Below are 67,500 nucleotides of genomic sequence, written 5' to 3' on the forward strand. Positions count from 1 at the left end.
AGCATACAAGCGTTTCATCTCTCTAATAAACTACTACAGCTGCGCCTGACTAACGCCGAGCTAATCTCGTGTCTGTGCAAGGACCTGTAAAATTAACAAGCGGGAATAAAGATTGTCTGCTGCATCGCTGTTATCTGCGTGCGGCGGTTAGTCCTGCGTGCGTACGTCCGTCTGAATTTTAATGGAATGATGGAACACACTGTTTGATTAGTACATGGAACAATGGTCCGATCCTCTTCTCAGAGAGCAACGTCTGGTGTCCGCTTTAGGTCTGAAGGTGTTCTGGAGCCAGGGCCGTGGTGTGCTGCATGGATTTGTACTTCAGTCACTGTTTGGATGATGTTTTGGGTTCCTTTGTGTTGAATATTGATTGGACTCAATGTTGCAAAATGTTATTTTTTAAGATCCTGAATATAACATTGCAATGTTCATTTATTTTGTAATATATACTTGAATTTTGTGAGGTTATTTTATTTTATAATTATATGTCCCTTAATTTAACATTTAGTGACCAGTGTCTGAGGTGACTAAAGAGCTCCCACCAACAAAATATTGAATAGATAATGTAAATAAATGCGTTTGCATAGAAATACTTATTCAGAAATACCATATTTTATGTGCATATTTTGTATGATTCACAAGATTTTAGCATTGTATAGATTCGACACAACACCTCATCTAGAAAAAAACACAGTTTTAAAAGCATAATTCTCGTGAGCTCTGTTCTGAGGTTGTGTAGGTTGGACTAATCGAACACCTGACATTGATTTTTTGATGAACTGAACTGAACTGAACACGCACGCACGCACGCACGCACGCACGCACGCACGCACGCACGCACGCACGCACGCACGCACGCACGCACGCACGCACGCACGCACGCACGCACGCACGCACGCACGCACGCACGCACGCACGCACGCACGCACGCACGCACGCACGCACGCACGCACGCACGCACGCACGCACGCACGCACGCACGCACGCACGCACGCACACACACACAGTAGATAAGAATAATCTATGGTTGTGATTCTCTCTGCTCTCTGTTGCGGCCACTCTGCGGCATGGTTAGTTCTTATATGGGGGAGGGGGGGGGGGGGGGGGGGGGGGGCAGGTCATGTCGAGGGGAGGGAGTATTCATGGACCGCTTGGCCTGTCAGACGCCTTCACGGAGAAGTCGAGGAGAAGAAGAAGAAGATAGTTTCCTTCCCTTTGTAAAGGAAGAACGGAACTGCTAGCTCAGACAAGCGCTTCCAATCGAATCTGTCCGGCCAACTGAAACCTGTTCTGGGGTGGGAGAGAAGGGGGGGATACCACCAAGGACAGGAGTTACACTGATTTATTCCCTAGACAGACAGATGGGCCGACAGACTGACAGGCAGACAACTGTTCCTGGATGTCTGCTGCCTGAATGGATGTATGAAAGCACAGATGATGATCGATCGATGGATGAATGGTTGGATGGAGGGGTTGTGTAGATAGATATGTGTCAGAATGTGGTTATGGTACCACTTGGGAAGAAGCTAGTTTAATGTTCACCCAGTAAGAAGCAGAACATGGTTTATCTTTCCTGGGGAGACGTGACATTAAACTCAAAACATTAAGATTCACACATTAAAAGATAAACAGCCAAAAGAAGAGGACGAGGACTAGGGTTTGGGTATTAGGTAAGAGGTGTTTGAATAATGACAGGACTGATGATTCGGTGCAGTGAACATCATGGTTAGAAGAGAATCTGAAATGAAAGCAATGCATCATGGGAATACACGTACGTAACATACAGACCTTCATCCTGTCATTCATCATTTAACAATCGTTAAGTTAATGAATATGCAAATATGTGTTTCATACACTGTGGAGTACACACACACACACACACACACACACACACACACACACACACACACACACACACACACACACACACACACACACACACACACACACACACACACACACACACACACACACACAGTCTCAATCAATGTGATCAAAGTACCTAGTAGTTTGAAAGAGAACATGAATATCAAGAGGAGGAGGAGGAGCTGGAGGTGCATATTTCTGTTTTCTTTATGGAGCACCGGGGTGTGTGCTGGGGTGTTGGGTGGGTGCTGGGGTGCTGGGCTGTGGTAGGGTGCTGCAAGTAACACCATGTGATGGAAGACTGGGGCTGTAAATCTATTCTCATAAGACGGGTTTGAAGGACATGCGCCGCCTGACCTCGATGTGAGACGGAATGTTCCGGTGGGTTTTCCCGTGATCCAATGCGCTCCCATACATCTTGGCTCCGACTGCAAAACTTAACCTCAGACTTTTAAACAGAAACAATTCATAAAATCGGAGTAATGCCCAAGCTTATACATTTCAAACATCCAATCTAATACCTACAATTATCCGTAGGTGGTTAATGTCCTCAATCTAATCGTTATACTACACAATTTCCAACCTTCTTAATTTCAACCCATGCACTTAAGCATTGCAATTGTAAACTGAAACCCTGACCATTTCCAACATGAATCTGAAGCCTAAACTGAAGTCTTTCCGATCTTAATATTTTGCTCAAGGGTGATGATTGTTAGGCATCGAACCCAGGCCCTACTTACTGGGAGAAGAGCACTTGACTCCCCATCAGCTGACCTCTATTCATCCGGACTCTGTTGAGCGTGAGGCCAGTGAGAGTGTTAAATCTTCTCCACAATGTGTTTTTAAACCAGCAGTCTCCAAGGTAATAACTTTTCCTGGGTGAGCGGCTGCTGCTTATCGCTCTACAATATCCGACCCCGGCAGACTCTCATTGGCCGCAGGCTCCGTAAATGTTGTATTGACTTCTCCATCATTCTGCCAGAGCCCTGAAGGTCACGGGTTTGCACCGTGCGGGGTCTCGTCCAAAGAAAAAAAATTATCCAACAAAGGCTCTTCTTCTTCTTCGTCTTCCTCTGTGTTGTGTCGACGTGATGTTGCTTTCTATTCGCTTCTGTTGCACTGCGTTGTGCCTTGTAGTAGTGTGCTGAGGCTGTGTGGGTGTAGCCTGTGTAAGATGTCATTGTGTACAGTGATAACCGCATTCAGGGAGCCCCAACTAACAGCCAGTGTGAACGATCATTCAGGGCCTGCAGGTATTTTTATAGTTTCAACCCAGCGGTTCATGAGCTGAACATTCCCCTGTAGAGCGCACGCAGCGCCGTGTTTATTAAGCCCCCGCTCCGTCCGTCCGTCCGTCCGTCCGTGGTAACCAACACTTTCGCTCCAGCTCTGCCCGGCGACAGTCCCGCTGGAACGCTGCGCGCTGACATTTACATCCAAATGGTAATTGATTCAGAGGGAGCTGTGAGCACAACGCCACCGCCATTTAACAAGTGTCCTCTCCGGGGGCCAGGTGGGTGGGTAGGGTGGGGGGGGGGGTAGAGGAGGACCCTGTAAAATAGCCATGATTTATTTGTGTGTTTTTATAGGTATTTATTGTTTTCCTCAATGTTTAGAGGGGTGAGTGCTGCGGCGGCAGCCTGGCTGAGGCGAGGTCGCCGCTGATTGGCTGGCGGTGACAGAACACACTCCGACACGGGTGAACCTGACCGCGGCGCCGGGAGTTGATGGTGTGTTGTTGCCCGGGGTCACAACAACAACGACAACAACAACAACAACAACAACAGCAGTGGTGCTGGTGGCACTCGACTGAATGAGGAAAAATAAATGCAATATACTTTAATCTCATCGTCCAGGTGCAGCCATCAACGGGTGTCTCACTCTCACAGGTGTCTCACGCAGCAGGTGTCTCACCCCCCACCAGGTGTCTCAATGACAAATAGTTTCACCCACCTGGTGTCTCACTCAACCATATGTCTCCCTCTCTCAGGTGTCCCACCCACAACCAGTTGTCTCACTCTCTCAGATGTCCCACCCACAACTAGTTGTCTCACTCTCAGATGTCTCCCCAACCAGGTGTCTCCCCCCCAGAATGTCTCCCTCCCTCAGTTGTCTCACCCACAACCAGGTGTGTCACTCTCTCAGATGTCTCCCCAACCAGGTGTCTCCCCGACCGGGTGTCTTGCCCACCGGGTGTCTCACCCCCCAAGGTGTCTCACTCTCTCAAGTGTCTCACCCACAACCAGGTGTCTCACCTATACTACTAGGGTGCAGATCAGTGAGTCATTGTATTAAGGGGTAGAAGTATTGCTCTCCAACATCACAATGTCACATATTGCCAGGAGGAACCATGGATTTGAACCTGCGACCCTTCCAGCTGTCGGCCCCATTTCACTGTCGGAGCTCCCGGGCCTACAGCCAGACCTGCTATCTGCTCTCACCTGTTTCCACGGTGATTACATCACACCCCGGCAAGCCAGATGTTGCCTAAATTGATTATAAACACCTGTTACACACCAGTGACACTCACACAGAGATACACAAAGAGACATTCGCAGCCTCTTAGACATGAACACTCCCAGCGTACAGACGCATTCTGTTCGTCTGAAACGTGACTGGGCAAGAACCACCAGATCAGTGATAAAGCTCTGTAGCTAAGCAACATAAACAAATGGGTCAAAGTTTAAAGTTTGGCGTCGGCAGATTCTCCGGCGCTGAGCTCTGCACACCATAATGGAGGGTGCGGTGGTTGTTCCCCTGAAAGCAACGGCAGCTCTTATGCTACACCCCTATCCAGTATTCTACGGCGCTAGCGCTATCTAAGTGTCCAGTATGTTACCTTATGTAAACTATGCATAATATACCAACTTCTCATCCAGGAGAAAACGGGAGAATGAAGCAGTGTCCATCGTGAGATCCAAACCTGAGGAATGCTGCTGGGGAGGCTGGCTGGGAGACTGGATTAGAGGCTGGAGGGTAGGCATGTGGTGAGGCTGGTGGTAAGGCTCTCTCGGGATGAGTTTGTTGTTGAGGCTGGTGACTAGGCTGGTGGTGAGGCTGGGCGGTAGGCCCAGACGTAGAGTCGACCCAGTAGAGGCTGAACGGTGTCAGCGGAGGCCAATTCCCCCCCTGCACCAGAACGGGGCCAGACATTTCTGGTTGGTGCTCTGAGCGAAGCCGAATCAAGACTCACTTGAACTCGTCATCTGAAAATAGAAACGATTTGAAAAGCGACTGGAATCATGAGAGTATGTGGGCCATGATCTAAATGACTCCAGACAACGTGACAAAGGCCGCGGCGGAGAACTTGAGTGTAACCTCAAACGGGGGGTCGTTTGTTCTGCTGTAAACTTCCCGGGATGAGGGATGGCGGGGTGGGTGGGGGGGGGGGGGGGGGGGGGTAAAGAGAAGAGGCGCTGCTCTTAACTCTGGATCGTTGGGAGACATCCTTCATTCCTTTCTTCTCAGGACGAGCGCGCTCATTACTGTCGGAGCGCCGTGTCGGCGTGGCGTTACCTGTCAGAACGTTCTGCTGAGGCCAGCGAGACGCTTCCTGAGCGCTTCAACCGTGATGGACCATTCCTCTTCTGCCTCTCCTCCTCCTCCCTCTCCTCCTCCTCCCTCTCCTCCTCCTCCCTCTCCTCCTCTCTCCTGTCTCCCCCACCATCTCACTTTCCCCCCTCCTCCCTCTCCCCCCCCTCCTCTCCGACCTCCCTCTCCTCTTCCTCTCCCCTCTCTCCCCCTCCTCATCCTCCCTCTCCCCCCTCCTCCCCCTTCCTCTCCCCCCTCCCCCACCATCTCACTTTCGTCCGACCTCCCCTCCTGTCTCCCCCACACCTCACTTTCCTCCCCTTCCCCCCCTCCTCTCCCATCTACCCTCACCCCCCCCCCCCCCCTACCCCCTCTACTCTCCACCCCCCCCCCCCCCCCCCCTCCTCTCTCCCCCCCTGTCTCCCCCCTCAGCTCAACCCACCATCTGATCTGACCGGCTGACAGCCTGAGTGCAGCGCTCGTTGGCCGGCTCTGTCTGGTGCACATCACCGAGGAGGAGATCTCTCCCTCAGAGTCCTCTTGTCATATTAACTTCACATTAACGCCTGACGCACACGCGCTCCGTCACACACACGCCGCTCCGTCACGCACGCCAGTCTGTCACACACACGCCAGTCCGTCTCCGCGGCTGGCGGCTGTGAAGGGTGACATCTTTAGAGGTGCTTTACACTGCCTTGTTTTCTGCTCTTAGAGGTGCGGCGGTGGAACCGGTTCAGTCCGGTCCCGGGGGACGGATCAGTGGCAGTCTCACTTGGGGGGCTTCTCAGGCCTGCATCAGACTGACCCCCCCCCCCCCCCCCCCCCTTCCCGTACCCCACCGTCCACAGACCTCCACAGTCCCTTCTAACATACTGTAGTCTTAAGTCTCAAAACTACAGTATGTTAGTCTAAACCTTTCCTCATGTTAGGCTCAGCCCTACGCATTTTTGTCTAAACCGTACCACCTGTTAATCTCAACTCTATGGCAGGTTAGTCTGTGTTATTTTATTCAAAGGTTAGTCAGTTTCTAATGTTTCACACCAAGGCTCTATAGGCAGCCACAATTCAAGTACGGCTTGACGTGCATACAAACAAACACACACACGCACACGCACACAGACACACACAGACACTCTAAATCACGAGAGTTGATGAGGAGGTGACTATAGATGTGCAGCGTCGCGTGAGTTGACACCATCAATGGCGGGAGCTTATAGTGCTTGTCGACGCAGCTCCCGGTTCGTATCGAGCGGTCGCGCGGCTGATAATTAACCCCAAGTACCTGGAGTGGTGACGTAGGCCGCTCCTGTTGTGGGCGGGGGGAGCTAGGAGGAGGAGAAGGAGGGGTGAGGAGCAGCGCAAGAGGTCCTGCCCAGTACCAAGCGGCTTCTTTGATTCCGCGGCAGAGCTCGCGGTCTCCGGTCTCCGGTGCTGGTTAGTGTCGCACGGTAAGAACTTCTCTTTACTGCTCTGTAGTGTTTAGGCAACGCGAGTTAAGGGTCCTGAACACGGGACACTAGGCTGGAACCACACGCGCACTTCTCTTATTTTTGACTTTATTGTTGAGCCAGTAGAATAACGATGGAAAAGCAGAGAAATTAATCTATCAAGTCATTACTACAGTGTTAAAGGTCCTTCGTTGCGATACTATTTTTCGAGAGCGTTGCGCGTTCGCTGCCGGGTCCAGACTCCCTGTCCCCAGGTCGCTCTCCGTGGTTCTGAACCTCTGAACCACCCCATGACGCTCGTCTATCTCCGGTGAACGGCGAGCCCAGCGTACCGACAGACTAAACCGTATGGATCCGACCCTGGGGGGTTAGCGGCGCCTTTTAGCGGGTCCTTTCACACCCACCATCCCCCAGGGTTGCGTTTTGTTACGCAGCCTTAATTTACTTCTGCTGAATGTTTCACCTCCGCAGGACGGCCGAAAACGAGACGCTGACTCCTCGGCGACTTGGGAGGGAAAACGCCAAATAACCGGACACAAAAAGAAAAAAAAATAACACTTCCACGGCAAGCGCAAAGTTTGGTACGGACGGAGGATGGAGACGCGCGAGAGGCGCCCTGCTGTGATCGGAGCGGAGCGCATCCTCGCGCATGACCAGGGCGTGACGCGCTGACCGACCTGCCGGCGACGGCGGGAGAGGGGGGGCAATCTGCGATCATGAACTCCATCAAAGTGACAAGAAGATCGAGAGGAGCACGGGTTTGCTGAGAGGTGGAGGAGTTGGAGAACCAGTAGCCAAGAGAGAGAGGGAGCGAGAGAGAGAGAGAGATAGAGAGAGAGAGAAGGGGTACGGGGTCGCGTCACGAAGACCATGGGGATAAAACATCTTCTCCTGCTCCTGGTCTACTTGGACCCGCTCCACGTGCTGTGTGCCGCTGCGAACAAGAGAACCAAGCCGGCCCCCAAGCGGACCGCACGGCCCCGGGAGGTGAACAGCACCGGCGGGCCGGGCGCCCCCGCCCCGGGCCGGATTCGGGTCACCCAGGTGCAGGCTCCGGCGGTCGGAGCGCACGACACGTGCTTGGGGTACTATGACGTGAGTGGACAGCTGGACAAGGAGTTCGAGTGCAACAACACGGACCACCGCTTCTGCTGCGGCAGTTGCTTCCTGCGCTTCTGCTGCGCAGACCAGGGGAAGCGCCTCGAGCAGAAGTACTGCACGAACTACAACACTCCAGACTGGATAAAGACCCAGCCTCCCTCCCCCGCGCCCACGGGGGACACGTACGACCCGGAGCTAGACCAGACCAACACCACGGTGTACATCTCGTGCGGCGTGGTGGCGCTCGTCATAGCCATCGGGATCGGCGCCAAAGTTGCCTACGACAAGGCGACCAAACCGCCGCAGGAGATGAACGTCCACAGGTAGAGAAGTTACGACCTGCTTGTAAAGTCTTAATTGTTCTCCTCATGTCGCTGCTTCCCTCGGCTCCTCTCCCTGCGCGTGTCATTTATGTTTTAGGGCAATCAGTACAACGTTAAGTCATTTAAATAAGTGCGCTAGACTGGAGAAATGAGCACGTTGCATTTGAGCAAATCAAAGTTTCACTGTTCATAATCATCCTCATGCAAAGCAGAAAACAAGAAAATAATAAAGATCAAAGTTATTCTAATAAGGACATTCCTATCAGGGAACTACATCTATAAAATATGACAACGGCATGTTTTTTTAAATGTTTCAGCAAAGATATATAATCTCAATTTGATATCAGAATTTTTTTTTGACACAAACGTATACGCACACGCACCATCGACCACTCAATCCAATCTGTAGAAGATGTTTGTGTATTTTTGTGTGTGTGGGGGAGGGGGGGGGGGGGGTGTATGTGACCGGGTCTGAAGTGTTTGGATGGTGAGACGACCACATTGAGATGACTCCTAACCTGTCTCTACCCGCAGAGAGGTATCTGAAATGTGAGCGTGAGGAATCAGCAGTGATCCGTTCACTTTTACATGCAGACCGTCAGCCGTCAGGTTCATCTCCCGCCTCCACCCTAACGCTCCTTGAGCCTTAGGGCGAGCCCCCACCTGAAACACTGCAGCTCCTCACAGTACCGCGGATTGAACCGCAGGACAACCTGTTGTGGTAGGAAGTGGAGTAAATCCTGTTGACCTACAGTGCAATGTTAGGAACTGGAGTAAATCCTGTTGACTTACAGTGCAATGTTAGGAACTGGAGTAAATCCTGTTGACATACAGTGCAATGTTAGGAACTGGAGTAAATCCTGTTGACCTACAGTGCAATGTTAGGAACTGGAGTAAATCCTGTTGACCTACAGTGCAATGTTAGGAACTGGAGTAAATCCTGTTGACTTACAGTGCAATGTTAGGAACTGGAGTAAATCCTGTGGATTTACAGTGCAATGTTAGGAACTGGATTAAATCCTGCGCAATGTTAGGAACCAGAGTGAAACCTGTTAAAATGCTAGAAACTAGAGTAAATCCATTGAACTGCAGTGCAATGTTATAGGAACTGGAGTTAATCCTGCTAAACGACAGTACAATGTTAAGAACTGGAGTAAATCCTGTTGACCTCCAGTGCAATGTTAGGAACTGGAGTTAATCCTGTTAAAATCCTAGAAACTAGAGTAAAATCCTTTGAACTGCAGTGCAATGTTAGGAACTGGAGTAAAACCTGTTGAACTGCAGTACATCGTCCAGAATGCTGCATACTGTAAACTAGGACAGACGGATCTATGTACGCATTTTGTGTGTGTGTGTGTGTGTGTGTGTGTGTGTGTTCGTTTTTGTGTACGTGTGTCTGTGTGTTGGCAAGTTTGTGAAGTATGGGGATCTGTGTGTCCTATATTTTGTATATGGTGGTGTTCCACGGAGATGGGTGCGGCGTCATCTCCTGATTGGTCGAATCATCTTCAGGCCGCCTGAAGTGGGTCGCAGGGAGGTGTAGCATAGCATACGGTGGCTCAGTGTAGCATATTATCGCAGTGTATAGCGTAGCTTGACCTACAGGACATGGTTAAGCCTAAGAACATTGGAAAACATTGATCATTGAGTCTTAGAGCCATGAGGTATTCCTAGCCTACTATCACATTTTAAGTGGGTCCCCTTTTTTTTCATGGGCGGTGAAACATGGCTGTTTCGGCTTTCACCAAGGCCCGCCCTCTTCCTAGGATCAGATTGACAGGTTACCTGGGTACCCAAAACAGCCGGTAACCGGTGACTCATGCAGTAGCACCCGTTAACACGTAGAGCGCAATTTGAGTCCATATTGCATCCTATCCTATGTTCTTGAACCAGCTTTTATGCAGAGATTTGGCCCTGAATTAATACACAGCACTGCTTAGTTACCCACTACACCCACCATCACCCAAAATAAGTTATTTCAGGGTTTGGTTTTCCTTTAATCTAAAGCATTAAAGTCATATTGTATTCTCTAAAGGGGTCAGCTGAGTGGAGCTCCAACATGTTGAGGTTCTCTCTAACCAAGGACTGGGGCAGGGGCGTGTCATGGGGGGGCTGGGGTCTTGTGATTGGTCACCCTGTGTGCTGCATAAAAGCAATCAGCCAGTTTGAAGGATTTCAAATCTGACAGAATATGATTGAATGTTACAATTGTAAATCACACAATTATTCATTTTTTCTATTTCTATTAGTTTGTGGACTAATGATTAGAGGAAATATTTCCCGTTTGTCAATTTGTAATTTTGTGAAGCATATATTCTGGACATTATTCTACAAAGTTAGCCTGGATCTGAACACATTGCTAGCAGTAGTGACGTGTCTTCGCTGGGGCGCTCTGCCCAGTGTGAGACACCCTTCGATTTCCCCATGTCATCGTCCACCAAGCAGAAAGGCACTGGGTTCAATCCCTGTTGTCTACATGTGGGCAACCTAGTCAAGATGTCTCAACCACTCCCTGGTCCTTAGTCACCTGTATCTAAATTACATTTCACTTTGGATGAAAGTTCTAGCTTGATGACTTAATAGTTACTAGAACACAATGTTCAATGTGTGATGTTTGCTGGGAGTATTTCAATAGTTTGGTTTGGGGAAATCGTCCACTGTGGGGTGACTAGCTGGCAGACTAGCTAGCTGGCAGGCTACCTAGCTAGCTGGCTAGATGTATGGCAGGCTCGCTGGGCACGTGGAGCCATCCAGAGATAAATGGGTCACGTATAAACTCGCCTCTACACCCCAGCAGATCCAGCGGTCCCGTTTCATTACATTATAATTGGATCCGAAATGGAGGCGCAGGACTAATTTGTTCTGAGGTTGATGGAAGCTTATGAGGCTGATTGTTTCTCTTACCTGTCTGGTCAGCCTTCATTATGGAACAGAGATAACTAAGCGGTAGCTGAGAAAGACCTGGAGCTAACAAGCTGGCCTGGGAGAGGACATCAGCCGCGGTTCGTCTCTAATGAACAGTCAGGTCAATACAAATGTTGGTATGTTTAAAATGTCTTCCCTGAGGGGTTAATCACAGCCTTTGTGTTCAGAGGAGGATGGTATGGTATCCTGACATAATCCTTTGTCTTTAATACTATTATTGTTTTCAAAATGACTCTTTCGTTAATAGTCCTAGAATTAATGAAGGGAATTCATTCTGATATATCTTTCTATTTGCTATTTAATAATTGAGACACCTATTTAATAATTGAGACACTTTTGTCCAAAGGGATTCACAGTAAACCACCATCTACTGCCTGTAACCACACCACCGCGTTATTGAACCAGGTGAAAACGGTTGGCGATTCCCGTTGGAGGTGGCTCCCGTCCTGACAGAAAACATTCACCAATTAGTTTGGCGGCGAAACATGGACCCCCTGAGATTGTTTGAGGGGTCCGGAACGACAAGGTGTAATAGCCCCTGACCTCCCTGGTGGGCAGCAGTGTATATCCCCAGGCCGGGACCTTACTGGAAGGCAGGAGTGTAATTACCCCAGGCCGGGACCTTACTGGAGGGCAGTAGTGTAATTACCCCAGGTAGGGACCTTACATGTGGGCAGTAGTGTGATTATCCCAGGTAGGGACCTTACTGGTGGGCAGTAGTGTGATTATCCCAGGTAGGGACCTTACTGGTGGGCAGTAGTGTAATTACCCCAGGCCGGGACCTTCCTGGTGAGAAGTAGGAAGGGAGGCACCCCAGCGTTCATCTCCCAGAACGATATCACAACCAGGCCATGGAGCGTTTAAATGGACCACGACCTCAGAATAGATAGAGGCCAGGGGAGAGGCTGTGGAGAGAGATACAGAGATACAGATATGTCAAGAGAGGCATAGAGAGGGTGAGAGTTCTCCTGACCTTCTTATTCCCAGTGACCATTCATCCATAGTGATGTCGTCCCTGATTTTGTTGGTCTTCTACAGTGACATCGTTGGTCTGTAAGATGTCGTTGGTTTGAGGTGATGGAAAGTGACGTGGTGGAACATGAAATCAGCCTCAGTGGACACACTCTCTTCCAGAGCGAATCAGCTCCTGTGGGGAGGTTTCAGGTGTAGGATTTGTGAAAGTGTTTTTGGGGCGGACCCACGTAGTCTCGGCCGTGACCTTCAGAAGGGGGAAGAGTCTGGAGACAGAGATTTGAGAGCATATCGACCGGCCAGCAGTGCGGTCACGGTGCTGCTGGCCAGACGGGCACTTTGTTCTCAGATTGCAGGAGACGGGAGGGGTCGGGCGACGGGGGGAGAATGGTCACACAATGGGAGGAAAATGACCAGAAACTCAAGTGTGAAAAACACAAAAGACCTCTTCAGAGTTCTAATGTCGGGTGGAAAACTCGACTTTCTTTCAATTGTCCTGCGTGGCGAATCAAATATTGCATGTCCTGAAGCAAATTAGACCTAGTTTAGGAAGCCAAAGAAACCGCAGAAAGATTTGGCATTTTCGGTTGAGCTTACAAGAAACTTCGGAGCATAAAACACAAAAGACCTCTTCAGAGTCATCCGTCAGGAGGAAACTTGACTTTCATTCTCCTGTTTTACAAATCACAGCTATCATGTTTCAAGATAGCTGTGAAGACGTAGCATAAAAAACTAAAACAATTACACAGCAGAATTTTTATGTGGCATTTTATTTGAAGAGCGGATACCAAGATGTATCTCTAGTTAGCTGGTTTTTGTTGACTGTTTTGAGAAGTTAACTATCTTTCAACATGAGTTTTTTTTCTAACTAGGGTTTAATGTTTTAATAACATGTTCTTTATCTTGTATCTTTGGATATTATTGAATACTTGATAATTAGAATTGAACTTAATAGGTCTCATGTTTACACTAATCTTTTAACATGTTCTAATACACATGTTTAACTCATCTTTTAATAAGTGGTTTGTGCTGACTGGTGTTTAACTAATATTTTAATGAGACGTCCTTGCCTACCAATGTTTTATTAACCTCTTTTAGCTCCAGATTAGGCTGGAACACTTTTAAACCAGGTCATTGTCGCCTGGGATGGAAATAAAATAATAAATGTCTAACGTGTGCTAATTTTACCAGGCAGCTATCCTACTTAAACTGCCGATACATACACTGCATTTTCCTCTTGAAAATACTCAGTTGTAGAGGAGTGAACTTTACCTTTGACATTGAAAAATAGATACAAATATAGATGCTGGTATGTCTATATACTGTATACACAATATGAGTCTGGTCAAAGTTATTGCAACACATTTTGTTTGATTCAAAATTGAACCGCAGTTGTGAAGTGTAATACGTTTAGTTTGGTTGCTTATTATTCTTACCGCCAAAATAAAAGTGCTACTGGTACTGTTTGTTCATATACTTTAAGGTGACCTATCTGAGTTGGCACTGGCTCTATATGGTTTGGCCTCCCTGCTTCGCTACACTCAAGTATAAATCGAGCTGAAAGTACAGCTAAATAAATCACCTCATACTTTACTTTTGGAGACTCTCATAAAACTTCTTGCTTCTCTGTTGTTTATATCTCCAGAGCACTTGCAGACATTTTGCGGCAACAAGGAACCAATCCGACGTCTCTGCATGAACATGAGAACATGGCAGAGTTGGAAGACTCGTCCAAAGACGAAACACCTGTGAGGAACTTCAAGAACCACTACACACCTGTCCATAGCCACGCCCCAAACCATGGTAAGTACACCTGCATAAAAGCCACGCTCCAAACCCTCTCAGTGCACCTGTTCATAGCCACGCCCCCTACCCGCTGTGTACACTTTTCCATTGCCAGGTCCCAACCATACTGAGTACATCTGTATACAGCCACTCCCCCTACATCACTAAGTACAGCTGTCCATAACCACGGCCCACCTAATCACTCGGTAAACCTATCCAAAGTCACGCCCCTCACTCCACTGAGTACACCTTTGCGTAGCCACGCCTCCTGCCTCACTGAGTACACCTGTCAACTGCCACGCCCCCTACCTCACTGAGTACACCTGGCCTGCAACCACACCCCCTACCTCACTAGGTTCCCCTCTCCATAGCCGCGCCCCATATTTCGCTAGGTACACCCGTGCCAACCTCATTGAGTATTCCTTTACCTGGCCACACCCCCTATCTCGCTGAGGTAGCGTGTCCAAAGTCACGCCCCCCCTTCTTCACTGAGTACACCTGTCCCCACATGGGCAACACGACCAAAAGAGGGGTTAAAGGACTCATTGACCTTCATTTCCCCCCTACTTGACTCACAGTGTGTGGTGCTGCCTCCTCCGTCCTCAATACGACTGGAATCCTCTCCAAGTTGAGCTCTGCGTATGTGGGCCGCTGGGCTATGACCGACGCCTGCTGAACTAGATGGACAAGGCGTGTAATAGGAGAGTATTATTCATATGTTCGCAGTGCTAAGCTGAAGATACGGAGAGGGTGTGAGAAGCCCAGCTGCGGGAAGGGTCCCATCCCGCATTCCACGGGGCGTCCGATTGGTCGACTAATCTCTGGCTAAAAACGTGACATAGGATGAGATGCGAGCGAACGTGTCGCCGGGCGGACGCGTGTCTTTGTCTTGGGATATTTCCGTCCTGCAGGCGTCGGATTGGCTGGTAGGCGGCGTGCTTGGGGGACGGGGGCTTTATAAGTGGCCCAGTATGGTGTCCCAGATTCAGACTCTGAGCTGCACTCGGGTGTCAACCAGTACCCTATACACACGCACGCACGCCATGCGCACACACGCACACACGCACACATGCACAATTGCAAACACACTTTCACTCATGCATGGACTCAACCTTACACACATGGACCCACACGCATACATACACACATTCCTGCCCTTAAACATGAAAAGACACAAAATCCCACACTGCAGCTACTGTCTCAGTAAGCGGTCCTTTCAAGATAAACTCCTCTCTTTCCACCCGGACTGTCCTTTGTTAATGCAAGCCTGGGTCGTTCCTTTGTTGCTAGTCTGGTATGAAGCAACATGATGTTCCTCGTAACTAAAACTGCAGTCAGATGCGACTGGATCACCTGACCCACCGCTGAACTTTAGCATTCGAACGGTCAATAAATACCAGAAACACCCTGCGAGCAGACACAAGAGCTGGATGTTTCCCTCGGACTGAAGGCCAAGTCCAGATTCATGGTCTTGGTAACGAGCCTCCGAGACGTTTGGCCTTCGCTCTCTCCGACCGCTCCTCGTTCAGACGTCTGGCTGGATTTGTAGCGTCTGGAAGGGGATGAGCAGGACGACCTTCAGGAGATCTCTTGAAAAAAGAGATGAAGCTCAAAAAGACGAAGCAGCTGCAGATGCTTTGAAAAGAGGCGAACTAGAGATGAAGGCTGTGTCGGACCGTCGGACATTAATCACATCTTGGTCCGGTGAGAGTGAAGAGTCAATATGTAAGATAAAAAAAATGACATAAAACAGGTTGTCAAGGTTATTATTGACTCAGCCGTTTACAGGATATGGATCGTTTTTTGTTCAGGTAGAAATGCCAAGACCCCATCTTCCTGTCCCCCTTCTGGAATTGAAAGCATTCATCGGGCAGACCGGTTGACACGTCAGACGTTCCCCAATGTCACTAACTGTTCAATCGGTCCATCTTTGACAGACAGTTTTATTAAGTTGTAAAAACCGAAGCCTGAGTCAGATGACTTCTGTTAGTGAGATCAGGGTGTTGCTCATTTATATACAAAGTTGACAAATTATGTAAAGATGAAATGTATAAATGCAGGCTTTAAACTTAATTGGTCAGGGTTTTCTGTACAGAATAATGTTTGTTAATTTCAAAGAGTACTAAGGAAAACATCGAACAGTGCATGGTTTGGAGGGACCAACATGTGTAATAAGATCAGTTAACCATAAACTATAAACTATTAACAAGCTCCATTAATTATGAATCGGGCCGATATATTGCATTGGCAGAGCGTTCAAAGTGGCTTACAGCTGCCTTCAACATCTAATTAGACTGAGACAGATAATGTGGTCTTATTAAGGACTGTCCTCATTCCTCAGTACCGGGCCCCAGAGGAGCAGAGGGGCCCAGAGGCCCCTAGGAGCCGACTACTAGTCCAAATGTTTTATCTGGTAAACGAGCGACAACAATACCATCCGGGTTTGGGAGCTCAATCTGGGGTCCCTCTGATGATGATGAGGAGGAGGAGGAGTTTGATGGTGGAGGAGACCCCCGGTGTATCGACTCCTTTTCATCTTTAACCGTGGCTGACACCCAGATAATTAACTCGTTGGGAGTATCAACACGTTAGGATGGGACACAGCTAAGGTTTTAAATGGACACCGCCCTCAGTGTGTGTGTGTCATATTACCGGCAATGGGTGAATGGGTGAACGTGCTTAGCGATGTCAACTGTTTGGAAAAGCGTAAGGTTCTAATGAAACATACCAATGTCTCGAAGCCATCCAAGCTTTGCGTCCTACTATTAGTTATTCATTGTGGAAGGAGATGCATCATGGGTCACCTGGCTGTGAATTGTTTTTCATGTGTCTGTAATCTGGCTGTGAATGAAGTTGTCTGACCGCTGTTAGTGCATCTTGATGCTGTTTTGTTAAAAGCTTTCAAGATGCACAAGGACACATTTGGAGTCGGTAAAGACCTTGACCTGCTCTTAGATGGGGAGAGAGTGTGGGGGAGAGAGAGAGCGAGAAAGAGAGAGAGAGTGAGAGAGAGAGAAGTAGGGGGAAAAGAAAAAAAGGTCATAGGGAGTAGAGGGAAGAGCGGGCCAGAACATGAGGGAGGACAGTGTAAACATGCAGTTGGGTTTATTGTGTGAAGGTCAAGTTGTTCCCAGAAGACTCCTGAGAGTTGGTGTCTTCACACCAGGCCGTGTCTGACCAGCTGCTGACCCTCTCAGCTCTACTCTCAATCAAGCTGAGAGACCATAAACCCCCACCACCACCCCACCACCCCGTCTTTTATTTTCATTTACTGGGCTATGGCGATAGAATTAGGCTGCCTGTTTATTTATTTAGTTGTCCGATACGTATGCGTCTCAGGTTACATGAATCGATGTTGCAGATCAATACCGTGTCCATCAGGGGAAAGCCGGAGTTGGTTATTAATGTTGCAACAAGTCGCATTTCTTACTGAAGGTATATTAACGCTGTGTAAGGTTAGGGAAGGTTGACTTCCTTAAAGTCGATTAAAGCTGTGTTATGTACAAGTAAATTAAGATTGCGCTAGGTTAGGGCAGTAGGTTGCATATATACGCATTTCTTACTGCAGGTAAACTAGGGTTGCAGCTTGCTGCGGCACGTTGCGGCTGATATGCTCCAGGTGTGTGTGTGTGTGTGTGTGTGTGTGTGTGTGTGTGTGTGTGTGTGGTTGTGTTGACGTATGTTGTGTGTTCTCTCTCGCAGGGCACTATGGCAAGGAGGCGCTGCGCGGGGCCCCGGACATGCACAACTTTATTTCTTCGGGCTTTGTGACGCTCGGACGGGGCCACCTGAAAGGTGAACAGGAAGTGACATCATGATTTAATGAAGGTTATGACTGCAGTATTAATGCTTACACAGAATCCCACAGAAAGCCTGAGTGCATAACACAATGTGTTATACATCTGACAAAGTGTATGATATCTATAATTTTTCACAAAAGACAAATTAACTACATATTAATGTATGTATTTCAAAGTAATAACTATATTCCTGATAAGTAGAGATCAGTTATCTGTAAACATTTGTGAAAAAAGCCAGGCTGCCACACATGACGAGATGAAAGATGAATCCCCGTTCTGGGTCATAGTTATCTCCAAGCATCTTCAACAATTGATACGTATATGATCACTTAGAGGTCACTGGGGCTATTGCTAAACAATAAATGAGCAACATCTTAAAGGTCCCATGACATGCCACCAGGTGTGGTGTGATTAGCCGTTACAAGCCGTTTCGGAAATCTGCCCCTTATGACATCCCAGGTGGGCGTGTCCACCTAGCTTGTAACGGCTAATCACACCACGCCTGGTGGCATGCCATGGGACCTTTAACTAAGGCATAGAGTGAAGCGGGGTTCGGTTTTAATCCCTGTAAATCTGTTAGTGAACTAGTCAGTTAACCAGTGTGTAAATCAGACTGGTCGGTGAACCAGTGCTTCTGTGCTTGTGTCTCTCCACAGCACAGCACTCGGTGGATGACCTGGGCCATATGTCGTGGCAGGGCGACCCAGATGCCCCCATCTCCTACGGTAAGTACCCTAACCATGGGGGGTTGAGTCTGGGGTTGGGGTGGGTTGGGGTGGCAGATGGCGGAGGTGGGGGTTGAGGAAGGGCGAGGTTGGGGAGCTGTCAGGTTAGAGATGAGAGTGCAGGGAGGGTGTGTATGTATGGGGGTGGAATGAGGGGGACTGGGGGACGGGGGTGGAGGATTTGGGGCTCCTGTCAGAGTAGCGACTGGGTCAGGTGAAGACCCAGCTGGGGAGGGGATAAGGTTCCTTGCGGGGCGGTAGTCTGGGTTCTCTGCTTGGTCCTGATAAGGAGGCGTTTGGGCGTCACGATGCGTCTACGGGGCTCAGAGTGGCTGGAGGTGATAACCACAGCCCGCGGTCCGTAGCCCGCTAGCTCCCGCAGAGTGTTTGCTCGCGTAGCAGGTGAGCTTCCTGCTCCGGGGTTCGTTTGCTGCAGGCGAGCAAACGAAAAAATAATGATGATCCATTCCATCCGCCTTCTGCATACACTAAACACGCTAGCTGAGTTAGAGGACTGCCGTGCTAGCGCTGAAGTGTACGCCGTTGCAACGGTTATAGGCATCAATAGCATTAGCAAGCACACGAAGGTGGCAGCGTGCCAGTTTCCCACCCCCTCTCCACCTAAAGTCCCCAGCAAGGTAAGTACCTGTTTTAACACAATCGCACAATACTGTGGACAAAAAAAACAACACAAAACTCAATACAGCCAGAGTATCCGTACCGTGCAGATAAGCTGTACGTTGAAAGCCCGGGGATACGCCCTTGTACATTTCTATGCGTGCGCCTTCGCCGGTCGCTGTGTGGTGCTCAAAAGTGTCAGAGGACGGAGGTGAGTCTCCGGCGGCTCCACCGCCCCCAGAGGCAGAGTCTGGGTGATATCGCTGCGCGGCAGCAGCAGCGGTCGCGTCGCATCCCCGCTCCGGCGCGCTCGGCTGGGCAGGAGGAGGCGCGTGCGGGGGGCTGCCCGGGCCCTGTCGTATCCTAGTTTAGCAGCTGGCTGTCTGAGTGCTCTCCATGCACTCTGCGTGCACTCCCCTGCCTGTCACGGCCAGACGGACAGATGTGCGCCCTGTCACCGCCCCGACCGTACAGTCCTTGCCCTTGCCTTTTTTTTCGCTCTTGGATCCCGGGGTACACACGAGTCGTATTTCACGGCGCACACGAGTCGTATTTCACGGCCCCCCCCTGGGGTCTGACAGGGGCCGCTCGGTGGCACATGTGCTCGTGATTGACAGGGTGGTCCGCGGCTGGATATTGGATTGAGACTTTCTGTCTGGAAATGAACGTCTGTGGGAGAATGTTTCTCAATATTGGTTTTTGGGGGCAAACTAATAAATAAAACACGCTCTGGTACTTTTGCGGTCAACGATATTTTCAATTATACTTGACAAAGAATAATATTAAGAATAGCACCTGCTCTGGTAGCCCTAAACCGAATTTCTGAAATGTAGGATATTTTCTTGTTACTTATGACAGAATTCTGCATCCAATCATGAAGCAACAAAAATATTAGAACTCTGACAACCGATTGGATTAGGAGCACTTTCACTTACTGTAGTACTACTTCTCTTCTCTATTCTACTTCCCTGTGGAATATTGCTCTGAATTCTACTTCTCTGTGGAGTATTGTTCTGTATTCTACTTCTCTGTGGAGTATTGTTCTGTGTACTTCTCTGTTCTGTAGTTTTGTTCTGTGTACTTCTCTGTTCTGCAGTATTGTTCTGTGTACTATTTCTGTCTTGAAGGGTTAGTGAAGCGGCGATAGATCCGTCTGATTTGAGGGGGGGAGAGGGAAGGGGTGAGAGGGAGGGGAGAGAGAGGGAGAGACACAGGAGCAGAAGGCAGCTGTCGTATCTTCTCCGTCCTCCATGATGGATCAAGGGAGGCTCCGGTTTCCTGGCTGCTAGCGGCCGACCTGACAGCAGCCAGGCAGCTCCTCCTGAGACTAGACCTACTGCTCCGTCGGTTAAACACAGAACCATGGATCCATCATCTGGGGCGGAGAGAGTTAGCGTCATAGTGGATAGGGGGTTCCACTCCATGCTGTAAGGGTTCTGGGTGTAGTCCCCGGTGTCCATAGTTTAACTAAAGGAAACTTAGAGCAAGACGCCCCCTAACCCTTACCTGCTACTTATGCTGGGTGCACACTACAGAATAATTGGGCCGATTTTTATGCCTGATTTCCCCTTGCCCACTCTGGTCAGCCAAACCCCGATCTGTTGGTGGTTCTACAGGTTTATTTTCAGAGATCATCCTGTGGATTTTTTTATATTCCTGATCCAATATCCTGTAGTTCGGGGGGGGGGGGGGTGACCCCGATGACGCAGGCAAGCCACGATAGGCAATTGGGAGCCACACCAACTTAACGTAATACCAATAATCATTAAGATATCATAACGGAAGCCATGGCAACAAAAGCAAAAGAGTGTCTTCTCAAATTGAGCAGTAGCTTGTGGAGCCAAAAAATATATATTAGAAAAAGCAAGCATAGCTAGTCATCTGCCATGCTTGTTTACACTAAAGTCACGTTTTTCATGTAGAAATCTGTCAAAATATATCTTGTCACATTTGTTTTCAAATGCATGAAGAACTCGCATTGGACTAAATAATCAATAATGGAGCAAATCATAAATAGTACCACCATATCGTCGAAAAAAACATCTTTCAGTATTTTTTCCACTTGCTTGGCATGGCTTGGCTGTAACCTATGTCAGGAATAAGTCTTATGGAGCCCCTTAACATTTCACAGCCTTCACTGGCCTGCAGATACATGGTGGGATCAATGTGATGGAGGAATAAATGGTGAATACTCAGCAGATACCCTGCATCCGTCTTCTGGAGCTGACGGGCTCCAGACCGCGTTCTGAAGCGGCGGGTGTCAGTGAAATGTGTGTGTGTGGCACGGTGGCAGTCGCCGTGTTAACCATGTGATTCATGGATCTATAATTTGTGAGCACTTAACCTGGTGAGAGAACGTCCTCAATGGCGGATAATGTATGGTGTGTGCAACCTCTCTCTCCTCTCTCTGGCTCGGTGTCTCTCGACCAGCTCTCTGGATGGGAGTCTGCAGGATCCCTCTCTCTCTCGCTCTCTCTCTCGCTCTCGCTCTCGCTCTCGCTCTCTCTCTCTCTCTCTCGCTCTCGCTCTCGCTCTCGCTCTCGCTAGCTAGCGCCGTGTCTCTCTACCTTCTCCCCGGCAGAAATGCGCAGAATCTGAGGTTAAATGATTCCACCTTTGTGCGCTCGTCCACAATCTGTCACATATCCTGTGTACAAAACACGTCCACCTCCTCAGGGTGTTCGCATCTATTACACCTCTCCTTCTGTCCTCTCTGCTGTCTCCTTCTGTCCTCCCTCCTCCTCTCTTCTCTCTCTTCCTCTTCTCTCTCTTCTCCTCTTCTATCAGCTCTCCTCCTCTCCCATCCCTCTGTTTCTCTCTCTCCCCCCCTCCACTCTCCTCCTGCTCCCTATCCTTCCTCCTCTCTCCTCCCTCGTCTCCTCGTCTCCTCCTCCTCTCCCCCCCTCCACTCTCCTCCTGCTCCCTATCCGTCCTCCTCTCTCCTCCCTCGTCTCCTCGTCTCCTCCTCCTCTCCCCCCCTCCACTCTCCTCCTGCTCCCTATCCTTCCTCCTCTCTCCTCCCTCGTCTCCTCGTCTCCTCCTCCTCTCCCCCCCTCCACTCTCCTCCTGCTCCCTATCCTTCCTCCTCTCTCCTCCCTCGTCTCCTCGTCTCCTCCTCCTCTCCCCCCCTCCACTCTCCTCCTGCTCCCTATCCTTCCTCCTCTCTCCTCCCTCGTCTCCTCGTCTCCTCCTCCTCTCCCCCCCTCCACTCTCCTCCTGCTCCCTATCCTTACCCCTCACTCCTCCCTCCTCTTCCCCCTCTCTCCTCCTCCTCCTCCTCCCCCCCTCTCACAGCCTGTAGCGTCCATCTTGATTAATTACGAGTTGCCCCCCCCCCATCCCCCCCAAATGTTCTCCTCCTGAGGGAGATGCCCCCCTCCCCCCACCTCCTCCTTCCTGCTCCTTCGTAAGGTGACCTTGTCTTAGTGGGACACGCGGTAACCTCCACCACCGGGACACCACAATGTGTTTGGTGACAGAAAAGGGGGGAGAAAGAGATGGGGGGGGGAGGGAGAGAAAGGGGGAAAGTGAGGTGAAGAGGGAGTAAGTTAGGGGCCTGGTGGAAAGATGAGAAGATACTGAAAGGCATACAGGAGAGGGAGAGAGGGAGAGAGGGAGAGAGGGAGAAAGAAGAGATGGGAAGGGGGGAGAGATGGAAAGGGAGAGGGAGAGAGGGAGAGATGGAGAAAGAAGAGATGGAGAGGGAGAGGGCGATGGAAAGAGGGAGAGATTGAGGCGAGCGGTAGACTGAGAGGGGAGGAGAGAGAGAGATGCCGAAAGAAAGAGAGAGTGAGAGAAAGAGAGAAAGAGGGTGAGGAGGGAGGGATAAGGAAGAGTGAGGGGTGGAAGGTTAAAGTAAACTAGGCTGCTATCATTTGTTCAGTTTGTCGCTGGTCTCCGCACTTCCCAGTGGCTCCTCCTCTTTCTCACTCTCTGCGGTGGTGAATTTGTTAAGGGTAACACCACTGTTAACCACCGGCATCCAAATAAAGCTCCAGGTGTTTGAATAGGTGTCACAAGGTGAGGGTTAGTGTTAGGACATTGATGTTAACTACTGTTGTGTTAATAAAACGGTGTTTGAATCGCTGCCATAACAGCAATTGAGGCCATTAAGGAGGTTGAGGACATCTCGGGAGCATCATTTTATTTCAGCTACAAATCTTCTTCTGGCCGGCCGAGTCTCTCTCTCCCGCTTTCATTTCCGGTGGACCCCGACTCCGGGCTCCCCCGGCTGGGTAAACCCGGTGCCGCCCCCCCCCCCCCCAGTCTGATTGCATGCCGTAGCTTTACCAGGACGTCGCACTGTCGTGTAGTGGAGACGGATGGCTCGGTTATAGCGTGTAATGGGGCTATCCGTCTGGCGTTACTGTCCCAGGGTCTACGAGGCTCCAGCCCAACTTCCTCCCGACGCGCCAGTGGACGCCGGTTATGGAGATGTATGACGGCAACACTAACAAGCAGAGGGCAGACAGACCCATGTCGACGTGTTGGAAGCCTCCCCTAATGTCTGGGCCCAGTGTTGTCCTGTCGAGGATGAGGAGGGGGAAACAGGGGAGGGTCTGACCGGGGGGGGAGACGTTTGGATGGCTGTGAACGGACGTGATCGCAGCCCCTGTGGGTTGTCGATGGATCGAGTATCGATGAATGACAAAAGGAAATGATGGCCACAATTTCGAAGATGCCTTTAAAACAGCTTGCTGTAATCTCTTTTTGAAGCAGTCGTTATGATCTCTTACGAACAGCTTGCCGCTTGAATCCACCGAAATCCGTGCCGCTTCTGTCGGCCGCAGGAACACTCATCTAGGTTTCCTTCTCTCTTGTTGTCTCTTCTTTCACGCTCTCTTGCTCTTTCTCACTCCTCCCTCGCTTCTCCCTTCTCGCGCTCGCCCTAAACACACAAATATCCAATGACACACAAACACGCACGCACGCACTCACAACAAACACTGCTTAGTGCTCTGTGCCGGCCTGTCACACTCGTTTCCATCCAACACTATAATCACATCGGAAGGGTGGACCAGTGCAGAAACACTAGGGGGTGTGTGTGTGTGTGTGTGTGTGTGTGTGTGTGTGTGGTTTTATTTAGACAATTTCCACTGAACATTGAAGCACTTAATTTTCAGTACACACACGCACGCACGCACGCGCGCGCACACACACACAGATTAACATGATATTGATAAATGATGGCTTTGTGTCTGCCTACCTCGACTACATAGCTAAAGTGCATGACTAGGAGTCTGCATTGCTCGCTGTCTGACCCCGCGGTGGAGATCGAGAGCATGAGGGTGATGGCGTCAGTGTGAAGTGTGACCAGCGATGAGTGCTAAACTGTCGTGTGTGAACGCAACGGCGGCGTTAGCATCCTGTGGATAGCATCCTGGCAGCCATGTTGAATCTTGCTCATCTGGATCCAGCTGTCGGGTGACCTGAATCAGGGAAGGCTCTGAGGAGCAGAACACGGCAGAGCTCTCTCCAGAGAGCCGGCGCCAGCGGTTAGCAGTTGGTGGTTGGCTTTTAGCACGATGCTAATGGCTAAGCTTAACGCGAGGGATAATGGAGTCGCCTGGAGCGTTTAGAGACACGGATACACACCTGGGCGCCATCACACACACTAGAATATGCACACAGGTAAACACACCTGATCAGACACACATGATCACACACAGAACACACACACCGATCAACACCCACACATATACACACATAGAGAACGAGATACACACCCGGGCATCACAGACTGAAATGCACACCTGATCACACGCACTCAAATAGGCACACAGGTACACCACGGCGTCATCACACACACACACACACATGCACACAAGATACACACACACATGCGTATACATATTGACACACAAAGGAGCACAAACTGAAAAAAACCACACGCAGGCACACAGTAATCAAGTGCTTTCCATACATGCAAATACCCAATGCCATGCAAATTCACACACACACACACACACACACACACACACACACACACACACACACACACACACACACACACACACACACACACACACACACACACACACACACACACACACACACACACACACACACACACACACACACACAGATAGCTCTAAAAGCCCCCCCCCCCTCCACACACACACCACTCAGACCCATAATGCACCAGGTGAGTGGGTTCCACCTGGTACATTATGGGTCTGAGTGCCTCTCTTACAATGATCGTCATCTCTCAGACGTCACCTCCACCATTCCTCTGGTTGGAGTGGATGCTTCTAGCTACCTCTCTGCTATCCCGCCAACATATATATACCACAGAGGCATATATAAACCAAAGCCTTTATATATGCCTCTGTGCGCCAAACGCTTACAGCTAACCTTCTCCCTCTCAGATTCAATCATCTCAGTGCATAACTACCTCTCTGCTAATGACTAATAAGCTTTCATAATGAAACCTCTACTAAAAGCTGAGCCCCAATCCTTGATATCTGGCTTTTTTGCAAACTGCTAAAAGCAAACCTGACCCTTGATATATATGGCTCTTTCTGCTAACCCTCTAAGTGCTAACTTCTCTTTTAGTTCTTCTGGGAGCAGATTTCAGTTGCGGGTCCACTGACCCCAACCCAGCTAAAGAACACTTCATGCAGGTCAACCAACTTCGCCTGTCAATTACCCACAGGTCGTTAGCCGCCAGCCAATCCAGGGTCGGATGGACTCCAAATACTGCAAGGGGTGGCTTTTATTTTGTTAACCAGGAAATATCGTCTCTGTTGCGAACCGCAGACACTCTGATATATTTTGTTTGGGCTTTAGTCGACAACACAAGCAATAACCTGCAGATGGGAAAGTATAACCCCAGCAATGGCTGCTGGGTGTTTTGGAAGACGAGAGCTTATTATGAGACAGGATGAGGATCGACACGGAGATGCAGCGAGCGAGAGGAGGTTCGTAAAGCGCGGCAATACGAGTAATAAGACGGAGGGGGGAGAGCGAGGGAGACATAGGGGGAGAGAGAGGGAGGTGACTGTTTTTAATGGTGGTCGGCGGAGGCCCGCAATTAGGGTGTAGCGGGAGGTGTCTGTCACCCTAGCCGCGTCGGGGGGCCGCGGACTCTGTTCCTGCTCGTTAAAATAAGACAGCAGCTGAATCTCGGCTCCTAATATCCGGAGGGGGGGTGGGCCCAGCTGGAGCGAGTGGGGAGCCGATCCTGTTAGCGCTGGGATGGGAACCGCGGGGTCGCTCTCCCGCGCCGCGGAGCGGACGCCGGGACGACCCGGGTAGCCCGCGCCACGCCACGGACCCGGCCACGCCTTTATTGTTTCGTTGGAACGCGGAAAGTGTGCGTGATGTCATCGGTGCTCTGTCTGTGTACTGATAAAAAAGTAAAGGGGGGAGATGGGTTAGGGGGGAGGAGGGAGAGAGGAGATGGGTGAAGGGGGAGGAGGGAGGAGAGAGAGGAGAGGGGTGAAGGGGGAGGAGGGAGGAGAGAGAGGAGATGGGTGAAGGGGGAGGAGGGAGGAGGGAGGAGAGAGAGGGGGAGGAGGGAGGAGGGAGAGGAGATGGGTGAAGGGGGAGGAGGGAGGAGAGAGAGGAGAGGGGTGAAGGGGGAGGAGGGAGGAGGGAGAGAGGAGAGGGGTGAAGGGGGAGGAGGGAGGAGAGAGAGAGGAGGAGGATGGGTGAGGGTAAGGAAGGGGGAGATGACGGAGGAGGGAGGAGAGAGAGAGGAGGAGGATAGGTGAGGGGGGGAGGCAGTGGGGGATGAGGCATGGTTGAGGGGAGAGGTTGTGGGGAGGGCGGAGAGAGGAGGGAGAGAGATGAAGGAGGCTTTACGGTCTGCTGTGATGATGCGCAGCGCGATCTTATCTGATGCAGCGTGTCATCGGCGTGCGGCAAAACGACGGCTCAATCGAACAGGTTCACCCCCGTCGCCTCCCCGAGGCCACTCGGGCCACGTGGGGGAAGGAGGCGGAGGGGGGGGGGGAGGGGGGGGAGCAGGAGCTCGGGGCGCCTGGCGCAGAAAGCATCATCTGCCTCCTCCTCCAGTGCTCCAAGACGCGAGTAGGGGGGAGGGAGGGGGAGGAGAAGGGGGAGAGAGGGGGAGGACCCGCCGGCGACTCTCCACTGTGAGACTAATTGAACCCGCGGTTCGGAGCGAGCCCCAGGGGCCGACGGGGGGGGGGGGGGGGGGGGGGGGCCTCTGTTTACATCGAAGCATGACGGAGGCGAAGGAGGGAACGTCTCCGGACGCCGGCGGGGTCACATGACTTGGCGTGGCGGCGTGGCAGCGAGGCGCCCGCCGGGGCGGCCTGTCGGCGTCTGTCACGCGAGGTTATTTTCGGAGGACGGATGAAAAAAAAAGCCAAACTGTCCTCAGATCCATCAGATGGGGCAGAACTGGGCCACAGAGGACGGATCGGGGGTTCTGGAACGCGCCATACAGCGGATCACGGCGACGCGATCAAACAGGCCCACTTTATATACCGCCCTCACCCTCACCCTCACCCCTCTGAAGGACAGACTCCCCCCACCAGAGGGAGAGGCACTTTGAGAAGGAACACACAAAGGAACACAGAAACATCCTTAGTAGTCGAGTAGTTTATGGATTTAGTAAATAAGGGTAAGGAGATACAGATGCAGTACATTCAAGTATTGGATCTGTTATTGTAACTCAATCTATTCTGGTACTGCAGTATATTTGAGTACCTCCTTATATTCTAGTTCTGAAGTGTATTCTTGTATCGCAGTATATTCTACTGCTTCATCGTATTCTAGTACTGCAGTATAAACTGGTGCTTCATTGTGTTATAGCACGGCAGTATATTGTAGTACTGCAAAATAATCGAGTGCTTCATTGTATTGTAGTACTGCAGTATGTTGTAGAATTCTAGTTTGCAATATAATCTAGTACTGCACACCTCATTGTACTCTAGTCCTGCAGTGTATATTAGTACCTCATTGTGTTCTAGTCCTGCAGTGTATACTAGTACCTCATTCTATTCTAGTACTGCAGTGTATTGTAGAACTCTAGTTCGGCACTAGAATGTAGTTCTTCAGTATACTCTATACACAAACAAGTGAACCGGGACATCAATAATAAGTTCTGGAGAGCGGCGCTGGCCTGGTTGCGTCGGCACGCTTCGCTACACGTGTGTAATAACCAAACAGTATCTGCCGGGCGTGAAAAAAGGAATCAATTACGCCCCACGTCAACCGTTGATAAATGTTTGCAGTTTTTCCCCGGTATGTTTTATCAGTGCATATATTTTATTATTAATATTATTATTATTATCTGCTTCTGGGGACCCAGGAGAGGAGCTGGGAGAGAAAGGAGAGACAGAGAGCAAAGAGGAGGGTGAGGAGAGAGTTCTTAAACAGAGGGTGAAATGAGTCGGTCTCTCTCTCCCTCTTTCTCTCTCTTTCTTTCTCCCCCTCCTTTCTCTTTCTCTTTCTATCTTTCCTTTTTTTTCTATTTTTCTTTTCTCTTTCTGTTTTTCGTTCTTTTCTCTTCCTCTTCGTTTCGTTCTATTTTTATCGTTCTTTTCTCTCTCTCTCTCTCTCTCTCTCTCTCTCTCTCTCTCTCTCTCTCTCTCTCTCTCTTTCTCTCTCTCTCTCTCTCTCTCTCTCTCTCTCTCTCTCTCTCTCTCTCTGTCTCTGTCTCTGTCTCTGTCTCTCTTTCTTTCTCACCCTCCTTTCTTTTTTCTTTCTATTTTTCTTTTCTCTTTCTCTGTTTTTCGTTCTTTTCTCTTCCTCTTCGTTTTCGTTCTATTTTTTCTCTCTCTCTCTCTCTCTCTCTCTCTCTCTCTCTCTCTCTCTCTCTCTCTCTCTCTCTCTCTCTCTCTCTGTGTCTCTCGGCCATGGCTGGGAGTGCTGCTGGTTCGTCCCCTGAAGAGAGAGGGTGCACTGCGGTGAGGCCCGGTCTCTGGTGAACACACAATCTGCATTGGCCCACATTAAGGCCCCGGCTCCCACGGCCCGGCCCCCACGGCCCGGCCCCCACGGCCCGGCCTCGGCGCGGCTGTAGCTGCCGCAGAGCAGCGGCCGTGGGGGTGACCGGGAGGAGCCGCAGCCCCACTCAGGAGGTTAAAGTGACCTCAATCACTCCGGAACCTCCCCCACCAGTTTGACCCCAATCGCTTTGAACACCCCCCTCCCAAATCCACGCAGGTGGATTTGGGAGGGGGGGTGTTCAAAGTGGGGGGGGGGGGGGGTTCAAAGTGATTCAGGTCACCTGGAAGAATGTCCTCTTTTCAAGTAGGACCTCCCGCTGTCTCTTTCCTCTCGTCCTCGTCCTCCTCTCTGTCACTCCTCCTCCTCCTCATTCTCTTTTTCCTCCTCCTCCTCCTCATTCTCTTTCTCCTCCTCTCCCTCCTAGAGGAGCACGATGTGATGCATCTCAGAAACAAATTGGAGGACAGAAAGGTAGACAGGAAGTGATTGACGCAATATTTTCAAGAAGAAAGGATATTTAAAAACTGTTTAAAATAAAATGCGGTTAAAAGCCAGTAGTTCAGTAGAACAAATGATATCCTTCCGTATCAATACATTGTTGGTTTTTAAATCTAGAGTTGTTTTTAAAAGTGACCAATATTGGCTGACCTACATACTTTTAAGACGTAAACAAGCTACAATAGGGTTTAAATTGTAAAAAGAAACCAGAAAATCGTCTTGATATGTAAAGGAAGGTCATTTATTTTGAGACCGATTGATTTGTTTTCATTCTTGGGTTTCTCTCGCAAAACCCAGATCTCGGGCGCTTGGAAACGATGCTCAGAGTATCTAGTCCCGCTCCCTCTCTCCCTTTCACTCTCCCTCTCCCTCTCTTTCCCTCTCCTTCTCTCTCTCGCCCAATGCACTCTCTTTCTCTCGCTCACACTCTCCCCCTCCCTCTTACTTTTGCCCTCTCTCTCTCTCTCTCTCTCTCTCTCTCTCTCTCTCTCTCTCTCTCTCTCTCTCTCTTTCTCTTTCTCTCTCTCTCTCTTTCGCTCTTTTGCTCTCTCTCTGCCCCCTCTTTCTCCTCCTTCTCCTCCTCCCCTCTCTGAGGTTCCCAGTTTCCCTTTCTTTTTTCCCGTGTCCTCTGTGTGACACACGTTTCTGCCGGTAAAAGTCAGCGGTCGTCCGCCAATACCGTGACCTTCAGGGAAACTGCACAGGTGGTCTGCCTTGTTTGATTTAATATTCAAACCCCAGCCCCCCCTCTGCCATAATGCATTGTAATAACTCTTATTTTCTATTCATTCGTACACTTAGAAGTGGACCGAAATGCCAGAGATAGTTTCATTTTGAAAGAGGATGATAGGGAGAGGATGGCATTTATTTAGAAAACACATCACAGTGGCGAGCATCAGAAGGGTATTAAGAATTCTTATTTAAGTCGAATGGCAGAGAGAGACTATTTTGGAAGGAAATGAGAGAGTCTTTTATTTTGGAAAGCCATCACCGAGTGTGGTATCGGGTAGTACTACAAAATCCTAAATCAATGCAAATATACCGTCACCCTGATCATCCTTGATCTCTGAGGGTTTAACCACATCTCACATGAGAATCACTGAGGCTGTTTAAAACATACCCATGTCTCCCCATAATGACTAATAATTTCAAGATGAACTACTAAACAATGACCATAACACCATTACTACCAATAACATTCCTATGCTCCTATGCTTCTGAAATTGAGACCTCCTTCCAATGCAGCTGTGTGCGGCAATTTGTCGCCAGGGTGTCTGGTTCCCAGCGGAAAGGTTCTGGGTTCGATCCCCAATGCCCAGAATCTACCGGAGCCAGACGCCCTAATATATAACGCCTACCTGCTCCTTCATGACTTTTACCCAATTGACTGTCCCCTTGGATAAAGGTGTCTGCCAACGAGAAACAATTATACAAAAAAATATATAAATACAATTGCAAAGAAATAAATTAAGAGTAGGCTGTAACTCATTTTTGTGGGCCAAATGATCTGCTCCTAGCTAGTGCCTCTGCATGCGGCATGAGTAATACATAGAATCACCTGCTGTGATGGTGCGCCCGCCTCTGTAAGTTAATATCATCCAGCTGGGCTCCAAGAGGACCCAGGAGTCTGTTAAACCTTCACAACAGTGAAGGTGAGTTTAGTGCCTATACCCAAACCTTTAATCATGTGCACCAGCCCAATAGGCTGTGAGGGAGAGCAGAGTTGGTGTTTGACTGAGTGTTACAGTTCTACAGAAGCTCTCGGATAATGAGATCCTTCCACAGTAGCTGGAACAGTAACTCTTTTAGATGACCGAACGGTGGGGGATCGAGTTTATTCACCGTACTCAGGAGTTCAACGTCTGCTCCTTATCTTTCTCCTCCTCTGGTTTCACCACTGCGAGTGTACTTTAATTTGTGTGTTTCCTCTGGTGACCTCCAGATCTCCCAGACCAACTCGTCTTTATTGAGTTCAGTTTGAAGTTCTTGGTGTCTGGTCAGGGGTGACGGCGGGTTCTTAAGTTGGCTTTTACGCATAAACGAGGGAGTGAAATGATTAAAAATGTCTGCCCTTGGAACAAAGTCACACGAAATGACAGAGGGGGTGGCCTTATATTATATTTATACTTAATCTATTTTAGTTTCTGTACCATTATAACGCCACAAATACTTGCTCACACCACGAGTGCTGTTCGTACGCGGTGTGTTCCCACTGGCTGGGAAAAGTAGAACAGATGACCTCTGTGTGTGCGTTGACTTCAGACCACGTCGTAGTCTCTCACACATACAACCGGGATCGTCCAGGGTACCTCTCAGACCAACAAGGTGATCACATGTCAAGATGCCAACGCAGCCTCCCGGAACCAGACTCACAACAGACATAGTCGCCGAGAGCCAGCCTTTCCAGAAGTCTTTTGCTGAACCTGTTAATAACTGTTCATGTTTGACTCATTGACCAAAAGGTGTTTGTTTCCATCCCTAATGTGGGCAGTAGTCTACCCGTAGGCCTCCTGGAGCAAGATATCTTCGGTCCTACCTGCTCCTTCATGACATGGGTCTGGATTCACTGAAAGTAGCTTCGGATAACAGCATCTGCTGAATGATTAAACAGCGGTAGTATGGTAGTAGTCCTGATCATCTCCACCCAAACGAAGCGTAACCTAACCCTTTTTTTATAACTTATCGTGCGAAGAGGGCAGTGGAGGAGTCTGCCTAGTGACAGCATTTTTATCGGTTTCGCTACGCTGTTCTGCTTTTCCAGCATCTTTCTATTTAAATTTACGGGCCATCATTTATTGTGTTTTATCGGCTCAACCTGACCTCTACCACTCTTTGATTTAAACCAGCTTATAAACGCTGCTTTTGATCGCTGGTTCAGGCAGAAAATAAACAAAAAGGGTAAATAAAGATTTATGCTTGTCATAAACATCCATCAAGATGTTTACACTGGAGTCTAGGGGACAGCTGTTGATGTGAGCTCAGAGGAACGCCGTCAACGTTTGTTTGCCAACCGGTTTCGCTTGTTTGGCTTCACGCGATATATCAAGTCCATATGTTTCGATCGAGATGAATGCTTCTAAAGCAGATCAATTTAACCAGCAGTGAATTCCTCCCGATAAAAATTCCGTTGAAAAAGCTGTCAGCGCCCTGATTGGTTGAGAGACGTCTGTGTTGTTTTATATATTTAAAGGAGAAGTAAAACCCAGCTGGTATTGCTTCGGTTTGGGTCTCATGTTGGATGTTATTGGATGTTATATGTTATTTTTGGATGAAGACAAAGTTGTTAAACGGCGGCCATACACTGCCCAGCCAATCAGAACACTGACTGAGTGATGACATCACACTGATGACATCAAGTTGCGTTCCGCAATGGCAGAAAGTTAGAGGGATGACAGATGAAAGGAAGAGGAGGAGACTAGGAAACTCAGAATTGTAGCTAAAGCTATACGCCATTATTACCAAGGGTGTTGTGATGAAGAGATAAATGAAGCATTGAGTGTTGTGATACAGAGGAAAACCTACCAGCTGGTCGTGTATGTTGATATTCAGAGAGGAACCACATTTGTCTGGAGCTGTCACAACATGGCTGCTTCAGCCCAAGGCGGCGGCTAGCTGCGTAGCGCTAGCGGGTAACCGTGATACTGAATGACGGACCGTGACCATGTGACACGGCTGGTGTGTCATCCCGGGTTTACCCCCAGTCTTCTGACAGTCTACTGTCGGTGGATATATCCACAGAGGTATGTTTGTGCCGGGTTTCAGAATTGCAACCAAATGATGACTAATTGCTACTTTGAAGTTTAATGCTTAGAGGAAGTTTCACTATCAACGTGTTTTTTTTATTTTACAAAACGTTGCATCATATTTGCTGTTCTCTCCTTGAGACTGCTGATCCATGTCTCCTTTCATCTTTTGAACACAGTTCCACCAAAACAACGAATACCTTCTTAGGTATTGAAGATGAACCGGTGTTGTAGCGATGCAGGCCGGGAAAGCACTCCTGCAGAGTTAGCTGATGATGATGATGATGATGATGATGATGCTGGGGATGAAGCTTTAGCCAGCGGCGGTCGGAGCTCCATGTTGAGGCGGGTTAAATGTCAGCAGGGCGGAGCTGTGACATCGCAAGTAGAGGAAAGGCTACAGGTTTGACCCTTGACCTCCGTTAAAGAGAGCAGGAAGGGAGGCGTGTCGTTTGCTGCTCTGCGACCACTCACTGTGCAATCTTTAATATTAACCTCCACACCCGCCCCCCCTCCCTCGCACACTGTTTTAATACGATCCGGCGCTGTGAATGTGTGTGCGCACATGGGTGAATGAAATGCCCATCCCAGCAGCTGTGAATCAGCTATTATTATTAATGTAATTTTATTAAAGCATTCTGTTTAATCGCCACAGGAGTCCTGAAACCGTTCTTAACAGCAGGTCATCCACTAAGACTGCATCCTGGATCAATATGTACTCCTGGCTAATGAGGCTACACAAGCTGATCAGTAAGGGAGCCAGGTCTAGTTAGGGAGTCGGGTTTAGTTTGGGTTTTTTAGGCCTTGTGTTGTGGTGGCGTGGCGAGATGAAGAGGGAGGGTGGCTGGAAAATATTCTGAGGAGATGTTTTGAGGGGGGCCCCAGGCATTCATTTGATTATTATTTGGGTCATTGATCTGGTTGTTATTTGGAGGGGTTAATTAGGAAGAGGCTTTGATATGTCAGAGGGATCTGAAGATAGTGGAGATGCACTCAGTCTCTTTTCTAGGGCTCAATATGTGGGTGCGTTGATCGTGTAAACACTCATTTCATATTTAATATGTAATAAAACAAATGGATGCATCAAATAACGCTTGTTTACCATCTAATCACCATACGAGAACACTTTCCCACCTCCGAGTGAGAGCTTTACGACGTAATCTCGCTTCGGTTTGCAACAAACAGACCTCCTGGTCCCGAGCACTCGTTTTCAGAGTAATTATATGTTATTAATATGCTAAATGTGCGCGGTTGTTAATCCTTCTGTTTTAATAATCTCATGTTTGGCCTCGTGCCGGCGGTCTCTCCCGAAGCCGGTTGAAAAGACAAACAATCATCTCCCTTGCTGTTTTGTCCTGATCATATTATCTTAGTTAAAATATCGATCAACTACCGGTTAAAGCGCCTAGGGAATAACAGACTTTCAGCGACGGCGATGTTCAACGTTACCCCACACGCGGTTAGCTTCTGGTTGATCTAGAAAAGCCAGCGGCACCATAATGGGTTTCCGCGGCACCCCGGACCCCCCAGTGAGAGCGACTCTGCGCCGTATGATTACATTAAGATGCAGGGTTAAGATAATCACAGCTGATGCACACTCTAAGTATCTCTCTGAGGCCTCGCCCCGCTGAGCAGCTTATCAGGAGCATCGGGACGAATATAAACGGGGTTTCTAATCTAATATTATTATACGCCGCTGACAATGCCCGGGTTAGGGCTTCCATTCCCACTGGGGCCGTGCACAAATGTCTGTAAAGGTATTGGAAGACACTTTGGAAAATGGCGTCCACCTAATGGCATAGGTTATGTTATGTTACGTTGCGTGACGTTAAAGAACGATGAGATCTCTCTCTCTGAGTGTGTGTAGTGAAGGCTGGTTTAACCTGTGCACGCTGATTGCTCAACCTTCAACAGGTGTGCAGCCTCACTCAGCCCCAGAGTCTAATCAGTCTGACTCGGGCCAGGTGAGAGACAGATGGATATAGCTAGATAGCTAGATAGGAACTTTATTAATCCCTCTGTAATGTTCCCCTCAGGAAATTGCACAAAAATATGGTACAAATAGAATTAGAGTTAAAAACAAGTATAAATGTGCAAAATGCTAAATGCTAAAAACATGAGGCTTATTAAATCCGCCATTACTCCAACAGATATGTGACGTTATGTCAAGATATGTTAAGTCCCATTATGTTACGTTATGTTGCGTCACATACATTTACGTTGCGTTAAGTTGAATTACGTTATCTTTCATTATGTTACGTTATGTGTTATGATATCTGTCCTGAACATCCAGGTTATTACCAGTACCAGTACTATTTAGAATCATAAACTTCAACGTCATCCAAGTTCATTCGAATATAACACCGATAAGCAGTGAATAGTGTTATTAAAAAACACCCGGTGCATCTCTAGCTAGATCACAGTCTTCCATCAGCTCGTTTGAAGCTCTTCTCCAATCACTGATTTTGTATTCATGAGTTATTGAATTAAATAATAAATGAATAAATACCACCTCCTGCTCTAAAATATCACACCACATAAATGTACAACTCGCGCATGTGTTGATCGACAATCTGCCTTCCACACAGGCCTTCTGTTCTGTCGTCTCGACCAACCGTTTGGCTTAATAGTATAATAATATAATAGTAATGATGTTAAATTGGTTCTGTCGTCAGATGGTGTCGCATTGTCATCTCTCCTGACGCATTTCTCTTTAATGTCGTCTTCCTCACTGCAACATTAAAGCTGTTTTTTATAACCTTGCATAGGAAGATGTTAATTAGTTCTATTATATTTCTGAGCGGGCACCCCGCTGATCTGTGTGTGTGTGTGTGTGTGTGTGTGTGTGTGTGTGTGTGTGTGTGTGTGTGTGTGTGTGTGTGTGTGTGTGTGTGTGTGTGTGTGTGTGTGTGTGTGTGTGTGTGTGTGTGTGAAGTGGGTTGTTCCTGGTGTATCTCTGTTTCAGCAGCAGTGACCTGCTGTCCTTCATTTCATTAAATATTCCAACGTTCTCATCATGATCTGCTCCTGATGGTCTGGAGTTTGACGAAAGGGATAATAGATTCTGAAAGCGTATGTGTGTGCACACACACAGACACACTCACACAAAGACACAAACACCACTCAAATGCCATTCTTCTTCTATTTTGACAAGCAGACACACACACACGCACACGCACACGCACACGCACAGCATGCTTTCAAAGCCATTTCTCTCTATTTGCAGGTGTTTTTTTTATGAATGCTACCCGTTCCTCTTTCCCTCCATAATATCCCATAATATCCCTGCAGTGTTCACCGCGAGTTCTCTCCTGGCCTACACCAGAGGTCAGAGGACAGGTCTCTCAAAGAGAGACTCTGTGTAAGAACTCCCTCCTCTTCCTCCTCTTTGCTCTGTTTCCCTCCCTGCCTGTGTTCATACCCTGGCCTAACCCTAGGAGAGAGAAGCTGCCTTTTCTCCAGGTTCATTTTAACAGCTTTTTGTTTGTTTCGCAGTGGAAAAAAAACCGCAACGGGTGAGACCAAACCCCAGGGCGTGAAGGGACTGTGTCTAGTGAGTGTGTGTGTGCATTTGTTCAGAGATAAACACATTATTCCCATGACTCATTGCTTTCTCACCAATTCCTGCACCTTGACCCTAAGGCATAGCAACCCTCACACATAATACTTAAGTAGAACACACCGTAACCTCTTTCTTCTCCTCCTCTTTCTCCTCCTTCCCCAACTCATCTATTTTGCCTCATCCAATGATGCATTGTTGTCCTCGAACCCTTGCCTTGACCAAACTCAACCTTTAGCTAAACTTGACCATCGTCTTGAGAAGAAAGAGAACAGGGAAAGAAGGGAGGAGCAGTAGCACCGCTGGGGAGGGAGAGGGTGAAGGCAGAGAACATGATGCAATGAGCAACTAGGAGGAGCAGGATGGAGCAGGAGACCATGGTGTTAGTAACAGCTAGGGTGAGAGAGGGTGAAGGCAGAGAACACGATGCAATGAGCAACTAGGAGGAGCAGGATGGAGCAGGAGACCATGGTGTTAGTAACAGCTAGGGGGTGAGAGAGGGTGAAGGCAGAGAACATGGTGTGAGTAACAGCTAAGGAGGAGCTATAGGTTGGAGGAGGAGCTCATGGTGTTAGTAAAATGATTGGAAAGGGGTTTGTGGTCTGGTGAGGTTATGGATCTGCCTAAAACCACGAGGAATCAGAATTAAATTGGTTCGAAGGAAAGCTTTGACATCATAATACAACTTGTTTTCAAAGTTTTTCCCTTTAATTTCACGACATTACATCTCTGCTTTCTGTACTCATACACTTTCAACAGATTTGACAGAGTTTACCCGCTACACTCTTCCCTCCATCCCTCCCCCCCCTCCCCTCCCTCTCTCCACCTCCTCCTCTGTTGTCCTCCAACCCATCTGCCGAACTCTCTGGATCGGAGAGCCTTCTGGACGTAAACAAAACCAAAACAAAACCTCTTCCAAATCGATGGGTTTCCTCTCGTCTGTCACTCCTCTCCTCCTCTTTCACTCTCCTCCCCTCTCTCCTCACCTCCTTCTTCCTTTCCTCCACTCCTATATCCTACTCTGACTCCTCCTCCCTCTCCTCCCCCACCCTTTCTCCTCACTTTTCCTTATTTCTCTCCTCCCCTTCTGTCTCGCCTCCCTCCCTCTCCTCCTCTTCTCCTCCCTCTCCTCCTGATCGTCTCTCTCCTCGTCCTCCTCCTAATTTCATCCTACTCCTCTTCTTCTCCTCCTCTTCTCCTCCTCCTCCTCTGCCTCATTTTCCACCTCCTCCCAGCCCGTCCTGACTCCTTCCTGTCTGCCACCTCCTCCTCTTGACTCCTTGCTGTCTGCCGGCTCCTCCCTCCTGACTCCTTCCTGTCTGCCAGCTCCTCCGTCCTGACTCCTTCCTGTCTGCCACCTCGTCCATCCTGACTCCTTCCCGACTCCCTCCTGTCTGCCACCTCCTCCCAGTTCGTCCTGACTACTTCCTCCTGCGTCCTGACTCCGTCCTACCTCAGAACCACTGGCGCCTCGGACGGGCCGTGGAGCTCTGAAATGAGTTGCCTCTCCTTTGGTTCCCGAGCAGCTGGCTTCTCCTCCTCTTCTCCTTTCATCTCCTCTCTCTGCCTGATAAACAAGTGTCTTCCGTTGCCGTGGCAGCGGGAAGGTAAACACAGTTGGTTGGAAGATAATCTGATGGCGGCCCATCCTCCATGGGGAGGCAGAGTAGGGATTATTCAGTGTTTCCTGAAGAAATACCTTCAACTGCTTAGTGTCCTCTTTCTTGTCCGGGCTTAGTCCAGAGCATGAATAATGGTGCAGGATAGCCTAGTCGGGGGTCAGGGTACTCAAACCCCTGCCTGGTCCTCCAAAGACCTGTCTCTGTTCTTTCCATTAGAAAATGGAAATTAGAAAGTCCCACTCCACCAAGGTCTTTTAAAGAAAATAAGAAATGTATAAACCGAAATTGCACTTATTTGCACTCTTGAGTGTAATGCTGTAACAGCATCAGTTCAACGTGGTGCCATTTCACAGAATGCTGTAGTACTCAGACATAGCAGTGTACACATCCCAATTAGAAAGTCCCAGTAGACGCACACCGCCTAGCTAGCTAGCCGTCTGTTTAATTAGCTGTCACTGCTACCTGGCTAGCAGTGGGGGGTATGTTAGGGGAAGTTTGGACACCCATGGAGTACACGCGTATCTCCCTGGAAATGAAGTCAATTAAAATGTTTACTGACACACCTGCTGTGCAGTCGTAATGTGCCTTCAGTTAGATGTTATAGTCTGTATTAGCTTGGTGTGCCTTAAATACGCTTAAGTGTTGCAATTCTTCTTTACTCGATATCCCTTTAAAACGTGTTCGAGTTGTAGTTCTTAATAGCTTGATCATTCTTCCATACTTGTGAGATTGTAGTTCTTATTATCTTATTATCTTATTAGACTTATTATTATCTTCACGTCCCTGTAATATCTGTCAGTGTTCTAGTCCGTATTAGATTAATGTGTCTTTAATACATGTCAGATTGTAGTTCTTTAACTAACTAAGATTAACTAGATGTTCCTCTTTATAATGTGCCAACTTTAAAAACATCTCCGTAAGTACATCTTTATTACCTGCGTTCTTTAGTATACCTCAGGTTGGTACTGATATAGAGTAGCTAGAAGAGCAGTGCATTGAGAGTAAAAGGCCTCTGAAGTCTGAACCAGCTCTGTGCTACCCTACGCTATGCAACCTACTCTTCATGCTAACCTTCAGCACCTGTGCATGGAGTCAAGTCACCTATATAAGTAAATCCCTTAATCCCAGAGACAGTCTCAAAAGGCTTTACTTGGCCATATTATACGACCTAACCTCCTTTCCCCTAATTCGTCTGCTGGACAAGGAAAAACTCCCACCCCCAAATCACCAAAACCTTGAGAAGGTACCCAGAAGAGGGATCCTCCTTGCAGGGGGGGTTAGCTTAGTGCATTAGGTGTCCGGTGGTTAAACATAATTAGCAGAGTTAGTTTTAAAAAGCCCTTGACTTTGCCCCTGCCCAATCCTTCTTTCCACCTCCATGTTGCTGTGCTCGTCATGTCCTCGGGTGCCTAGCAACCGTCCCTGTCGCAATACGTTTCTGATCTTTGTTGCAAGCTTTGAATCCCATAATACCAGCTGGAGGGCTCACAACCCAGCACCTGTTGGCCAGGTCAACACTTTGAAAGGCAACAGACTGACGTTGGACCGATGGTAGGTGTAAGGGACGGGAGATGAGCATTAGGAGCTTAAGAAAATAACAGGATTTTATCAGCGCAGATTTACTACAGTAGATATTCAATCCAAGATATTTACTGTTCAATGAATCTGAACGAGATTGGTCTTTAACTTAAGGGATCTTTGATGCATTCATTAAAATTAATGCAAATACTATCCTGTGATTGGATGAAAAGGATATGCACTGCATCTATGTTTCTCTCTTGTTGCAAACGTTTGGGTAAATATGGTGGATTCTTCTCCCACACCTTCTTCAGTGAGTAGGATTCACAAAACGTCCCGCCCTCAGTGAGGTGATCTCAAACACCTTCAAGCCTTCAGTGAGGTGGACTCACACACCTTAAGGTCTTCACTGAGGTGAACTCCCATCATTTCAGGTCTTCAGTGCGGTTGACTCAGAAACCTTCAGGTCTTCACTGAGGTGGACTCACACACCTTAAGTTCTTCAGTGAGGTGGATTCCCATAACTTCAGGTCTTCAGTGAGTAGGACTCACAAACCTCCAGGTCTTCAGTGAGGTGGATTCCCATAACTTCAGGTCTTCAGTGAGTAGGACTCACAAACCTCCAGGTCTTCAGTGAGGTGGATTCCCATAACTTCAGGTCTTCAGTGAGGTGGACTCACACACATTCAGATCTTCAGTGAGGTGGTTATCAGTTGCTCGATCAAGCATGGAAAAGGCTTTAAACCCGTCATATGGGTCTTGCCAAGCACTTTGATGTTGTTGTTTTACCCCAGAAATTCATGGGGCTGAGCTTCAGAGGAAAACGAATTGATCCGTTAGATGTGATTGGCTGTTCCTCATCTTTGGGAGAGCGTGATTGGATATGCTCCGCCCGGTGCAGCTGAGAGCTCACAGCGGTTCACTCAGAGTTTAACCGAGTTTAACTTTCGCCTTTTTGCTCCTTTTCAACCCGATACTCAGCGTTGAGCATCCTCTCCGCGTTTCATGCTCCAAAGCTTTTCCACTCCCCATTATTTTGGTTCTCTGAGCTCTTCGAGACATCTGTAGGAGTGTTTAGTCGCATCGTTGGGTGTGTTTGTCTCGCCACCCGCGGCTTTGAGGTAGCAGATCCTCAGCTACGCCCAGCAGCGTCGCGAGCGGTAATGACTTCCCTGCTCGGCGGCTTGGCAGTAGCCCTCATTCTCGAGGTGGTTAACAGAGGAGATCAATAGCACACACTCAGGCAGCTAATCAATCACCCTGATAACTAATCCGTCAGCACGCAGCAGAGGGGATGCCGGGGACAGAAGTCCACTTGGATTCTAGCGTCTCTGTAATGAGGATCCTGCCGGGGTCGGACTCACAGCAGTGACAGTAGAACGTGTTGTCTCCAACCCGGCGCTATCATCGTCCTCATCATTATCACCCTCATCACTAACCGCTGGAATCTTCATCTTCTTCTTTCAGCCCAGTTTCCCCCCTGGGGATGAATAAAGTGTAATGTTTGTAACTCCATCTTAGAAGCATTCTACAACATCATCATCATCAACATCCCTATTCTATGGGTCTGATGATGGTTATATTATGGGCCTTATGATATTGTTATGCCACAGGTCTAATCGTATTATTATGGATCTTATGATACTGGAGTAATACAGGTCTAATCCTATTATCATTATGGGATTTCTGATATTAAATAATATTAGTATTAATCTTACGATATTGTAATATTATGGGTCTTATGATTATATTACCACACATCTAATCCTATATTATGGGCCGTATGATGTTGTTATATTACGGGTCTTATAATGTTATATTTAAGGTCTTATGATGTATTTTGGGTTTTATGGTTCGGTAAACTAATGCAGAGTTCAGAAGCAGAGAAACTGCACAGACCAGCTGAGTGTCCTGGAGAAATATCTGTCGTATTTATATGTAAATACATCATTATCATAACACCCAGACGCGTCAGCACACACAAATATGCACACATACACAGATGGGCATACACAGAATAACAAACACACAAAAGATAGAAGCAAAGGCACACACACATGCAGGCACACACACACACACACGTACGCACACAAAAATAAATACACAAACACATTACAGATTGAAGCACATACACGCACGCACGCACACACACACACAGTCTTACAAGCAAAGACAGAAAAACACAGACAAAAATTCACAGAAGCGAAAACACACACAGGCACACACACACACACACACACACACACACACACACACACACACACACACACACACACACACACACACACACACACACACACACACACACACACACACACACACACACACACACACACACACACACACAGGTGTAGGCTGATCTGGGTGGACACACTCCCAATTGTGATGTCACTAATGGGTACATTTTGATAAGGCTGCGATCGAGGAAGTCATCAACATCATAATGTACAGAAGGAGTTCTGAGGAACAATTAGCCTGACATAACAAAGTTCTGTCTGACGTTGTGTAGTTTGTAACGAAGCGCTTTTTGAGACTTCCGAAACTTTGCATATTTCATGGAAGCTTATGATTAGGGTTCAAATTAATCAGAACATTTAAAAAGTTTAGAAAATGGAAAGCAGCAATGAATGTCAATGTTTTCCAGCCGCTAAATCCGAACGGCAAAATGAATCCTAATCAGTTTAAATTTACCACTTTCAGACATCCTCGCAGACACAGATCTGCTGCTCACCAGCCGCCTGCTCATGTTTCATCTGCTACCAACCAAACGGCCCCAATTATTCACACAAACGCTGTTAAATATTACATTGCATCCCACTAGACTGCAAATATCCACAGCATTTCCAACTTTTGTCGTATAGTTCATAAAATATTCATAACCACTCAAGCCTTTTGATTAATTTTATTAAACAGCCATAAGATCTGTTATTATGAAAAGGTCTTAATGTTATGTTGAGTGTCGATCCTTAATTATCTATAAAATAACAAATGAAGACAAATTTATCTTGGATAAGTAAATTCTCATGAGGCTTGAATGAATAACAAATGAATGGTCCTGTGTGGTATTATGTTGGTTAGTATAACATATATAAGGGTGGTCTGTATGTTATGGGGGCTGGTCTTCAACATGAAAACATTAGGTGGAAACCCCAGTTCCCTTTGGTAACATTAAGCAAATGAGTGCATGCATTGCCACGCGACCTGCCATTCATCGGATGATCAACACTCAATGACCCCGGGTGGACTTGTGTTTTACTTATCCTGGTTTTAAGCTGTCCTGCTTATATCTTCTCCTGGTTTGAGGGCTGCTGGTGTTGTTGATCGTGTCTGCTGTGGGAGGGGAAGGGGTGGGAGGGGGGGGGGTACTATGTTTTGCAATATGTAGCTCAGATGTAGCTGTGTGCGTGTCTGTGTGTGTGTGTGTGTGTGTTTGTGTTTGTGTGTGTGTGTGTGTGTGTGTGTGTGTGTGTGTGTGTGTGTGTGTGTGTGTGTGTGTGTGTGTGTGTGTGTGTGTGTGTGTGTGTGTGTGTGTGTGTGTGTGTGTGTAATAATTAATGTATATGTTTGGTTTAATTTGATGTTTGTTTGTTTGTTGATTGAAGGGCTTCAGCTGTTGACCCATTAACACAACCGCTGATGTGCAGTGAAGAGAGAGAGAGAGAGAGAGAGGGGGGGGGGAGTGAGGAGGTATGGGGGGGGGGGGGCATGCAGATATGAAGGGGGGATGTGAGCAGAGAGGGAGAGGAGAGGGACTCAGAGAGTGACGGAGATAGAGCAGAGGGAATTAGGAGTTATGGAGATAGAGGGTGCTGAAGAGAGGTAGAGATGGAGGGAGAGAGACAGTGAGAGGAGGATGAAGAGAAGTGGAGGCAGGAGGAAGAGGAGGAGGAAGAGGATGGTCCTGAGCTCCCTAGCAGCAGGGATAACGGCAGTTTTGTATGATGTTACTTCTGATGAACTGAAGACATCAGATAAATCTGTGCTTATCCTCGTTAGCCAATCACACGACCCGGGACCACCTGCCAATCACACGACATGGGACAACCAGAAGGCTGGCCTCTGAGAGGCCAACTGTCAACGAGGTGCATCAGCCAATGGGATCGCAGGAGCATGAGTGTAACTGAATTTTTCTCAGATTGCTGGAGAGAAAACTACTAATCAGTTGTCTGGGGTCAAACTGTTTACTAGAGATTATTGATTACTATAGGAATGATTGATCGTGTGTGTGTGTGTGTGTGTGTGTGTGTGTGTGTGTGTGTGTGTGTGTGTGTGTGTGTGTGTGTGTGTGTGTGTGTGTGTGTGTGTGTGTGTGTGTGTGTGTGTGTGTGTGTGTGTGTGTGATAGGGATAGATGAAAGAGAGAGAAGAAGTTGGAGAGAGACAGAGTGATAGATGAAAGAGAGACAGGGAAGCGAGAGGGAGACATAGTGATAGATGAAAGAGAGAGAGGAAGTAGGTCACAGCAGGGTCTCCCAGTCCTGTGGACATGTTAGTTTGACTCTATCGGCACACTGTGCTATCACGCTGTCAACTGCTCTAATAGAATAGTCCTGATACAATGCTAGCTCCTCTATTGATCATTACTGTTAGCACAACACTTGCTGCTCAATCAGTTATTACTTTAAGCACAACCCTCGCTCTTCGAACAGTTATGTGTGTTGCACAAAGCTAATAGTTGTTTAGTTCTCTGCTAGTTGCCTAAGCCTGGTGGAACTGGATTCTCCATCTCTATTGATTAAAATAAAAGTGTTGGACATTCCTGGTTGACTAAATAAAAGTCCCCCCACAGTATTTGACTGGTGCTACAATGAAGCATATACTCGTTAGAATAGAATGGGTGAACAAGCGACGTTGTGATAAAGCTACTCTAGCACTATGTCCGGGTGTGTTTGTTATGTAGCATTAAAGTTTACCGTAGCCCCTCCAATTTAGATATGCTTTGATTGTTCTCAGCCAATAATGAGCTGACCAGCAGCCTTAGAAAACCAAACGTCCTCCCCTTTGATACGATGTTCAGTGTGTTTTCAACAGCCCAAGATGCTGTCTAGCTTCAGCAGCTCATGGCGGTCTCAGTGTACTCCCTCTCCCTCCAGGGATGGACTGACATAATCCTACTTCTGCTCTGTCTGCTTGTTTGCTCTGAGACATTGAGATGCCTTGTTTACCCATAATCCCTCCTTAAGGACCCGAGACCGCCCTGGGTATCCACACGTAGTGCCTGCTGGAAAAGTACTGATTTACTGTTGTCAAAGTGGAAACCCCCCCAAGAAAAGCAAAGTCTTCCATCAGACGTTATGTGTAAGTAAGGGCAGGATAGTGTTGAGACTCCCCGCTGAATGGTTCTGTATTCGATCCCCAGTGTCCACATTGCACAACCTAGAGTAAGATGGCATCTAAACGCGACCTACTCCTTAATGACATCTATCTGAATTAATATAATTCACATACAGGGGATCAAACCCTGTACTTTTTTGAACGGGAGTCAAACATCCAAGTCACTGCGGTACCATGTTCTCCTTTGCTTTGAAGAAACACATGTGTGTTTCTTCAAAGTGTGAAGAAACACACATGTGTTTCGACGATGCAGGAGGTATGGTCGGTCGAAGGGTTTGCCCTCTGTGCCGGCCGTCTGAAGTGAAACATGTTCCTTTTAACCTACTAGGTGACAGCCTCTAATAGACGGCACTTTCAGGAATACAACCAATAAAAAACAGTCGTCTAGTATTCATTTACGAAACCCAGCTTCAAATAGTGCTTAAATTCATGCCTTCAGTCAAATAGGACTATGAAGTACTCATAAAAGTATTACACAAAGACATGACCTCGTTCCTCTCGGAGCATCAGGAACTCTTTGATGCTGATTATGTCTGCTGTCTGATTTCAGCCAAGATGGTTGCCGGCTACTGGTCTCCTAGCAACCGCCTCTCGGCTACCCATAATCCTCTGGGAGATGGTGATGTTGTTCTGTGAAGTCCCAGATTCAGATCACAATGATCGAGGTGATATGCGGAGAGGAGACTCTGCAATAATTATATTCTTCAATGTAAAGTCACATTTCATCTTACTATCTTCTCTCATCTTATCGGATTGTTCTCCCTTATTCCGACTCTTTTCTGCACGATCAGATACAAAACACTTGCAAGCCCAACGCTCCGGATATAATCCAAGTTTTTTGTACAGCCGAGGCATTTAAAACTTTAGAAGAACTTCAGAAATGTTCAATTAAAACTCTTGGTCGTAATCTCTGGAACTGTTGGTGTGCTTGGTTAACTATTCATAAGATGTTTGCTTTGTTGTAAAGCCGTTCCTCTTGGACTCTCGAGCAGGTCTTTTTTTTAATTGGTGTCTCATATCCAAGCAAAGCATCCTTTTGGTCCAGGGGGAGCAAAATGATGACCCTGAAGGCTTGTTTTACAGTTTAATAACGGTAGTTCACTACTTAAGACACTGTCCGAGCGGAGTGGGAGGTCATTATTCTGTTGTATTAGTCTGTGTCTAATTAGTTTGAATCAATACAAATTAATGTTCAGCCATTTAAAAATAACTGCCATTTACCATTTATCATAACGAAATGGCAGTTCGTCATCAGCAAAGGGTCTTTGTCCCCCGCAATCCTGTTGGATCAATACTAATTACCCTCGGAGCTCTCGTCTATTTTTCAAACCGAACATCAAGTCTGATAAAATCGTGCCTAACAGATGTATGATATTTTGTCTTTAAAAGTTACCTGCTTCTTCCTAACAATTTCCCCAGGTAGGATTATGGAACGAGGGATAGAAATAATTAAAATGCAAATCACACCGAAAGAGAAGAGGGTATGGACAACTACGGACTAGACGTCTCTGATATATTGTTTCAAACCTCAACCTGATTTTGTTTGTTTGTCCTATTTCTCTTCTATGAGCGGAACAGCAATGAGAACAATGTCCTTCCTGGCATGCCGTACATCAGACCTATTTTCCAATCCCCTAATGAGTGTGTGTGTCCAATAAATGACATGCAAGATGGATTCCGTAATCTGTTGCATCTGAACTGAACTCTAATCAACCCGGGGAACAACAGGTCCCCGAGCAAGAGCACTGATTCCTTTAAACCTAAAAACCATGGCAACCCATTGCAACGGCCAAGCCAATCAACAGCACTCTCACGTAGTCCCTGTCACACACCATGTGTTTGTGTCCCAACACACGTTCCATGTGATGTGTATAATATTTACACACGTATACGTATGCCCTTCTATACAGAGAGGAACAGCCGGACAATTAGCCGGACTAATGGTGGCTATAGCTAACTGAATGGAAAGCTAACAGTTTGGAGAGCTTATGGTGGCTATAGACACCAGTGGCTGTAGCTTACTGTATGGAAGGCAACAGTTTAGAGAGCTTGTGATGGCTATGGATAACTGAATTGAACTGAACTGAATTGTGGCTATTAACTAACCTTGGGGAGGGCCGACGGTAGCTCTATCTAGTGATGGACTTACGAAGGGTACGTGCAGCTAACGTGGGGATGGCTAACGGCGGACATGGCTAATGGGCTGTCTCTCTCCCTGTCTGCTGTGGGTTGTCTCTCCAGGTAACCACCAACACGACTACCAGCACAGCCACCTGGACCTGACTCTCACGCCCAAGATGGGTGAGTAGCACGACAACGGCTTAGAAGCGAAACACCCACACACGCACGAGCACGTCGCACACACCCACAAAGACACACGCACAAACACACTCCTTTTACCGCATGGACCACCAGGTTAAGCTACGCCAGCGGACCTCCTGCATGTGTTGCATGCCAGTGGTTTGAATGCAGTTCACTGTCCCCCAACACCCCCCTCTCCTGACACCCCCCTGCGTTCGACATTCTGAAGATGAAGACTTGATTTGGAGTCGAAGATTTGTATTCAAATTGTCAAGATCCCCAAAGCAGGACGATGTGAGATTTTGTTATGGGGTGTGGAAATGAACGAGTCTTCATAAAGAGGAAAGTAATAAAGTCACACGGAGACCCCGGACGTTCCTTCGGTTCCGCGTGTCACGGGCGAAAACGTTTAGAAGAGAAAACCCGCCGCCGTCGTCGCACTCTCGGAGGGAAATGAAAAGTTGAGAGAATGAGAGGCTGGGAAATGAAGCCGTGCCAGGTTGTTGGCGCTTATTGAGAAACCAATCACTTTTATTGATCCCTCATTTATTTTCCTAGATGTGATTTTGTTCGGAACGAGGAGCAACAAAGCCATGCGTAATTACCCCCCAGCCTCCCGCGTCGCCCGGGACATGGCGGACATTGTGAATGTTTTCAGACTATATTTTAAACGAGTCCGGAATGTTCTACTGCTCCGGACGTTGTTTTGATGCCCGTTCCTCCGTCGAACACTACCAAAGGAACAAAGAGTTTTAAAAAAGTACCGAACAATTCTAAACCGAAGCCTTCACGGGTCGATTCATCTGTCTGAGTGGATCCAGGATGCGATGTGACACAACAGGTTTCTAGTCTCGCCTGGGCAGGCTGGCCTAGCGGGTGTTTGACCCCCAGGCCAGAGGTTTGGGGTCAAACCCCAATGTCACAGACCCCCGCAGCCCCTAACCCTGCTCCACTTAATTGCATCTAGATTCATTCGGATAAAAGCTGGTTTGAAAAGATGGGCTAAATCCTCTGATAGCTTAGGATGAAAGTGAAAAGGTCAATAGTCTGGGGCTGCGTCGCATTAGCGATGGCAGCAACGTTGACCACCCCCGACACCCCATCCCTGCATTATGAAACTCTGTGAAACTTTGATCTGCTATAGGTTTATTGATTATTGATTGATTTCTTTTTCACTCGGTTTGTTAGCCCACAGACAAATGAGACACGGTAAGTTGTACACATACACCTGCATACATGTGGGTACATATATCTATATCTATACATGCATACATCTATAGCTACAATACTCACACAAACATCTAAATATACGTGTCTGATGCATGCGTGCTGAAGTCTGGACTGTTAACAGTGGGAACACACACACACACACACACACACACACACACACACACACACACACACACACACACACACACACACACACACACACACACACACACACACACACACACACACACACACACACACACACACACACACGATCGCACACACGCACACACGATCACACACACACACGCGCACACAGACACACAGACACACACACCTCCCAGAGTACTCTCTCGTGATTGGTTGACTGTGGATTGATATCGTGCTCCTCTCTCTCATATATAATATCAATACTGTCTGTCTCACACACACTCTGTCTCTCTCTCTCTCTCTCTCTCTCTCTCTCTCTCTCTCTCTCTCCCCTCCCTCCCTCCCTCCCCTGCTCCTCCTCTCTCTCACTCTCTCCCCTCTCTCCCCCTCTCCCCCTCTCCCCCTCTCCCCTTCCCTCTCTCGCCCCCCTCTCTCTCTCTCTTGCCCCTCTCTCTCTCTGTAGATCGCCCGCAGCGGGGGAACAACATCCTGACGTCGGCGACAGAGCCCTACGACCTGTCGCGCTCCTTCCAGAACCTCAGCCCCCTCCCCCCCTCCTTCGAGCTGCCCCCCCTCAAGGCTGCGCTGAGTAAATACTCCTCCTCCCTCCATAGATTAAGTAGGTGGTCCTCCGTTCGACCGTCTCTCCGCCTTCGCCTGAGCCCCGCCTCCCCCCCTGCTCCTGCACGTGTTCCGGGCGGGGCCGACGTCGAGGACAGCCCGGCCCTCTCCGAGGCCACGCCCCCCTCCTCTGTTTCGCCGCAGTGGCGTCCGTTAAGAGAGAGATGTGTGGTGGTGATGTTTGACACGATGTCTGGTGTCCTCCCTTTCCTCCTCCTCCTCCTCCTCCTTCTCGTCTTCTCCTCCTCCTCTTCCTCCTCCTTCTCGTCTTCTCCTCCTCCTCCTTCTCCTTCTCGTCTTCTCCTCCTCGTCTTCTCCTCCTCCTCCTTCTCGTCTTCTCCTCTGCATCCTCCTCCTCCTCCTCCTCCTCCCTTCTCCTCCTCCTCATCGTCTTCTCCTCCTCCTCCTCCTCGTCTTCTCCTCCTCCTCCTCCTCCTCCTCCTCCTCCCTCTCCTCCTCCTCATTGTCTTCTCCTCCTCCTCCTCCTCCTCCTCCTCCTCCTCCTCCTCCTCCTCCTCCTCCTCCCTCTCCTCCTCCTCATCGTCTTCTCCTCCTCATCTCCATACTTGGCATGAGGACCTGAATGGGGCGCATGCATTCCCATCCTCTTGTCATCCCTCCGTCTCGACTCCATCTGCTCCTCGTCATCCTGCTTGGGGGGGCGGGGCTTGCCGGGTGGGGTACCTGGTGGCCTGGTCACCTGACTCGGTCACCTGGTGCCTCCACCTGCTGTTCGTAACGCGATGTTGATGTCGTCGTTGCGCAGTGACGTGATGTTTTTCGTTGTCGTGGTGATGTTAAGGATGTCACAGCAGTGCTATCTGGGTCGCCATGTGTGCCTCGCTTCCCACCTCCACCCCCATGTGACCCTGTTGGCATGCCCGGATACGACACGTTCACTCCCCATGCCGCCTCTCAACGTTGTCCTCATCCAACCTCCCATCAGTGGTTCAGTCATTCCAAGGTACAACAGGCAAGAGTCGTGACTCAAGGCTAGTTCTAGTCTAGACCTTCCAAAAGAGAGGCTCACTAAAAACAGGAGAACAGGAGAGTTCTCTCGGCTGCTAAAGTCTGAAAATGAATACAGATCCCTGCAGCCTTGAAGCTAGACGGGCAGAATGGGTTTTTGAGCACATTTTTAGCTAAATTATGGATACTTAAATTATGGATATTATGGATACCCCTGAACAGCCAATTATGGATTGGCTGTTCAGGGGTTTTGATTGGCGGTCATTGAGGTTGTGATTTGTCGCATCACGGGGCTATGGTTGGCTGACAACTAATCAGGATCATATGCATCAAGGACGGAGGATTTCTCCACAAATCCTCTGGAGAGTTGTTCACAGCACTCACAATTATACACACACTTACTGTAGTTATACACACACATATAAACTTATATGGAGAAAAGCATAAACACATGCACACAGACACGCAATTAGATGCAAGGAATTTGATGAGTTCTGGAACAGAATCCTGCCAGAAGTCTATTCTATTTCCTTCTACAGAATTAAATCCTTCATCTGTTCTCTGTGACCATGGTACCCTATTATATGGAGCCCCTTCCCAATCATCTCACAGTGTAGCATTACAAAATTATCACTAAGTTCATTCTGTCTGCCTCCCAGAGCATCTCAGTATGAATGTTTGTTAAAGCAGCATTCATCTCCTGCTGGATCAAACCACAGCGATCTCCCCATTAAACATTCTTGTCACGTGACCGCTCCCACTGGCCAATCAGGCTGCAAAGACGCACCAAGAGACTGACCTATCACGGCCCTCTGCGCCGCAGCTTGCGGATGACCTCATTACTTCTCGTCTCGAAGATGACATTTCCTGGGATAATGTCACTCCCACCCGGCCATCGGAGGACAGGGGCGTTGTTAGCACAGCCGGGCTGAAGCACTCAGGGCCCCCCCTTCATTAGCCAAGCCGTGAGGGGGGGGGGGGGGGGGCCTGAAGGCTCCTCTGGAGAAGCAGAAGGAGCTGACCTCCCTCCCATGGAAACCCCTTGGAGAGGCCACTGAGAGGAGGATGACCTCCGGGCCACCCGGCCGTAGAAACCTCCTCATGGCCCCTAACGTTCCACCAGCCAGGCCCACGGAGCTGTTGATCTGCTCTCTGCACAGCTGAGTGGCCACAAGTGTCCACCGTGGAACCGAGCACCGAGCAGCGCCAGGAGCCTCGAGGTGCCTCCGTCACCCCCGCCTCTCTACAGGGGCAAGACGGGCACTTCTGGTTAGCTTAGCGGTGGCTACGTTGACAATGGTGAGCCGCAGGTAGGGCGGTACTGACGCCGACGTGGTAATGGTGAGGCGGTGGTGTTCTCCTGTGAGGCGGTGAATCGGGAAGGAAACAACAAACTACAATTTAAAAGAGATTATTCATTCCTGTCTTGGTCTCCCCTCCTCTTCCTCTCTCCCTCTCTCTCTCCCTCTGTGTCCCTCCCCCCCTCTACCCCCTGCAGCGGATAAGGACGTCGAGGACTACTACATGAGGAAGCACCACGACCCGGGCCCCCGGGGGCCCACCCACATGGTGAAGCTGAGCGACGAGCCGCCTCCCCGCCAGCGGCCGCGCCGGGTCCAGCGGGCCATGTCCCAGGACCACGTGCTGTCCCCGCCCCGCACGCCCCGGCGCAGCGCCGGCGGCGGCGGGGGCGGCGGAGGGGGCGGGGACTACGGGCTGTCGGCCTACGGCGGCATGGCGGCGGCGGCCTACGGCAGCAGCCGGCACCTCTCGGAGGACCAGCTGCTGTCGGCCGACCGGCTGCACTCCCAGGAGCCGCTGCTGCTGCTGTCGCCCACCATGCGGCGCGACAAGTTCCGCGAGAAGGCCATGGCGCGCGCCATGTCCCACGCCGACATGCTGATGCCCACCACGCCCAAGGTGGACCGCCACGCCAAAATGATCAAGATGCACTCGCACCCCACGCCGCGCGACTACAACACGCTGACCGTCGGCCACGACTACAACACGCTGACCGTGGGCCATGGCGGCGGCGGCGGCGGTGGCGGCGGTGGCGGCGGCGGCGGCGGTGGCGGCGGCGGCGGCGGTGGGCCGTCGTCCTCCAAGCGGCAGGCGTTCGCGTCGCGCCGCATGCACACGGTGGACCACCTGCAGTACGTCCCCGCACCCCACAACTACCGCACCGCCAGTAAGAACGAGGTCACCGTCTAGTGTTGGCGGTTACCCCTGGTTACATCCCTGGGAACCGTCGCACCTCGGCGCCGGTCACCCCCCTTCGCAAAACGGACAGCCCTAGCTGCTGTTACTGTAGCAGCGGTAGACCTTAGCGATGGTTGCCCCTGCAACGGACAGCCCCTAGCATCAGTTTCCATAGTGACAGTCACCCTTAGCCATGGTGACACTAGCGACCATCAACCCCCCCTAGCGACGGTTTCCGTAGCGACGGTCACCCTTAATAATGTCGATTCCAGCAACGTCATTCATAGCGATGGTTTCCATAACGATAGTCACTTTAGGGGCGATGGTCACCCTAAGCAATGGACATCGCTAGCGATGGCCACCTTGGGTAATGTATACCTTCGGAGACAGAAATCATGGCAACGGTCTCTCCAGGCGACCGTCACCATAGCACCGGTCGTCATAGCAGCTGTCCCCCCCCAAGAAACAGACAGCCAGACTTGCGGGTCTGCATTGAACCCAGTCAATCTCGCCCCGAGCGTACACATCCAAACGCTTTAGGTTCTGTTCTCCTGTTAACCACTTCCTGTTTGTAGCATTGGCTTCCTGTGTCACCAGGACGTATCCTCTCTCCTGGAACGACTTAAGGGCTCTGTCTGCACGCTATGTGCTGAAAGCCACGCAACCTACCGTGAACAATAAACTGCGATGAAATAAACTGTTTTTTAATCATTTAATACAGCGGATGTGAGATTCAAACTTAAATTGTGATCACTTTATATAACGAAGACTATCTTTAGGGTTTATACTGGGAGCTGTTGTCGGACTGAGAAGCTGAACTCTAAACTCTGAACTCTATCGATCAACAACGAGCGCATTCCAGTGGGTTTGTTTGTCGGTTAAAAAGCACAACTATTTAATTATTCACTTGTTCTTTCTTTGTTTCTACTCGTGTCCTTTGAGCCAGAACATATCAGCTTATTAGTGAGAAAACACAGGCTTCCCCTGGCATTCAATAAACCATTGTAAATATGCTATTTTAGCAGCTTTAGATATGATAAAAGGTTACGTTTTGGACTCTTTTACTTTATTTTTCAGTTTATCTCAGTCGTATGTTTTTGTGTGTGCGTCTGATTCACAAATCTTATTTAAAAATATATATTTTAAAGTAATTACATGTGTGAGTACCAATCAAAACTCCACGATAAGTCGTCGAAGATCGACAAGCAAACATGATATATAGGCAAAGCAAAATACGTGAAGGAGGCGTTGTGTGCAGTTGAATCATCCATCTTCCTGTGGTCTAACAGCAGCTTCGAACATCAACACCACACCCTATTTGAACATTGAGATGTTTCCTTTCACATTTGAATTCATATTCGGATCATACGATTTTACCAAACTAAAAGAGCACTTTCAGGAACAGCACTGCCTGTGGTGAGATATATGAACTGCAATCGCTGTTTGGGCTTGTTCAACCTGGTGATGTCAGAATGCGATGGAAACCTGAGAGATGTAATCTGGGACTGGAAAGTGTCCCTGCTATTAAAGATTAAGCACTTATTATGAACTGCCTTATGTATTAAGACGTGTATACACTATTGACAGCACAATCACTCTCTTTGGACGCCATTATATATATATATACATATAATACTTTGACATAGAGGAAGAGGGCATTCATTCAGTGGACATAATGGATAATATAAGATTCTAATATCTGGATCATAAATACTGTGTTTGCCCTATTGAGTTGATACTGTATTTATATTATGTTTTTATTTCATCACAAGAAGTCAAAAGACCATCATATGACGTGGGTGTATGTGTGTGTGTGCGCGTGTGTGCGTTAGCTTGTTGTGTGTTTGCATGTGGCTCTGTCCCTGTGTGTGCGTGTACACCTCTGTTTGCATGTAGGCTATCCATCTGTGTGTGTGTGTGTGTGTTAGAATGTGTGTTTGTTTGGTTTTGTGTCTGTTCGTCTGTGTGTTTGTGTGTGTGCGTGTGATTTGTGCGTGCATGTGCTTTTGTATCTGTGTATGTGTTTGTGTGCGTATGTGGCCTTTGCGTCTTTATGTGTGTGTGTAAGAGTGTGTGTGTGCCCGAGTGTGTCACTATTTCTGTTAATTCCTCGTGTTAGGACTTTCTCAGTGTCCCCATAAGAGCGTAAACCGGCAGCCAGCTGAATTAATACCAGTCTCTACCTGGTTGCTTCTCTTCCCACTCAGACAGATTAACAAAGTTCACTAATTGTGTTTTCAAGGTCACACAGCACCAGGTATGTCTTTTACACACAAAACTGTGATTCTCCTCGGATATTCGTAAAAGTACCACGTATTGTCCCATAGTTTGCTGAGCAGAGCCGTATTGAGTGAATCGGCCACATGGGCAGAACAGAGTGCGGATGAATGTATCTCTTTTCGCCACATTAATTCACATAACTACTTTCCACTCGATGCTTTCATCGTGGTGCGCGGCTCGCCTCCAGTAATGATGTCAACCTCATTCTTTTGTACAGATTTGTAGGATTGGAGCATGGCAAGTCGGTTAGGACAAAAGGGTGTTATTTTAGATTTTATTTGTATTTGCTGGCTGGGTCAATAACCCTGTGTTCCTTATGCTGTCCGATGGATTCTGACTTACAGACATCTGTAAGTCAGCATTTTTTCTCGCCTAGCTCAGCTAGTGTTAGCTTAGCCAGCATTAGCTTAGCTAGCATGATGTTAGCTAGTGTTAGCTTAGCTTGCCTTAGTTTAGCTAGTATTATCTTATCCAGCAATAGCTCGGCCAGCATTAGCTTAGCTAGCCAGAGCTTAGCCAGTTTTAGCTAAGCTAGGCTTAGTCTGGCTAGCGTTAGCTTGGCCAGCCATAGCTTAGCTATTGTGAGCTTAGCCATTCTTAGCTTAGCTAGCCTTAGTTAAGCTATCTTAAACCTAGCCAGCATTGGCCTAGCCTGAGTGAGTTTAGCTAGTGTGAGCTTAGCCAGGGTGAGTTAAGCCAGCATTAGCTTAGCTAGTGTGAGTTTAGCCATTGTAAATTTAGCTGGGTAAAATTTTGCTAGCATTAGCTTAGCCAGCATTTGCTTAGCCAGTGTTAGCTAAACCAGTCTTAGGTCATTCAGCGTTCGCTTAGCCAGTGTTAGCTAAGCAGTAAACGTTCATGACCCTTGTTCTCTCATGTCCCCCCATGTTCAACTGATCAACGATGATGTCATCCCCTGACGCCCCCCCCTTCTCTATGATGTACTTCCTGTATGACGTACTTCCTGTAGGACGCTGTTGTTTTCTAAAGAAAAAGTGAAACAATTTACTTTGCCGACATAGATGCCATTAGTTGTCTATTTTGATGGACGGAAATTGTCTACTACAGTTCTTATGTTTAGGTTTGTTTGTTTGTTAATTTATTTATTTATTTGTTTGTTTGTTTATGTTTACAATACAGCTCAACGTGTTACAAACAGAAGTGTGTGTGTCTGTGTTATTACGCAAACAACACAAAGAGTGGAGAGGAATAAAACACGTCAACACAACAATGACATCACTTAGCTTTCTCTGTGAAAGAACTCTTGTTTAATCCTTTATTCATAGATATATTGAGGATAATACGATTATTTAGTTAAATTACTTATACATTGTGTACCTCAACGGGTTGACACACACCAGCATTCTATAGCACATATTTATTCCCTTACAAGAGATATGTAAAATGACCATACAACTAATTAATTGCTTTCCACCGCAATGTGACAATTATGCACAAATATTGTCTTATGCATGCCATCACCACAAATTAGCTATTTACCAAAATACCACAACATTATTTTATTATATCATTAAATACCGAAAGCATGCAGGCAAGTTTATGTATCATAGTATCTATCAAAGTAAATAAAGTACTACTATATGCTCACTTTTTAACACTTACTAAACTCATACATTTAATCTAGATTCAGTTTTATAAGCGAGGCTGACCACCATCGAAGCGTACAATTGGTTTTACTACCCATTAACAACCAATGCTACTAGGAATCACTACCAATCTTACTAGGAGCTGTAGACTCCAAGAGAGTTTCTGGGTAACGGCAGGAATACAACTCAGGCTTCACTGTGCTGTGTTTTAAAATTGATGGATGAATACAATCTTCCAGGCGAACCGCCGGAACAAACTGGCACTATGAGTAACAGCAGCTGAAGTGGACCAGTCGAACACAACGGGTACATTTATTGCTAGGCATGAGGTTGATGTTTAACGGGTCAATAAACAGCCACGTAGATCATAAGATAAACTATTATAAGGTGGTCCAGGGTATTACACTCCCCGCCCAAAGGTTCCCGGTTGAAGCTGGCAGATGAATGTGGGTTTGAATTCACTAAGTCAGAAGTCAGTCAGCATAATCCATCAACTCCTCTCGCTGTTTGAGCGACGTCAGGAATCCTTCCCTTCCCACTAACCGCACTCCCTAACCCACCTCACTCCTCAACTCCTCTCCACTCCTCACCTCCTCTCACTCCTCCCCCTCACCTCACTCCTCATCTCTCCTCACTCCTCTCCTCCCCTCACTCCTCTCCTCCCCTCACCCCTCCCCTACCTCCACTTCCCCGTACTGCTCCCCTCCCCTCTCACTCCTCCCCCTCACCTCACTCCTCATCTCTCCTCACTCCTCTCCTCCCCTCACTCCTCTCCTCCCCTCACCCCTCCCCTACCTCCACTTCCCCGTACTGCTCCCCTCCCCTCTCATGACCTCCCCCCTCACCTCACTCCTCACCACCCCTCACTCCTCCCCTCTCCTGATTCCTCCCCTCCCCTCTCTTCCCCCCTCTCCTCCCCTCCCCTCGCTCCTGTGGTCACCACACCCCCCTTGTCTATCAGGGAGATAGTGATCTCAAAGCGTTGAGTATATCAGCACAAAGCAAGAAGGCCCCACTCACCTCCACGACACACACATTAGGCGAGCAGGCGCATTGGACCTCCTCGCTCGCTTTAGCTGCGTCGCCATTAGCATTTAGATGGAGCCAGGAACATGGCGGCCATTGCCGTTATGTTGAGGCGTTTTGATTCGTCCGTGGGGGTTTAGGGACGGGGGCGGGTGGGAGGCGGCTTCGTCGGATGGAGCGCCATGCTGGAGGCGGCATGGTGTGGCGTAGCATCAGATCGGCGATCAAGGGTCAAGGGTTCTGATGTCATAACCCTTGAACATCTCGCCATCTAGTTCGTAGTCCGGGTGCTGATGACGTCTGGTGGTCAGGATCGAGGGGACGTCGGTGACGGGGGACGAGGTTTCATGGTCACGGTGTCAGATTATGTTCCTGTTTACAGCGTATTTTACCAGTTCACTCTCAGGACCTGGTGTACAGAACAACCTTGTGCTCTGATGGCGTGAGGGCAGCTACCGTGGGGCTCTGAGCTCTGCAGGTTAACCAGCTGGTGAAGACGGAAGATTTCCGAATAATTTCCTCCTCCTGCGATCGATCAGCCGCACAGCGAGGTGTGCTTGTTTCATTCACAGCCACGCTGCCGAGCCGGTGCCCCCGCAGGCTCCATAAGCACCGGAGCGGGGAGTAGTTTGTGTGCGTGCGTGTGTGTGTGTGTGTGTGTGTGTGTGTGTGTGTGTGGGTGTGGGTGTGTTGGTTCCTACATGCTGGTGTGATTGTGTGAATGTTTGTTTGTCCGTGTGTGTCTGTGAATACATCTGGCCTATGCAGGTTTTTGAGCGCGTGTGTGTGTGTTAGTTTGTGTTAGTGTGTATGTGACTGTATACATGGCCGTATTTTAAGACGGTGTGTGTATGAACTGTATATCCGTGTGTGTGTGTGTGTGTGTGTGTACGTGTATTGGTCTGTGTGTGTGTATTTATTCCTGTGCCCCAGCTCCTCCATCGGTCGTCCCTGCTAGTCGGTGGAAGATGAATGTGTCTGCGGGCCTTAATAGGCCCCGGGCCCTGGCAAAATACCACCCAGACAGCCGCAAACACTCCCCCTCCCGCCCCCCCTCCCATCGATCCTACGACGCCTCAGAGTCGGCCTAATGAGGGTCCCCGGCCGGGCCCCCAGAGACACGGGGGCCGGGGCCTATAGCAGGGGCCCCTTCGCTGGGGGAACACTGAAGCGGGCAGCATACATCCAAAGAAGTCGTTTTCTTTCCGGCTGGCTGAGGCTGAAGAAGTCGACTGTTTTCCAACATGTTTTTTTTCTTCGGTGCCGCTGCAGAGCCCAGCAGGGTCTCTGTGGAGAGTGGGAATCAGAAAATCCGATGGCGGGAATAAAAGAAAATAAATCGGGTCAGGCAAGTCACCAATCCTCCATGGTGCAAGAAGTGCCGGGAAAAATATGTTTGCATAAATAAAAAGGCGTATGCAAGGTATGCCTTTGTTCATTTTCCCCGCAGACGGGTTATTTTGTTCTTGCCTATTTCCAGCCTGGAGCACGCTGAGGCCTAATCGCCTGTATGGACGGCCGCCGGGTGGCCGCTCAACCCACACTGCTGCCTTTTCCAAACGATTGTGTTTATTTACCTGATATCTTCAGTAGTCCTTTCACTCCTCAAAGTCATGCAGACTATAAACAACAACTTCTTCCTAAATGCCAATCTAGGCCGCTGAGCCAATGGGGGTGGGGGTGGGGGGGTGTGGGGGGGTGTGGGTGTGGGGGGGGTATTACTCATTTCGGGACGGGGTGATCAAGGGTCTGTGGTTCCCCAGATGGAACCTGTGAGGTTTGGGCGATCAGGACACAGACCTGTTGGGTAATGACGCGAGTGGCGGTGGCAGCCATCTTAATGAGCCTTGACCAATCACCTTCTCCCAACAGCTGATGACATGCCCGTGGTCGCCATTGCTGGGCCATCAAGGAAGGCGGGGAGGGGAGGGGTCGAGGCCAGGCTGATGATGATGATGATGATGATGATGATGATGATGATGTTGATGGTGATTGTGATGATGATGTGCATAATTAGAGTCATTACAGGCGGATGATGGGAGATTCTTCCTCCCACATCACAGGAGAGGAGGACCTTTATTCATGAAGTTGTTGATTGGCTCTTCGGTCGAGTTTTCTGAAGTTTAGACACGCTGTGGATGAAGTGATTATCAGTATAACTCTCGTAAATAAACTGCAGGAGGGATTCATTTAACGTGTGCCGGAAAGTCTAGGTCCAGGTCAGTTGGAGGGTAGAACCCAGAAAATAAAGGTTCTGGGTTTGAACCCTGATGTCAGTAGCCTACCTGTAGGTATCCTATAACAAGATGCCCTAACCCGAATCCTACACCCTACGCCTCTATGTCCTCGGTCCATAGATCCTTGGTCTCTACTTCCTTGGTATATACCACCGAGGCCTCTGTGTCCTTGATATCCAGGCCCTAGGTATATACGTCCTTGGTCCATAAGCCCTAGGCCTATCATTCCTAAGTCTAAGGTCTTTACACCCTATACATCTTTAATAGATGGGTTGAAGAGACGACAAAGCGCAGACTTACAGACGCAGGAGAATAAATGTCAGCAGTTCTGTTGCTATTCAACGCGGTGTAAGGGTTTAGCTCTGGCTCAACTCTCTTAACTCAACTCTGAACCCTGACCCAAAAGAACATTTCGAGAACACTAGAAGGTAAATATGGACAGAGCAAACGCTGATTGAGTGACACACCCAGCAACTGAAGAAACAACAGAACGATGATCTGAGGGAACTCTTCGCCGAGTCGCACTGGCTATTTCCTTATTCTTCTGTGATTTGGAACATTTCCAGAAGAAAGGTCTGCTTTGTTGTGCTGAGTTCTGGCTGACAGCCTGATGGATTAAGATGGCTTGTATCGGAGCGGTCAACAGCTCCACATTAATCACCACCGTCCCTTCTCTCCCTCAGTCTGGGGCCGAGATAACAACTGATTCTCTCTCTTGCTCTTTCCATTCATCTGTTTCTCTCTCTTTATTTGTTTCTCTCCTCCATCTTCTCTCTATACGTCTCCGTCTATTGCTCTCCCTTGCTCCCCCTCTCTCTCATCTCTTCCTCTCCGTGTGATTGATCTCCCTCGCTCTTTCCGGGAGGATGTTACCTCTCTTGAAACGTAAATAAACTTGAAAGGGATTATTTCGGTTATTTTGATAATCAGCTTTATTTTAATTACTTTTATACTTGGACAGTTCTGAGTCGTTCATGTGTTCATAAACTAATTAGTTGAATGAACAAACTACAGATCCTCATGGGCTGATACTCTTCTTCTTTCTCTCCCTTTCTGTTATTTTCTATTAGTTGCTCTCTCTTTCTCTTAGCTTTCGTCTCTCTCTCAGTCTCTCTTCTAGTCAAAGGCGTTTAGTTTCCCCTCGCTCTCTCTCTCCCTACAGACTTGCAGACTATCTCTCCCAGCAGCTTAGGCCAGGCGACCAATTACCAATGACCAATACCTTGCCTTGTTGCTTTAGTTCCCCGCCCCCGAGATAGGTCACCTATGGTACATAATATATATCTGATCACGACTAATCATTGTAAGAGGATGTGGGAGGGGTGACTGGCGACCCAGGTGCTGCCAGTCTATTCCCATGTCGGCTGTTGAAAAACACTCTATGCATGTTCCGCTGCTCGACCAATCAGCGATCACTTGACCCAAACCTCTGCAGAGAAGCCAACATGCTTCTAAGCTCTGGGAGGCCCGCACTTCCTGACATACTTAGGTTATTGACCGGCAAAAGGGCCATGTGCAGACTCTGAGCGGTGTTCTCCAAGTACGTGGGGACGGAGTAGGGTTGAGGGGGGGGGGGGGGGACTGAGTAGTGTTGGGAGAGGGGTTTGAGGGAGTTCTGATGGGAGAAGTTACAAGCGCTCGTGGAATTGTTGGTGTGTCCATGGGGGGGCGGGACTACCTGCTGCTAGAACATGATCAGACCCAGGCGTTCAACACACTCTTCCTAGCGCTCAGCAGGAAGTTGTCGATCACATCACTTCCTGCCGGAGCGATCTGCAGAGGGAGGCACCCGCCAGCAGAGATCAGAGTGTGTGTGTGTGTGTGTGTGACTGTATTGACGTGTGTGTGTATGTAGTGTGCATACGTGTCTGAGTGTGAGAGAAACAGTGAGAATGTGAGTTTTTTAAGTGTCGCTGTCAGACACATTTGTGAGGTATGTGTGTTGTGTTTCTGTGTGTGTGCGTGTGTAGGTGTGATATTTATCTATTACACAACATCCATTTCGATTGTTCAGCTTGTGCAAGTCAAAAAGTTCCCTAAAACTGAGTGAATTAATTTTTTTAGTTTAGCTGCCTCTTTACTACCCGAGTCTTTTCCAAGCCTCCATGCTAGCGATGAGGCATCTCATTTAGGAAAACTAAGCTGAGATTCCTCCCAGGAGAGAGGAGCAGAGAGTAGGAGGAGAGAGGAGAGAGGAGGAGCAGGTGCACCGTGCATTAATCAAACAGGGCAAATTATCACCCTTAAAAGCATAACACATGCTATCACATGCACATGAACTCACACACAGACATAAGTGCACGTGCACACATACACACACATGCAGGCGGGCTTGCGCTCAATAAAACACACGTACACACTGCAAAACCTTTTTATGTTTGATGGCTTGAGTCTGGATCAATTAGACCAGAACCGATTAAGCCAGAACCAATCAGACAGCACCAATCAGAAAAGTTTAATCAGGACCAGTAAAATCAGACCAGTTCTACCATTGCAGTTCTACCAGACCAGTTTTACCAGACCAGTTCTACAAAGATCAGTTCTCCCATGACCAGTTCTACCGGACCAGTTCTACCAGACCAGCTCTACCAGGACCAGTTCTACCAGACCAGCTCTCACAGGACCAGTTTGACCAGACCAGTTCTGGCAGACCAGTTACATCAGGACCAGTTACATCTGGACCAGTTACACCTGGACCAGCTCTACTAGGGCAGCCCGGCGGACCAGTGCCACGTCGAGGTGAGCGTCCGAGCAGCAGAGAGGAGCCTCTCTCTAGAGGAGGGCCGTCCTAGATTACAGGCTCTTCCTGACCTTGTTTTCTCAACCGCCATCGCTCTCAGCAGTCCCCTGTCACTACCAGAAACAAAGACTCTGTCCTCCCCTATCCCTCCAGCCTCCACCCTCTCCTCCCCACAGTCTCTCCTCTCTACACCCTCTCCTCCCCTACGTTCTCTCCTCCCTGCGTTCTTTTCTTCCTACACTCGCTCCTCGACACCTTAGCTTACCCTTAGCTTGATCTGCTTGATCTGATCTTAAATAACTTTCAATTTAATTTTCTCACTTTCTTAAATACATTGCACTTTCAATTTTACTTACTAAAAAGCCTTTTTAACTTTCTATTTTACTCATTTCTTTGCATATGTTTTCTTTTACTTATCTATTATTTTATTTTATTGTATAACAATGTTTATATGTGAAGCACTTTGAGTCTGCCTTGTGTATGAAAAGTGCTATATAAATAAAGTTGCCTTGCCTTGCCTTGCCTTGCCTTAGCCCGCCTCTTTAAGCATGCTTATAGCCAGTGCCTGGAGACAGCTTGACTTCCCGAGTCTTTTCCAAGCCTCCATGCTAGCGATGAGGTATCTCATTTAGGAAAACTAAGTTCACTCCCAGAGCAGAGAGGAGGACGAGAGAGGAGGAGGGGGCGTAGGAGTAGGAGACAGTAGAGGAAAGGAGGAGGAGGAGGAACAGGAGGGGGGAGAACCCGATCTGGTCTCCTTCCACTCCCTATACCCTCTCCTCCCTACACAATCCTCCCCACCACTCACTCCTCACTACACTCTCCCCCTGGCTCCCCTGCCTGTCATATTGTGGATTTGTTACTTGTGCGGTAAGTTACTTGTATGATGTTCACATTCTCCAGATCATTGTACAAAGTGAGTGATGTGGTCTGGTCCGTCCCCCCCAACTACCCCCCAGCCAGCCCTGCTCAACTAATCTGGACACGCCCCAGGTTGGCAACGCAGAGAGAATACTTAACATATGAATACACAAAACTCAACTTTCATTCTGAGGTCAAAATGTTGTGAGTTTAGAGGAGAAAGAAGATCGTTTAGCTTTAGATTTAAAGAGTCCTTGATTTTGCCAGCGTCTCAAAGAATAGCGCGATTATTAATTTGTTTTGCACAAGATGGCCACGCCCACCGGGGTGGAGAATTTAAAGCTTTCACGAGTGATTAGTCTCTCAATATGAAAAACATCTGCGTCTCAGATATGATATGGTTCCGTTCACTCATTACTATTAACTTGACTTATTAAGCACAGAACTAAGAATTGCATTTATTTAATTTCAGCTGCTTACTAAATTTATGAAGGGTTTTTCCAGGCCGGTTTCTTTGAATTTTCAGTTCAGGTCTAGATTTTTGTTTAAAGTACCTGGTAACGTCTCAAATTTTGACCAAATATCACTACTATCACTTCCGCAGAACTGAAATGTATATTCATTTATACAAATGTATGTATATATATTTATATATATATTGTCTCTAAAGCTGAAATACATACATTATGAGACCAAACAAATCCAGTCCCAGCTGTTATAGCAGCTCCTTTCTGTTATGTTTCGATTCATCCCTGGGTTTAAGCGTTTCCTTCAGAGAAGATTAAGTTGCAAAGAGAGAAAGGCAGAATCCTTTTCGTGTTTTACGTTTCATCGGCTGACCTTCTTCGCCCGCCTTGAAACCAGGGCTAGCGCCACAAATCGTTTGAAACTCCAAACTGGGCGAGAGCAAAAGGATTTGTTTTGTAAGGTCAGACGTCCGTGTTCGTCCCTGAGGTTTGGGAAGGCGAAGCCGCCATTAAGATTCGGGGGAGTCAGCGTCAGTAGCGGGCTGAACCAGCTGCCGGTGCACAGGCGCATGAATTATTCAGCGTGTTGGTCCCTGGAAAAATGCGCTTTTTTTAATGAACGGCGAGGTTGAGATGACTGGGTCGCGGTGGTGTTGGCTCCTCATAAACACGGGAATGTTAATGTTTCCCTCGACAAACACGACGCACGTGAGCGAAATGCCTTGCGTATCGAAGCTAGTTCCACGCCGCCGGCTGACTGTTGATCCTATCCTCGGATCGGTGCCATTAACGTTTTCTAGGAGGGAAACCTGATGGTGCGTGCGGCCATCAGACCGCAGTCTGCCGTGGTCATTAAATTCTGTGTCTGTCCCCTTTATCAATATTCCGACAAAGAAAAAATATATATTGTCCGTCAGAGAGACAAAAATATAACAGAACAGATCAATATTAGTCCAAATGATTGTCCTCGTTCTGGCCATGTGACTCGCTCTGACAGTCAAACTGACTCTCTCCTTATCAGCAGAAGATTGTGTCAATATCACTAATGTCCCTACTGCCTCCAACGTTCTCCTGCTGAAATAACCCTCTGTGAACATTCCCAGACTTATTATTATTCACCACTTGTTATTCAGGTGAAACCCGGAATTGACGTGATATTGACTCTACCTGGTCTCCAACATCTACAGGCTGTCTTATTTGCCAATCTGACTTTTGGCATATATATAGAATGAATCCTTGGAACCAGAAGGAGTTTGAACAGTTTACATGACAAAGTCCATCGGACAACTGATCTAGTTGTCCTAAAATGGAAGAAGCCTGCTTCTATTTCTGGTCTTTGCTTTTGATCATCAGTAATCAGTAAAACATATTTAGCAAACACGTACCCCCGTTGTCTGCATACCCCCGGGTTAGAAGTCAATGTGGTGTGGTGCCTGTAAGCATACAGATAACACAACCTCCTCCCAGGACTCCACCGGAGAGAGGAGATACAGGAGCTCCATCAGTAGAGGGAGTGGCTGTAAATACCTCCCGGAGAACTGGGAGGAGAGGAGGGAGGAGAGGAGGGAGAGGAGGGAGGAGAGGAGAGGAGAGGAGGGAGAGGAGGGAGGAGAGGGGGACTGGGAGGAGAGGAGGGAGGAGAGGAGGACAGGGGGGAGAGGGGGACTGGGAGGAGAGGAGGGAGGAGAGGAGAGGAGAGGAGGGAGAGGAGGGAGGAGAGGAGGACTGGGAGGAGAGGAGGGAGAGGAGGGAGGAGAGGAGGGAGAGGAGGGAGGAGAAGAGGACTGGGAGGAGAGGAGGGAGGAGAGGAGAGGAGAGGAGGGAGAGGAGGGAGGAGAGGAGGACTGGGAGGAGAGGAGGGAGAGGAGGGAGGAGAGGAGAACTGGGAGGAGAGGAGGGAGGAGAGGGGGGAGAGGAGGGAGGAGAGGAGGGAGGAGAGGAGGACTGGGAGGAGAGGAGGGAGAGGAGGGAGGAGAGGAGGGAGAGGAGGGGGGAGAGGGGGACGGGGAAGAGAGGAGGACAGGGAGGAGAGGAGGATAGGGAGGAGAGGAGGGAGGAGGGAGGAGAAGAGGACTGGGAGGAGGAAAGAAGAGGAGAGGAGGATAGGGAGGAGAGGAGGGAGGAGAGGAGGACGGGGAGGAGAGGAGGGAGGAGAGGAGGACGGTGAGGAGGAAAGAAGAAGAGAGGAGGATAGGGAGGAGAGGAGGATAGGGAGGAGGAGGCCTCTGACACAACACCAAATCTTCGCCCTGGGCTGAAGAACCGAATGATCCCCTGGAAAATTAATTAAAGGGAGAGGAGAGAGAGAGAGAGTGAGAGACGTAAGGATTGTTTGTAATGTATTAGACGGAGAGAGAGAGAGAGAGAGAGAGAGAGAGAGAGAGAGAGAGAGAGAGAGAGAGAGAGAGAGAGAGGGAGAGGGAGAGGGAGGGAGAGAGTGGGAGAGAGAGTATGGATTGGTTCAAGGGTACCAAACCCTGAAATAACTTATTTTAGATTAAAGGTGATGCAGTGGGTTTTATAGCATTGCTATGGATTGATCCTGGTGCACATCTACACTTAAAAGCACAAGCTTTAAGAGCCTAGTATAAGATGTAAACACGGATTCAAATTGACCGCTGTAGGCATGTTATTGTACGTGAGCATATGTACCTGATATTGGCAGTGTTGGTGGCAGTGTGTTCGTCCATTAGAGAGTAAAAGACCTGACAAAAATATTTCTGTCCTCTATGGTGAGTTGATTATTTCTGAAGTGTTCTACGATTGGCTGAAATAAGCTCAGGTGCGAACCAAGGGCGACATCACCGGTAAAATAACCGTCAGGATTCAATTATAATTATTTTGGTAACTAAAAGTATCAAAATAATGCCTAATATTCCTGTGTAAACTGTTTGGTATTTCTGAACACGTAGGACCTCCATTGGAGATGAAATAAATAAAAAATAAGAGACACAAAGGTCAGCAGCGAAGGCGAGAAAGCTTGGCCTTTGTGAGCGATGTTAAGTGGAGCTTTGAAGATGAACTATTCCTTCACGGCAGCAATAATACCCATGTGGCAACGCTGGAAAATATTGAAACACTGGCTGTAAAGGGAGCAAAAGTGAGCAGAAAGGTGCAATTTTCCAGTTACGGTCGTTTCCTCTGGTTAAGAAGTAATGTCCAGAAGACAACTCTCTCTGTGCAGAGGTTTCAGTCACCGCGAGTGAAGCACGGACGCCCTATTCTACTTCTCCAGCATGCGTCACAACCACCGCTGTTAGTCCTGATGACGGTTCAACATGGAGCCATAAGGGACTCATTTAGAGGTCAAATGCTCTCTGGCCTCCAGGACCATCAAATAGCTCTCTGAGTGCTACTTTGACCTCTGAACTGTACGAAGAATACGGAGATGACACAAAATTCCATCCTCTCTCTTTCTCTCCCCCTTCCCTCTCCCTTCCTTGCTCCTCATCCCCTCTCTCCCTCTTCCTCCATCCCTTCCTCCCCCTCTGGAACCATCCCTCCCTGTACCTCTCTCCCTCCCCCCTCTGTACCTCGTCCTC

At 48.5% G+C, this 67,500-nt stretch overlaps 1 protein-coding gene across 1 annotated transcript; it reads left to right on the top strand.

The window, feature by feature from the left end:
• The first annotated feature begins 7,715 nt into the window (after positions 1-7,715).
• On the top strand, positions 7,716-52,752 carry LOC130370973 (protein shisa-6-like). Its single transcript, XM_056576554.1, has 8 exons — positions 7,716-8,269; positions 13,812-13,969; positions 17,654-17,746; positions 18,408-18,476; positions 47,533-47,592; positions 48,781-48,801; positions 49,415-49,540; positions 52,040-52,752. The coding sequence occupies exons 1-8, from the start codon at positions 7,716-7,718 to the stop codon at positions 52,750-52,752; spliced, it is 1,794 nt and encodes a 597-aa protein (XP_056432529.1).
• The last annotated feature ends 14,748 nt before the right edge of the window (positions 52,753-67,500 follow it).

The sequence above is a fragment of the Gadus chalcogrammus genome, chromosome 2 (assembly GCF_026213295.1).
Source record: "Gadus chalcogrammus isolate NIFS_2021 chromosome 2, NIFS_Gcha_1.0, whole genome shotgun sequence".
NCBI lineage: Eukaryota > Metazoa > Chordata > Actinopteri > Gadiformes > Gadidae > Gadus > Gadus chalcogrammus.

What these genes read in the sequence shown, in the direction of transcription:
- LOC130370973 (XM_056576554.1), top strand. Translation starts at nt 7,716, where the DNA reads ATGGGGATAAAACATCTTCTCCTGCTCCTGGTCTACTTGGACCCGCTC. An exon ending in TAGCCACGCCCCAAACCATG is followed by an intron (nt 13,970 to 17,653) that starts GTAAGTACACCT and finishes TCTCTCTCGCAG; the next exon opens with GGCACTATGGCAAGGAGGCG. An exon ending in CCACAGACAAATGAGACACG is followed by an intron (nt 48,802 to 49,414) that starts GTAAGTTGTACA and finishes CTCTCTCTGTAG; the next exon opens with ATCGCCCGCAGCGGGGGAAC.